This window comes from Sciurus carolinensis, chromosome 6 (assembly GCF_902686445.1).
Source record: "Sciurus carolinensis chromosome 6, mSciCar1.2, whole genome shotgun sequence".
Taxonomy (NCBI): Eukaryota; Metazoa; Chordata; class Mammalia; order Rodentia; family Sciuridae; genus Sciurus; species Sciurus carolinensis.
In genome coordinates, this window is record NC_062218.1 from 134,242,159 (window position 1) to 134,300,806 (window position 58,648).

Consider the following 58,648-nt stretch of genomic DNA (forward strand, 5'->3'; position numbering starts at 1 on the left):
ACCCCAGTTCCTCCCCTTTTTTATCTTGAGACAGGATTTCATTAAGTTGCTAAAGCTGGTCTTGAATTTGCTGTCCTGCCTTGTCTCTGGAGTTGCTGGGGTTACAGGCATGTGCCGCCAGGCCCAGTGAACTCACTGCTTACGAGATTAAAAAGTTGACTGCCTGGCAGGTGCTTTTCCACAGGTTCTTCTATCATTTATCCAATCCCAATTATACAGATCCTCCCGATTTAAGATGGTTCAGCTTGTCACTTTTCAACTTTCACTGCTGTCAGAGTACCCAAACAACCATTCTTTTCCAATAAATTACACGTGCTTTATATAAAACAGGCTTTGTATTAGATGAGTGCTCAACTTTTAAGTGCACATTTCAGGCAGGCTACAATGTTTGTTTGATAGGTTAGGTACAGTTCATGCATTTTAAGATAGGTTTATCTGGACAAAGCCCAGTTAAGCAGCATCTGTGTAAATGACTTGAACTTAGATAAGCTTAAGGCCACTGCCCCAACTTATCCTTGGCAGTTTGAGCATGGGCAGTGCCCACTCAAAAGCACCTTCATCTCAAACCTTACTCTCCTGTCTGTGGGCCTCCTTGCTGAGACCTCCAGGAACAAGTGTGGAGGCAGGGTACCCCAGCCATCTGTGTAGTTGACACAAACTTGCTTTTTGTACACACCAGGGAAAAATAAATGTCTTTATTGCATGGCCAACAATAGGTATTCACAAGGGCATGGAATAGCAAATCTCTTAACTAAAGCAGACAAGGCACAAGGACAGACCCTTTGTGGTATAAAGCATTGCACAAATCAAAATCTTATGGGGGAAGAGAAAAACTGCATACTAATACAAGTGCTGTAAAATAGATTAATTTGAGAAGTGAAAAATGACAGTAGCAAAATCATGAATTTACATGTGGACCAAAGTTAGTGATGTAACCAAGCAGATGGAAGAGTTTCAATCTAGCAGTTAGTTTCATACTAGGTGCTCAGCTGCCACTTGGCACACTGTCCTTCCAGATTACCAGCCACCCAGTGGGGATTTCGTTCTTTGATTCTCTTGGGAAATAAACTTCCCAAGCCTCTGGTGGTCCCTGGAGACCCAGAGTTTGGCACTGTACCCGAGAGGCCACCCTCCACCCTGAGGATGGAGGTGTGAGCAGGCTGAGACTTTTTAAGGTGGCTGGCCAGGCCTCAGGAGGCAGTGGAGGAGCAGCGCTGCAGCAGCAGTGTGTGGCAGTTGTCGCACACTCGGACTGGCTTTGGGTAGGAGGGCAGGGCCAGCTCGTTGCTGGAGCAGGTGTTGCAGAATATGTGGCCACAGTTCCGGCAGTGGTGCTAGAGGACAGGAAAAAGGTAGTCATAGACCCTCAGGGAGATGCAATTTGCACACCCACCCTTATACACTGAACTCCCTCCCCACAGTGACACTATGTAGTAATAGCAGTGCTATATGAAGCCTGTTTCAGTCTCTCTAATTGATGCATTCTAGAGTGGTGACCCTGTATTTTTAGCCAGCCTCTCTCGAGTGAGGGAGTTACTCACCTTAAAAATTGTTGCCATGAACCTTTTGGGTGCTTGGGTTCTTTGAGTATGTGACAGACCACCACACTGAGTGCCTGAGCATCCTCTCCTCCTCCTGGCTCTCCAGACTTCAATTAGACTAGACCCAGACCTTGAACCAAACCATTCACCAGCACTGTAGACTAACAGGGTCTCAAAGGCAGCCTCAGGAGGGCTGTCTCCAGCTCTGAAACTACTGTATGGCACTGGCAAGCATTTGGAACTTTGGCTTTCTCTTTCCCAAAGGCTATTAATAGGAGCAGATGAAGACATGGAACCCAATGGTGGTGGATAGGGTGGTAGTGGCAGTAAAACAGGACTTTTCCCCTCCCTGTAGTGATCCCTTCAACTCCCAGTATTGCTTTGTTGTTTGCTTTCCACCCCCAGCCTGTCTCTACCCAACTGGTTTCAGGGATGCTCTTAATTATTAAAAGCCGGTCCATCCTGGACCAAAGGAGGAAGGCCTAGGACTCTAACCAGATCCTGGAGATGGCTATACAGACGGGCAGATTCATTTGGGGCATGTGCCCTGACTGGGGCCTCAGTGAGTTTTTGGCGACTTCCTGGTCCATAGGCACCCTATGGATTGTTTGCCTAAATTGGCCAGATTTTGGTCCTGTTGCATACAGAAAGAAAATTTGCAATGGCCAGGGCCCCAAAAAGTGGGAAGAGCCAGGCTGGACAACTAGTTCCATAGATCTGCAGACCCGTGAGTGTGATCAGTCTAACACACCTGGTCGGATGAGGAACCAGAGAAAGGGGATTCTCAGTGGGGTGACAACTCACCCCTACGTACCTTTCTCCGGGAAATGGAGAACTCCTTTTCACACTGCTTACAGTGTGTTGCTTCATCATCTTTCAGCCAAGTATGACCCTGAGGAAGAAAGAAAACCCTAGAATTCCATTTTGTCTTGGCCCCTAATGAGTAGAAATTAGTCGTGTCTGGCTGCACCCACTGTCCCTCCCTAATCACATCTGGTTTCCCTTTTGAGACACTGCTGTGTCTCTGCCAGATGTGACCTCACAAGGCTGTGAACTGCTATGATCGCAGCTGTCATTCATGTGTTCCAGATGGTGCCTGCCCTCTCAGCCTTCTGGTCTCCCACTTGGCCTTGAGAAAGAGTCTCCAGCATCCTGTTACCCTGAGCCTCTCCCCTGCCCTTTCAATAAATCCCTTTTGGCAGAGATCACTGGAGTCAGTTTCTGGTACTTGCTATTCCAAACCCTGCCTGAGACACTATCCAAAGTAACTATCTGAACTGACAGAACAGAGAAGGGCCATATCTGAGCGAGACCAGGACAACTGGTGACATGGATCCTTGGAGGAGATGTGCAACATGTAGGGGGATAGATGCCTTCAACCTGAGGAAGCCTGTCCCAACAAATGTCCCACCCCCACCCTCAGCTGAGTTCAGTTATAGAGGAAGCAACTGAAAGATGAATTTTGGAGGTTTTTTCCCAGGGAAAATAGGACGTATCTTTTATTCAGCCTTAGAGACTGTGGTTAGTGTTCCAGAGAAATCAAAGGCATTATGCACTTTTCCAATCCCTTAGGATCTGCTGGACATAAAACTTCGGTAGTTGCAAACTGATCCTCATGGCCGAGCTAGAGGAGCGAGCCCTTGGGGTTACCAATATGTGCCCGGGACGCATTTTACTTCAGAGGGCTCCAAGCAGTTCCAGGGTCCTGTTCTATGATTTTATCCTCCCTCTGGTGCAGTTAGTTGTCACGATTGTGCACTTCTATGTATGGTGGGGGATATAAAGGCAGGCATCTTAAAGAAATTATAGCTAAGGAACTTTCAGTCTACAAGGGAGGGTTGGTTTTGTTTTTGTTTTTTCCTTGTGCTGGGGATGGAACTCAGGGCCTCACATATAAGGTGAGCCATATTCCCAGCCCTGGGGACAAAATAAACTGATGTTACCTAGGAGTTCATACTGCAGTTACTTGTTGTGACAGTTTTTTGCCTCTGACCTGCCATTGTACACGAGAAGTTAGATACCAGAAATGTTTCTGAAAACTCAAAGGGTGACAGAAGGATGAGGACTGCTTTGGCACTGCTCCCAAAGCAGAAAGGAAGCATCCTACAAACAATGCCTTTGAACAGCCTGTGGTGGAGGCCAGGCTGCAGAGCTGCCTCCCCTGGGAATGGTGGCAAGCCCAGGATTTTGCCTGTACTCCCACTTTCCCCAGTTAGTACACACATGGATTCCCTGCTTGTTCCTGTTCTTAAGTGGAATGTTGCATTCTGCTTACCCCACAGTTGTCTAGAATCTTTTCACTTGTCTAGAAGCAATTTAGGACTTGGAAGTTCCCAGAAATGAATGACACATGGGGCTCTGCAGTGGGGCCTGCATCATGATCTCTAGTTCTTCACTTAATCTGGTAATTTAAAAAAAAAAAAAAATTCCAGCTTTCTCCTTTCCACATTTTCCTTTGTCTAGGCTACCTGTTATCTAGGCCTGTTTTAAAACTACCAGCCAATGGCAGAGGAACTGCAATCAGATCTAGGTTCCAGCTCCCCCTTGTCCACTTGTCAGTTACTGCCATTGTCAAGTGACCTGGAACTGTGTCATCATCACCACTGCCTCAATCACATTCTCACCTGATTGGGGAACACAAATGCACATGCTCATGGCAATGAGTAGTGATTCTTATGCTAATAACAAAAATCTAATACCTTAAGTGCCTTATTTACTTCTTTTATGTCTTCCATCTTCAGCTTGGACCTGGGTGGGAAAAAAAGATCATTTTATAGCAGTGAGAGAGGTTCTAGAATTGTAACAAAACTAACTGCAATAACTATGGACTCTGAAAATACTAGGACTATGAAGTGAAGAGAACTGAGACTTGAGTTCTAAGATGCTTTCTGCCTTTTTATGTCATCCCATCACCTCATCACACTGGTTTATGTGTAAATAAAATGAAACACTCTGAGACTGAGCTTGGAATCAAATCTGGCCCCAAAACAGACTGTAGCCTGCAAGGATTTGAAAAGATTTTAAAGTGGGTGCAATCATTTAAAAATTGACAATGATCTCATAGAAGCCCAGGGTTCTGGCTTCTCCGGGCCTGTGATGTGCTTGCAGTTGGGCACAGCCTCCTGCTCTATTCTGGTCCCTATCACTTCTCCCTGGCCAGTGTTCCAAGGGGCCAGGCTCATAAGGTATGGTCATATTTTTTTTTTTTTTTTTTTTTTTTTTGGGTACTGGGGATTTAACTCAAGGGCACTTGACCACTCAGCTACACCCCCAGCCTTTTTCTTTTAAATTTTGAGACAGGTTCTCCAAGTGGCCCAGGCTGGCCTTGAACTTGCAATCCTCCTACCTTGGCCTCCCAAGTTGCTGGAATTACAGGCATGTGCCATCATGCCTGGCTGGTAATTTCTTGCTTCGTTCATTCTCCATTCCATTGTTATGAACAATTCTTTAGTTGTTCACATAAGATACAGGACTGAACATGGTCTAAATTGGCAGAACTAAATCAAATAAAATGAAACTACACATTTGCAGTTTTGGGGAAGTCTGAGCCTTTCAGCTGAGATCAAGGGGCTGGGGCTAGAGTTGTGGCTCAATGGTAGAGTGCTCACCTCGTGTGTGTGAGGCCCTGGGTTTGATCCTCAGCACCACATATAAATAAATAAAATAAAAACGTGCATCAACTACTTAAAAAAAAAAAAAAGGCAGATCTCTGGGAGAAACAGGCCAGATTGCTAAATGAGAGATTAAAACACTGAGCATCAGGCATTTACTAATGATTGTAATGATCGGCAGGCAGCTCCTTCCCTCCCCTGTTCAGTTGTAGAACCAGCAGATTGTAGGCCAGCAGATTGACAGGATCAGAGGCCGTCCAGATGGACAGGCTTTGTCAAATCAGGTCAGGATGGCAGCCTGAACACACAAGAACTCTGGAGAAAACAGCACCCAGATGTCCCCAAGATAGAGGAACTGGAAACTTTCTTAGCTGGAAGGGTCTGAGAACAGGTTTCTCCTTCTCTGGCACCTGGTACTGGCTTGCAGGAGGGAGCAAGGACATGGGGAGATAGCATGAAGGCAACTCCTTGGGTAATCCTGTCTGGGTTGCATATGCCTGACAATGTAACAGCCATGGAACTCAGTTGTGAGCAGCATAGACTGGGACATTTCCAAGATCAGAGACCACTGACATTTTTGAGGTCTCTGGCTCATTAGAAGGGTGAATCCTAGCTGTGCCTTGAGCCTGTCCAGTGTGAGAGGAGGAAGCATGGTGTACACTCTGGCTGCAAACCCAAGTGGCCTGCTCTGGCCATCCTCAGGTCCCAAATCTGCTTCTGGTGAGTGTTCCTGAGATGCCTGAAGAGCTGGCCTGTGATTGGGGCACAGGGACAGACGTTTGATTCTGCCCTTACTCAAGGAGCTGCCCTCAGTGGGGTAGGGGCCAGAGCAAGGTGAGTATCCAGCCAGGTGACAGCAGTGCAGAGCACTCAGTAACAGAGGATGAGGGTGAGAGGGGGCTGAGCAAGCAGCCCTAAGTTTGTCTTACAAGATACAGGGTGTGGGTGAGGATGGAGAATGGGCAGCATCTTCATCTGCATGTACGAATACACAGAACATGTTCCCACCAGAGATAAAACATTTGCCTTTCTTTCTGACTATACTGGGGCATAAAACCAGGGCCACTCTACCACTAAGCTACATTCCTATCCTTTTCTATTTTTTAAGTTTTGAGATGGGGTCTTGCTAAGTTGCTGAAGCTGACCTTGAACTTGCAATCCTCTCAGCCTCCAGCAGGTGGGGTTATAGGTGTATGCCACCACACTTCCCTTTTATTTTTCTTAAAAATGGAAGACCTTTGACCTTTCCAGGCTGAGAGGAAAAAAATAGTTTGTACATATCTATGTGCTACTTGAGTATGTTTCTAGCTTATTCTAATTTTTGTTCCCATCTATGGACCTGGTCACACAGCACCTGTACCCAGGCTGTGTTAGTTACCAAGCCCTATCTCTATGGTCATGGCACTTATGTCAAGTGATGGTACAAGACTTGGGAGAGCAGCAAGTAAACTCCTTGGGTCGCTTTGTGAGCTATGCAGAAAGAGGAACTTCCTTTAATAGGTAGTCCTGCTGGGCACCATCTTGCCCCTGTGGAGGCCAGACCCACCTGTGAGGTATATAACAGGCAGGACAGCAGAGGTAGGAGGAAGACTGACCCCTGATGGTTTCTTTTAAGCTAGTCTGAGTTGGGATTTCTGTCATCTGCAACTAAGAGAAACCTGACTCATAAGAAGAAATAACTGTCTACCTACTCTGAAAATGCAGTTATTACAGAAATGAACAAGGTCAGGCTGGGGAGATAGCTCAGTTGGTAGAGTGTTTGCCTTGCAAGCACAAGGCCCTGGGTTCAATCCCCAGTACCGCAAAAAAAAAAAAAAAAAAAAGAAAGAAAGAAATGAATAAGGTCTACAGTTTGCATTGTGACCTACTCCTAGAGCCAAGTATGCAGAGCAATCTATCCAGACGGGGACACTGGGGAGGGAAACTGTTAAGGCTAAGAGTCTGTGCTCCATCAGCACCTGGCAGAAAAGAAAGCCTCTGGTGGATCAAAGTGTCAACTCCCAGAAAGGTAGGTGGGCAGGGCTGGTCAATGTGCTGGCCACATGGCAGGCTTACTTTCTCAAACCACCCACACTCACTCTGGCCTGACTGCAAGTTGACCAAGCATCATCCTTAGGACCTAGATGTTGTTAGTAAACATGAGTGTTCTGGTCAATAGAAAAGAATATTCTCAACTAATTAATTAGTAGCTGATTAAAGTCCCCATTGTTGGTAAAAATCAGGGCTTGATACCCTGGAAACCTGACTTCCTAGGAGGTCACCACTGAAAGTAGGTAGGCCTTCCGCATGGCCCTGCCTTCTTCTAACAACAGGAAACAGGTTTGGGCGAGAAGGTGAGCAGACTGGACTGGTGTGATAGTCCTAATGCAGAGGCCACAGGGAGCCTACCAGACCCAGCCTCTAGCCCTGCACACCAGGGGAAGGTGAGGGAAGCCGGATTCTTACTGGCTGAGGTGCAGTCCCATTTCCTGGAGGGCCTGTTCTTGCTCATCACAGACCTTCTGTAACTCTATCTTCTCCTCTTGGAGTTCTCGCAGCTCCTAAAATGGATAAGCAAGATCTGACATAGAATCACAAATTGTCCCTGCCACCCCATATCAACAGCAGATCAGATTTTAGTAGCCAGATCAACAAGCAAGATCAGATCAAATAAAAGTGGTAGGTAAGTGCTCTACCACTGAGCTATACCACCAGCCCTTTTTACTTTATTCTGAGACAGGCTCTAAGTTTCCCAGGCCAGCTTTGAACTTGCAATCCTCCTGTCTCAGCCTCTGGACTAGCTGGGATTACAGATGTGTGCCACCACATCTGGCTATATCAGAATATTTTGCAAGAGCAAAATGTGGTTTGTTGCATTAATGTCATCCAAGACATCTGTGGATTACTTTTCACCAGCGTATTTGTCAAGAATGGGAAGTTGATCCCATTTGTGTACAAACAAAATTAAAAAAAAAAAAAAAAAAAAAAAAAGAATGGGAAGCTGAAAAGTGAGTGCTTACCGTAGGGGCTCTCAGCTGGGGGCAGGGACAAGGGACAGAACAGCCACATTAATGTTAGGCACATTAAAAACAGTTACCCTTACAAGGCAAGTGAGGCTTTGCCTGAGCTGCTATTAAAGACAGATATTTTTTTAAACAGCTATTTCAAAAAGTATGTAAATGAGTCTTATACAAAACTATATGAAGGTACTGGGTACAGTGGTGCACACTGGTAATCCTAGTAGCTCAGGAGGCTGAGGCAAGAGGATCCCAAGTTCGAGGTCACTTGGTGAGACCACATCTCAAAATGAAAGTTAAAAAACAGTTGAGGCTGTAGCTCAGTCATAACCCCTGGGTTCTGGGTACTAGGTATCACCAGTACCAGAAAAAAAAAAAAAAAAAAGTTATGTGACAAGGCTCCCTGGAGGCTTGAGATCATATGAAGAGCTGTGAGGGGGAGGGAAGATCAATGGGGGACACTGACTGTCATTTGGGGCCAGCACACCTGGCAAGGCCAGAATGGAGATACAGAAAGTCACTTAGGTTTTTGCTGATGAGAGCAAAAGTGAGGCTTAGACCAAGTAGTGGGCAGCTCCCCCAGATATGCTCCACTGTGCCTTCAGAACCTACAACTTGTGAAGGGCTCAAAGGCATCCTAAGGCTTATTGCTGATGTCAAATGCACTGTTTCTTTTGTTGGGGAGTGAGCTGGGGAGTGATACTTCAAATACAGACCAAAATATTTTGAGAAGGAATAGAAGGGTATGTTCTATGATGCAGCATAACTTTCTAAAGGTTCCCTCTTATTCTCTATTTCCCCTCCCATTCCCTCTGAGTCTGACTGGGCTCTTGTAGAGCTATTCTCTTCCCCAGCAACTTAAGACACTTTCCAATGGCACCCGAGAGAGCCTCTTGGCTCAAATTGCATAGCAGTATCCACTACCTCATCAGTGCAACAAAACCCAGGTCTGGAAGCTGTCCTATTGACAAGGGACCCTTGCCACTGGAAGGTATGGTGAGGGCCGTGCACTTTTGGCTCAGTTCTGCTGAAGGAATCAACAGGCTTGGGAGTCTGCTGCATGACCCCCCACAAGGGAGGACCCCTGCAAGTCACAGTACACCAGGCTGCAACCAACTTTAACCAGAATGGTAGAAACTTCTGTGAAGCTGGTTGACTGGATTAGGGGAAACATTTCAGACCACCTCTGAGTTTCCTGCGACGTGTTCAATTTTACAACCAGGTAGTGAAGCCCCTCACGGAAGCCCTAGGATCTAGGACATAACTTCAAACAAGTTGGGGCCTCCATAGGACAGAGGTGATACAGAGGGAAAATGGATGCCTCAGGTCTCACCTAGGGGTGATTTTGGGCTCTGGTTCAGTCTGCTTCCCAGAGATGACGTGACCCTAGGCAAAGTGGCTGGCCAACCCCTGGGGTGAAACTATAGACTGGCATTTGTTCAAAAATGTTGAACTCCCTTGCAAGACTCTAGTTTTCTCTCCTGCAAGCTTGCCACTGGCTCTCCACCAGTAGATGGTGATTGTCCTCAAATGAAATAGACTGCTGGCCTGAAAGGTACCCTGCCCAGGCTCCTGGGGCTGTCCTTGCTCATCATTCAAGACTCTGCTTATCTGTTCTCTTCCCAGACCCTCTGCCTCACTGTGAGGACACCCTTCTGTTTTACTCTGTTCATAGCACTTATCATTCTCTGAGTTGCTTTTGTTGGTTGGCTTACTGACTTAGGATTTGTCTGTACCTTTTCCTCCTAGGACAGACGCTTTGTTGGGGTGGGAACAGCAACAAACCCTGGAGCAGGGCCTGGTTCCCACACAAAGGGCACATGGAAGAGCAGGGAGGAGCATCTCTTTAGCAGGGGAGCATGGGGACTGCTGAATGCTCTTTTCTCTCAAGGACATTCCACCTTACCTTCTTTAATCCTTCTACTTGCTGTAGCTCTGTTCGGAGCAGAGAGGAGGTGTCTTTTTCGTGCTGTAATTCTCGCTGAAGAGCTTGTCTTTGCTCTTTTTCTGATTTCAACTCTTTCTCTAGATTTGAGCTGTTTTCCCAAAACAAACCAGTTAGTCTCAGTAGGGGTTTTTCATGGAATACCCACAATTCGCCCCCCAAGGATGGAGAACAACCTGAATCTCCACACGGGCATCTAAGCCCTTCAACAAGGCAGTGAAGTCAGGCTTCCTTTTCCCCCAGGACCACCTGCACCTCCATAAGGACTAGGAGTGCTAGGCCCACACTTGGCACTTATGCCAGTGGACAGAAAATACAGTATTTATTCTGCTTATGACAGCCTATAGCCAGCAGAGGATATGGGAGGAAGGAAGTGGAAGGAGAAGGTGATCAAGGTTAGAGATGTCATTCCACTTAAATCCTGACTACTTCTCACCAGCTAGGCAGCCCTGGGGACATGGTAGGATCCCTGAAACACGCTTCTCATCTCATTTGTCACATGGGGAAGAGCTATCTCTTTTTTTCTTATTATTGTTTTTTTCACTGAGCATATATGCTGTCATCCTACTCCTGGCTTTGAGGGGTAAGCTCTCGGGCAGAACACTATTTGTTCCCAAGTCTTCCTGGAGATGAGAAAAAAGGTTGGAAGTCACTGTCCCAGTCCTCCCCAGCATGCTTCCACCTACCATAGGCTCTTTCCTACCATTGCTCATGCAGCTGTGACAGCTGCAGCTGCAAGGCGCCGACCCTCCCGCCGAGCTCCTGCTGCAGTTTGTGGCTCCGCTCCTCTGCTCCCTGTCTTGCCCTTTCAGAGTGCTGTAACCTAGAGGCAATACCAGCAAGCATATGCATGGATCCCATCTTTGTAAGGAAAGGTCATCTCAATTTAAGGTGCAGCTCTCGTTGGCTTGAATATTTCCTCTTTTTATGAGTCAGTCTAGCTAGCTATGTTGCCTAGGCTGGTTCTGAACTCTTGGGCTAATGTAATCCTTCTGCCTTCTGAGTAGTTTCGCTCTCTTTCTCTGTGCCATGTTAGTATTACAGGGGATTAAGTTCAGGGCTTCATGCATGCTGGGCAAGTGCTCTACCACTAAGCTATACCCCCAGCCCAGTGAATTTATTTTTTCTTTTATTTTAAAACTAACTTAGTCTAACTGACTTGTGTATGTACAGTTCCATGAGTCTTAGCATCTGTATAGCAAGACACAGTTCACAACCAAGATACAGAACAGTTCTATCACTCTAAAACCCTAGTTCTATCCCACTGTAGTCATACCCTCTCCCCATCCCTAATCCATGGCAATCACTCATCTGTTCTGGGACACTATGGCATTATCTTTTGAGAATGATATAAATGGAATTATACTTTACAGAACCTTTTAAGACTGGCTTCTTTCTCTTGGAATACTGTCTTTGAGATTGACCTAAATTTTTGTGTGTCAGTAGATCATTCCTTTTAATTGCTGAGTTGTATTTCATTGTATGTTGTACCACAGTTTGTTTCTCCATTCATCCAATGAAGGACTCTGAGGCTGGTTCTAGTGTTTTACAACTATGAATAAAGGTGCTGTAAAAGTTTGTGTACTGGTTTTTGTGTGCATATAAAAGTTTCGTTTCTCTTTCACAAATGTCTACAAGCACAATTGTTGGGTCATATGATAAAGATGTTTAGCCTTTCAAGAAACTGTTTTCCAAAGTGGTTTTACCACTTTGTGTTCCCATCACTAATGTATGAGATTTCCAACTGCTCTGTATCCTCATCAGCACTTGGTACTGTCATTAAAAAAAATTCTTTTTTTTCTTAGCTGGGTAAGGTGGTACATTCTTATAGACCCAGCTACTCAGAGGAGGCTGAGGTGGGAGGATGACTTAGGGTCAGTCTGGGCAACATAGTGAGACCTTGTTTCAAAAAAAAAGACAAAAAATAGCTATTCTGATAGACGTATTGGATCTCATCATTTTACTGTGTATTTCCCTAAAGGCTATTGATACTGAACATCTTTGCATGTGCTTACATTCTGTCCATATGTCCTCTCTGGTGAATATCTAGTCAAACTTTTGCCCATTTAAAAAAAATTTTTTTTTTCAGTTTTAGATGAACACGATACCTTTATTTTATTTTTAATTTATATGTGGTGCTGAAGATCGAACCCAGTGCCTCACAGGTGGTAGGTAAGTGCTCTACCACTGAGCCACAACCCCAGCCCTTGCCCATTTTTAAATCAGATTATTTGCTTGAGTTTTTAGAACTCTTTGTAAATTCTGGACACAAGCTATTTGTCATACATGTGATCTGCAAATTTTCTCTAAATTTACATCTTGCCTTTTTATTCTCTTATGTCTTTCATAGAATTGAAGTTTAAAATTTTGATAAAAGTCTAATTTATCAAGCTTTTCTCTTATGGATCATGCTTTTATGCTGTACCTGCAAAAAAGATCTCTTTATCTACCCTAACGTTATGAAGATTTTCTCCTATGCTTTCTTCTAAAAGCTTTATAGTTTTTAGTTTTACATTTAAATTTATGATCCATTTTGAGTTAACTATTGCAGAAGGCATGAGGTGTATAGACTGAGGTTCCTTGCTTTGAATATGGATGTCAAATTGTTCCAATATCATTTACTGAAAAGACTTGTCTTTCTCAAATTGTACTCTCACCTTTGTAAAAACCAGTTAAAAATATTTGTGTGGTCTATTTGTGAAACGTGCTGTAAGCCACTGATGACTTGATATATAAATGTGAAATATCAAATATCAGTGAGAAGGCACTCATTGTATGGTTCCAACCCCGGAGGACAATCTGATTTTCAGTGACCATGTTCTAGGAATGGACTATCTGCCAGGGGAAGTAATTACCTTTCTTCCATCTGCTTCATGCTAGACATAACTTGATTTGTTTTTCCTTCATAAGATGTGATGGCTTCATTCTTCTGCTGTAAACTGCTCTCTGCGTTCTAAAAAAACAAGGAAAGGGGTTCTCATGCTGCTTATCCTTCCCCTTCCACATTACAAATGGGGTCTAAATGTTAATCTTGTACTTTTTGATACTTTTAAGACTATTTCTTTAATTGCTGTTCTTCCCTAGATACTTGAAAGACAAACTGGGTCAAGGCTCCCAGCTCTGCTAACAGAAAGAACAACAAAGAGGGAGGTACTGGAGTCTGTCCCTCCATAGCCAGAGCAGACTCAGTGTTCCTAAGTTGTCTCCTGTGCCAGGCACATCTGTCAATTCATCTGACACATGCTCTCAGGGGTCTCAAGGGAGGCACCGATAGCCCCACTTTTCCCATTAAAAGAGGGAAACTTAAGAAAGAGAAAGCAACTAACTGAAGGTTTGAAGGCACACGAGGAGTGGGACTGGTATACTGCCAAATCTGTATGACTTTCTCAGTACAGACTTTTAATCGTGACAGATTCCAGATAACCAGAGGGGGGCACTCTTGTGTGTTTACAAAAGATCTTTAAAATAAAAGAGTACAGAAAGGCTGAAGACAGAAGTCCTAATAAAATCCTGAGAAATAACATACAGTCTATAGTCTCTGACCTTAGTATCATAAACTTAGACATTAACAACAGGAGAATAGCTAAAAACACTTCATTTCTGGAAACTAAACAGCTTATTACTGAGCTAAAAAACAAACCAGAAGGAAATGTGAAGTACTTAAGAGCTAAAGACAATAAAATACCATGTGAGCTAGGTGCAGGGGTGCCACCTACTCAGGAGGCTGAGGCAGGAAAATCCCAAGTTTGAGGCCAGCCGCAGCAACTTAGTAAGACCTAATCTCAAAATAAAATTTTAAAAGGACTGGGGATAATCAATAAATGGGCTAAGGAACTGGCTAGACACTTCACAGAAGATATACGGGTGATCAACAAATTTATGAAAAGGTGTTCATCATTCTAGTAATTAGAGAAATGAAAATTAAAACCACCCTAAGATTTCATCTAACTCCAATTAGAATGGCTATTATCAAGAACACAAGGGTTGGGGATATAGCTCAGTTGGTAGAGTGCTTGCCTCATAAGTACAAGGCCCTGGTTCAAATCCCCAGCACCACAGCAAACACACACACACACACACACAAGTAATAATAAGTGTTGGTGTGGATGTGGGGGAAAAAGGCACACTCATGCATTGCTGGTGGCTGCAAATCGGTGCAGCCACTCTGGAAAGCAGTATGGAGATACCTCAAAAAACTTGGAATGGACCCACCATTTGACCCAGCTATCCCACTCCTTGGTTTATACCCAAAGGACTTAAAATCAGCATACTACAGTGACTCAGCCACATCAATGTTCATAGCTGCTCAATTCACAATAGCTAGATTGTGGAAACAACCTAGATGCCCTTCAACAGATGAATGGATAAAGAAACTGTGGTAGATATACACAATGGAATATTATTCAGCCATAAAGAAGAATAAAATTATGGCATTTATAGGTAAATGGATGGAGTTGGAGAATATCATGTTAAGGGAAATAGGCCAAGCCCAAAAAAACCAAAGGCTGAATGTTTCCTCTGATAAGTAGATGATACGTAACGAGGGGAGTGGCAGAGAGAAGAATGAAGAACTCTGGATGGTGTAGAGGAAAATGGGGCAGGAGAGGGTGGGGGAAGGAAAGATAGTAGAATGAGACAGTATTATCCTATGTATATGTATGATTACATGGATGGTGTGAATCTACATTGTGTACAACCATAGAATTGAAAAGTTGTACTCCACTTGTGTACCATAAATCAAAATGCAGTCTATAAAAATAAAAAATTAAATAAAAAAAAAAAAAAAAAAAAAAAAAAAAGAAAGGGCTGGGGATGTAGCCCAGAGGCAGAATGCTTTAGGGTTCAATCCCCAGTGTGGTAACAAAACAAAACATTAAAATAAAACAATTACTATGTGATATTTAACTACACTAAAGATATACCATTATACCATCATTTTAGTTACCATGAAGAAATAAAAAAACCGAAACATGACATTCCATTGACTGTAAGGGATGCCAAAATGTGAAAAATGTGCTTCTTTGATGACGAAGTACTTTTGTCAAATATGAGAGGCATGGTTAATTTGATTTTTGTGTGTGTATGGTCTGGGGATAGACCCCAGGGCCTCTTAAATTCTAGGCAAGTGCTCTGCCACTGAGCTCCCTCCCCCAGACCCCTAAAGTAGTTTTTGTGGCTAATTTTTAACTTTAAATTTTTTTTTTTTGCGGTGCTGGGGATTGAACCCAGGGCCTTGTGCTTGGAAGGCAGGCACTCTACCAACTGAGCTATATCCCCAGCCCACTTTAAATGTTTTTTAATGAAATAAATACAAAACAAATGAGCATGCATTTCAAAAGTTGAAAATGAGTTATAGAGCAAACCTGCAAAATGAGAAAGCAGAATATAATGAAGGTGAGGGTGGTGTGTTTTTTCTAACAGCACTTCTTTTTTTTTTTTTTTTTGTACCAGGAATTGAACCCAGGGACACTTAACCACTGAGCCACATCCCCAGTCCATTTTATATTTTATTTACCGTTTTATATTTTATTTAGAGACAGGATCTCACTATGTTGCTTAGAGCCTCGCTAAATTGATGAGGTTGGCTTTGAACTCAGAATCCTCCTGCCTCAGCCTCCTTAGCTGCTGGGATTACAGGCATGCGCCACCATGCCCAACTCTCACAATACTCTGACATGAAATGCGTGAGTGTTCCCACACAAACAACACTGACAACAAATGGGTGTCCTACAGTTCAGTTCAATTCTGATACTAATTATGTAGAGTTAGTGCCCACCCCATAGGTGGAGAGTTCAGTCCCAAAAGACTACCCTCACTTCTAAAACTAGTGAGTCCCATTACTGACATCCACATTTAATTCTATTGATACGGTTGATGAGTATGAGAAGGTGCTATGTGCACACAGACAGGCAGGGAGAATGCTGTGTGAAGAAGACAGCTCACCAAGAAAGGAATGCTAGGGTTGCCAGGAAGCAACAAAAGTTAGGAAAGGGGGATGGGAAAGATGATTCCTTAAAGCTTCCAAAAAATCAACTCTGCTGGCACTCCGATCTTAGACCTCTAGTCTCCAGAATCCTGAGACAAGAATTTTCTCTTAAGTCATTCAGTTTTTGGTACTTTGTTATGATACTCCTAGCAAACTAGTACAATTTGCTATTAAAACATACTGTAAAGCTATGGTCATTAAAACAGTAACTATCAAACAGAATAGAAATTTCAGAGACAGCTGGGTGTAGTGGCCCATGCCAGTAATCCCAGGGACTCAGGAGGCTAAGGCAAGAGGATCCCAAGTTCAAGGTCAGCTTGAACAACAGTCAGACCCTGTCTCAAAATAAAAAATACAAAGGATTGGGGATGTAGCTTAGTGGTAAAGTACCTCTGAGCTTAATCCCTAGTACAAAAGGGGGAAAAACTCCCCAAGAGGTATTTAATATTATCACGTGCCTCAAAGTGAGGAATTTGATGGACTCAACAGTGTACATATGAAGCTTAAAGCAGAAAACATTTGAAGTGAAAGTAAGTGGATAAAATCCTAGCAGGAACAGAGAGTAACTTGGATCACAGTGCTGCCATAATAAAACTCTAACATATGTGCAGTGACTCAGCAGATGGGGTTAGCACTGCCAAAGCAGAAGCAACAAACCAGAAACCTGGGGATCCTTGTTAGTTATGGCAAAGCAGTTAGTAAAACTATCACTCATCTAAACTTGGAAAACAGAGCACATGTCAATTCTGCTGGTGCTTCAGGGGAAGTGACTGAAAACAGCCAGAATGCTAATATGTGTTGGCTATCCTTGCTGTCTGGGCAAGGTGCTGGGAGTAGGGAAGAGTCCAAAGAATCCAGGTTTGTAAAGAGAGATGCACAGGAATACAGAGTCCAAAGGTAGGGGCCTCACAGGGTTTGTAAAGCTAATTGCTCTGCTAACCCTACGACATGTGAAATGAGACTAAAAACTGAGCAATAAAGCCTCTATAAAACTTCTCACATGGTCTAGGGATATAGCTCAGTGGTAAAGCACTTGCTTAGTATGCATGAGGCCCTGGGTTTTATCCCCAGCACCAAAACAAAATTCCCAAGCAGCAAAAATCCAATATCGAGATTGGTTCCCTTCACACCTAAAACTTGTTTTGGATGATCTGCTATTAACAGGACAGAGACAGACACACAGACACTGATAGAGAAAAGAAACAAAGTAATGAGGCAGGTGTGAGAACTGTGTTCAATGAACTCTGCTCACTGACAGATCAGAGGCCATGAATGAGGCCATTGTACTCTCAAAGGAGTCATGAGTCTGGTCTGAAAACTTCTTGTGGCTGTTTGATCCCTATTACAACTGCCAGGTTGGCGAAGTGACACCAGGAAAAATCTGGCCATCAAACCTGCTTATTCTCTGTGGACATGGTCCCTGATTCCCCTTTGAATGCTGCTAAGGAAGACAGTGGACCTCAGGTGATATAGAAGTTCTTTCAGATGGTAGTACCATAGAAGCAAGGTGTGCTAAGAAACAGAGCCTACCATTAGGTGCCACAGCCTTAACAGTTCCTGCTCAAAGGGCACAAACAACTGCTATGGGCCAGCGACTGCTTGCCATGTTTCCCTTTGCTCCCTTTTCCAAATGGGTGCTTCTATTGGGTGCATCTGGTTTCTGTTTCACCATCCGGCTCTAGATATGATGGGCTACTGTGAGAAACAACTGTCTCCAGCTCTGGGGTCACATGGGCTGTTGGAAAGTGCTGACCATCAGCCCAGGGGCTACAGCTTTGGAGGAGGAACCAGATGGGACTTCAACAGCAGTTCCCGTGGGGCTGGCTATCATACAGACAACTGTGTCGACCCACAAATATTCTTCCCTTTATCAGGCCTATGGCCTAGAAAAGATGACACTACCAGAACCCCCTTAAAGCCAAGTGTGGCCACGGTGACTAACCCTTTCCCATAGGACTGACTGGAAGTGTCTCACTGCTAGATAGGAAGTCCTTGGCCCTGGACTTTTGTTCTTCTCCCCTCTTCTTATTGCAGGAATAATAACAATTAAAGTGGCCTGGAAAGCTGGAGGTACCTTAGACTAGGTCCCTGAATGACTGTGCAGAGTATATATGCTAGTGAGAAATGTTCACATTGGAACTCTTGTGTCACATAAATATAAACTTCCATATTTTTAAGCTATTCTATTTAGGGTTTTCTAAATTATTATAGTGGTTTTGCCCTACCACAACACTAACTTTATGTCTTTATATGGTCCCAAAATGGAAGAAAACATAAAAAAATTAAAATAGATAATGTGTAAAGAAGGTGAATTTATTTTCCTTTCTTATTTTGTTTTACTTTAATTTTTATTACTGTCATTAAAACATTGATTATGTAATTTTTTTTTTTTTTTTTTTTGGTGCTGGGGGTTAACCTAGGGTCTTGTGCATGTGAGATAAGCACTCTACCAACTGAGCTATATCCCCAGCCCTATGTAAGTTTTTTTTAAAAATGGTATCCTTAATTCTCTTCTCCATCTCTTAGTGTACACAATGAGTCACTGAAATAGAAGAAAACAGCTAGGAGACATTGATAAAGTTTGGCATGGATTAAAAAGACATCAGCCTTAGAGTGTGCCAGCAGGGTTATGTGATTTAGCCACTTAGTTCTGCCCTATTATTTCCATTTCCCCTCATTTCTCAATGACTGCTCTCAGAATCAAATCAAATCAAATAAATATAGTAATACAAGGGGGTCAAGGACCAGGTCTGAAACATACTGGGTGCTCACAGATATTTATCTGCCCATTCTGCAGGAAGGATAAGACTGAAAGGGAACACATGGAACCAGGTTAATAGACCCAAAGTCAATTCCCACCTGAACTTTGTGAAACATCTGTAAATTAATTGCTTTGACTTCTTCCAGCTGTTGGCGGAGGGCAACAAGCGTGTCCTGCTTCTCGTGGGTATCCTTTTCCAGTAGCTTCATGGCGATTTCCATTTCCATTTTCATTCCAATTTGTAACTCTAGCTCTTTTTCTAGTTCCTTTAAAGGACATTTACAAGGAAAATGATATTAAAGTAGATTACAAAAATGTATCTTGTGCAATGAATAAAAGACAAACTACAAATCAGAACAGGTTTGAGAAAGTCTGTCTTGGCGATTAAGTTTCTTCCCTTTTCCTCATCATAATTAAATTTGGCTTCATATCAAGTCAATAGAAAGCTGACTGGCAATATAAGCCTACAGTTCTAGCAACCATGTTCTCCAAACCCAGAGATTAGAATCTATGATCTAAAATGTGTGTTGTGCTTGAGTGCTGGAAAAGATCTAATGTTGCAATGTTTCAGTTTCTGGAATGGTTTGCTAGTTTGTGGCAACAAATATACAACTTTTTTTTTTTTTTTTGGGTACTGGGGATGGAATTCAGGGGCACTCAACCACTGAGCCACATCCCCAGCCCTATGCTGTACTTTATTTAGAGACAGGGTCTCACTGAGTTGCTTAGCACCTTGCTTTTGCTGAGGCTGGCTTTGAATCCTACTGCCCAGTCTCCCAAGCTGCTGGGATTATAGTGCCTGGCGATATACAATCATTCTGAAAAAAAAAAAAAATTTTTTTTGGTGGGGCTGGGATTGAATCTAGAGCCTCACACATGCTAACCATTTTAAAATGGTTCTTTTTCATCCTGAATAACTTGGGACACTTTGCCCCACCTTCATTCAAGGAAACAAATAAATAAAGCCAGCTACAAATTGGGTTTAAAAAAGCACCTGAAGTCCTAGAAAAGAAAATGTAATTTAAACTATTTCAATAAAGGGGCTGGGGTTATGGTTCAGTGGTAGAGCGCTCACTTCGTATGCATGAGGCCCTGGGTTCCATCCTCAGCACCACATAAAAATAAAAAAATAAAGGTATTGTGTCCACCTAAAATATATGTTTAAAAAAAAAAAAAGCAAAGAAACTACTGCAATAAAGCTGGAGGAGAAAGGGGAAAAAAGAATTAGGCTTGATATGATACGGGGTGCAGTGGCGAAATGCTAGCAACTCTGGGAGGCTAAGGTAGGAGGATCTCAAGTTCAAGGCCAGTCTGTGCAACTTAGCAAGATGACTGTCTCCAAAAAAAAAAAAAAAAGTGGGGGGGTGCAGGTGGTGTTGGGGATGTAGCTCAGTGGTAAACTGCTGCTGGGTTCGATCCCCAGTACCAAAAAGAAGAAGAAGAAAAAAATGTGTTTAATAAAGAACTTGGGTCATCAACAGTTAAGTGGAAATAATAGCTTAAGAGAATGGTATTGTCAAAGAAATCATGAGTCTAGTCTCAAAGGAGGTTTAAAGCAGGGCTTGGTGGTGCCCGCCTCTAATCCCAGCAGCTCGGGAGGCTGGGCAGAAGGATCACAAGTTCAAAGCCAGCCTCAGCAAAAGAAAGGCCCTAAGCAATTCAGAGAGACACTGTCTCTAAATAAAATACAAAATAGGGCTGGGGATGTGGCTCAGTGGTCAAGTGTCCCTGAGTTCAATCCTGGTACCAAAAAAAAAGTTTAAAAAATGGGAACAAAATATATAAGTGACAATGCAGAATTGCATTATAAACAGGATTTAAAAACAAAACAAAACAAAACAAAACTGACAGCTTCTGACTTTCTGTGAGTGGCATCAGGTTTCAGTACACATGTGAAAAGTGCTGACAGATTTAACTTGTAGGGCTACAGAGAAATTCTTCTTTTTTTTTTTTTTTTTTTTTTGGGTGCTGGGGATCAAACCCAGGGCCTTGTGCTTACAAGGCAAGCACTCTACCAACTGAGCTATCTCCCCAGCCCCAAAATTCTTCTTAAGGATGCTCAGTTTTGCATACTTACCAGTCGAACTTTCTTCTCCTCCTTTAGCTGCTTCCATACGTCACTGTACATTTCATCCAGACCTTGCCGGGTCTGCTTGTAAGTCTCCAGCTCAACTTTGGTGTCCTGTTTTGTTATCTACAACATTCAAGAACACCAAGAGGAATGGTTTGCTTATAGAAAACAAACTAGCTACAGAGTATTTAAACATATACCATAACTTTGAAAACATGTAGGACAATTTCTGCTCTTTTAGCATGATAAAGGTAAAATTTATAAAGATATTAGAACTTGAAGATAAAGGATGAGAGCAAGCCAATAATTTTTTTTAAAGTTGGGTTCAAATAACAAATTTATATTTAATTTTCTTTAAAACAATACAAGAGACTCTAGCAGGAAAAGCTTTTATTCAATTCATCACTCAGTATTTATTGACCATGTTTTTATTTAGCACTGGGTGGATTTAGTGGTGAATCAGATATGATTTCACCTTTAAAATCATCAGGCTAGACAACTGTAAGCTGGCAATTTTACAAAATAGTGCATGGATTCTATGATGGAGGATGAATAACAAACTATGGGAATATGGGAGGAGGGTATAAGTCCATCTATGGATACCAGGGATGGCATTACAAAAGAGTATGCATGTGAGCAGAAATTGAAGAATGAACAGTAACTAGCACGCAAAGGCCCATAAGGTGAGGGAGTCCACGTGGTCCAGTTGGCTGGAGGGTGACAATGGCAGGGTCAGCAACAAGAGGTATTTTCTGACATCAAAGGCAGATTCTGAGAATTGGATCATTATGAAACTATAGTTGGCCCTCATACTTGCAGGCTCTGCATCAGCAGATTCAACCAGTCACAAATTAGAAAAACGTGAAAAAAAATTTAGTCTGTATTGAATATGTACAGACTTTTTTTCCTTGTCATTATTCCCCATATAATACAGGATAGCAACTATTTACATAGACAGCATTTACATCATAGGAGGTATTATGAGTAATCTAGAGATAATTTAAAGTATCTTGGAGAATGTACAAAGGCTATATGCAAATACTACATTGTTTTATATAATGGAACTAGGATTTTGGTATCCTGGGGAAGTGATATTAGAACCAATTCCCCACAGACACCAAGAAAAGACTATATGAGTTTGAGACTGACAATGGGTACATCTGAGTGAGAAACATGCCACCTAACTATAAGGTCAATTTCTCACCTCTACACTCTTTTCACTTCTTTCACGAATTAATTCATTTTGTTCTCTTAATTGCTGCTGTTCTTCTTGAAGTGAACAAATCCGATCTGTTGCAGCTGACAGCTGATTAAAGAGAGATTTTTACATTTCTTAACATCAAAGTTAATCTTACTGTTGAAATCAAAAACATTTACGTGCAGCTTCACAATTGGCAATTTATTTTCAGATGTCTAATATTTTTATTTCCTTATATTGAATAGGGAATATATGTTTCAAAATCTCAAAGACATAAAAAATGTATATAGTAAAACTCCATCTCCCATCTACCCCTTAGTGATTTTTGCTCTTCCCGTATTTTCTCCCCATGTTTTCCTTCTTTAATGATAACACATTACTACTTCATGTATGCAATGATTTATTGGCACAAAAAGTTAGCAACAGCCTGAATTCTATTTTTAGAGAAATGGTTAAATAAATTATAGTAGAAGTACAGCCTGAATTCTACAATTAGAGAAATGGTTAAGTAACTATAGTGGAAGTAAGTCAGGTGCAGTGGTGCACACCTGTAATCTCAGTGACTCAGGAGGCCAAGGCAGAAGGATTGTGAGTTCAAAACCAGTCCTGAGCAAGGCACTTAGCAACTTGGTGAGATTCTATCTCTAAATAAAATATAAAAAAGGGCTGGGGATGTGGCTCAGTGGTTAAGCAATCCTAGGTTCAATCCTTGGTACCAAAAAAAAAAAAAAAAAAAAAAAAAGTTGAAGTACAAGACAGAAATATGTAGTTAATGAAATGTTTACAACAGCTTTTAATGCCTTGATAATATACTTACAATGTCAAATGAAAAAAAGCATATGGCCTGTTCTCATCACTAATTTAAAAAGGTCAACAACATTAAAAATGCTTAAGAAAAGAGGCTGGGGTTGTAGCTCAGTGACAAAGCGCCTGCCTTGCATGTGTGAGGCACTGAATTCAATCCTCAGCACCACGTTAAAATAAATAAATAAATAAAACAATAAAGGTATTGTTAAAAAATGCTTAAGAAGAGATGGGGACTGTCAGTATCAAATGACAGAAAAGGCTGTTACTTAGAAAAGGGATTGTGAACTGGACTCAGGGGCACATGCCTGTATTGTCAGTGACTCGGGAGACTGAGGCAGGAGGATTCCAAGTTTGAGGCCAGCCTGGGTAACTTAGTAAGATCCTGTCTCAAAAACAAAACAAAACAAAACAAAACAAAACAAAACAAAACAAACAAACAGAAGTACTGGTGCACTTCAGTGGTAGAATGTCCCTGAGTTCAATTCCTAGTACTGAAAGAAAAAGAAGGAAAAGGGAAAAGAAAAAAGGAAAAAGAAAGAAAAGGGATTATGGGCTTTGATTTGTCATTCACTATAGTTTTGTTTCTAGTTGATGAACAAAAGCATATTTTATCACTAGACAGAGAATGAAAGAATCAAACACAGGACCGGCAATATAGTTTAGTGGTACAGTGCTTAAGCGCTTGGCTAGCATGTGTGAGGACTTGGGTTTGATATCCAGAACCACGGCAAAAAGAGAAACACAAATCCTTAGAGACATGTCCTAGAAAAATCCTTCCTTTCCTCGAATGTGTTATTATGGTTTAGGGAAAACTATATAGAAGCTGCATGGGTCTGCCTAAGGAAAGAATATTACAAGAAGTGTGGGAGATGAGAAAATTCAGCAGCCAGATCTCTCCTTATTCCAGTCTAAGAATACAGCTTGCAGAGAGACAGGGAGGCTGCAGAAGGAGCAAGAAGTTAAACATCTGTTAAACATCTGTCCCTAGTACCTGGTTCTGTCCTCAGCATCATTCCCCTGTAAAGGGACCTAGAGCCATTGAACTCTTCTCTTCCTCTTTTGTCAAAAGCAGTAAAACCCTTCAGAATTACTTTTCATTCAGGCTTGGAACCCAGGCTGGATTTCTAAGTCACTGCTTTGACCAAGTAAGACACCTTAAGGTTTTAAAAAAGGTGCTAGTGTCAGCCAAAGCAATAAGCTACTTTCACTATTCTCTCTGAAGATAGAGAGCACACCCTGAAGGAGAAATACTTTTCTCTAAAATATTTCTCTTACAATCACCTGCTTTTAAAAAAGAAAACCCAGCTGTTTAGTTTTGATAGTGAACTCAGACCTTTAGTCAAAGCATGCTACCTGGTCTAAGAGAACACAGGGTGATCTGCTCGTTCTAAAATCAACTCACACTCAAGTACTCCCCAACCCCTACAACTGTTGTATCAGGCATAGTCATATGATATTAAACTGGCAATCTTTATGACAATATTGTAAAGTATGTATTATCACTCAACTTGAAGACAAAAGTGAGGATCAAAGACCTACCAAGGTGAAATATGCATCTTCCTATGCTAAATTCAGTGAAGTTTGTCCCATGATGCCCCCTATGAAAACTGTCTTTGAATATCCTACCTGTCTTACAAATCTGAGCTCTTTCTTTGAAAGCCTTCAGGACTGGCCCCTCAGGAGAGAGCAGTCAGTTAAAGTGTGCCTTAAACCAGGGTCCTTGTTACAGAGGTGTGCTCTCTGGCTCTCCTTTCCCCTGTCCCTGTCTCCATAACTCAGAAGTGTTCCTTTTCCGCTTTCAAAGTCCTCTTCCTTCCCAACGAGACTAGGTGGGGAGGCCTGAGCAGCAGGGACCGCTACCTGTGGAAAGCCTCAGAAAGGCTGAGCAACCCCCCTCCTGCTAACAGGAGACAAGATGTGTCCACCAAGGAGACTGCCGGGCAGCTGGCAGCAAGCTGTCTTCCTCGGCCTCAGCCCTCCTTCTTCCTGTCCTTTCCTTCTCTCTTCCTAGTGAGAAAGCAGAGAAAGACCATGCTGTGGGGAGACTGGTTCCATGCTTCTGAGAGGCCAAAACAGAAGGGGTGGACTAGGGAGCCTCTCATAATGGAGTCTGTGCCTTCTAGGGCAGCTGGGAGGCATATGACATCACAGGAAAGGTGAAAAGGAGGAAGAAACTGCACTTTGACAGAAGCTGTCTATTGTAATGAGCTGTTACTTTGGGGTGATAAAACCTAAGTCACTGAGAACTGGCTCATGATCAGCTGCAGTGTCTCACTGGGAGTCCTAAATAGGGCAGAACACAAATATTCTCTTGTCCCATGTGCAGCTCAACCCAAAGTTAGCAATCCCCCTTCCTAACAGATATATCAACCGTACCATTTCTCTTAACCTTGGGTCATTTTGTTTGTTAAAGGGCTTCAATAAGCTACAAACCTCTTCCTGAAGTTTTGCATTAGTCTTTTCCAAACCATCTATCTTAGTTTGAAGATCTCCAACTGTGCAGCTGTAGAAAATAAAAATATTAGGTGAGTGTGAACTCATAAAAGCTGTATACCCAACCTGTAAATGATGAGAAGGGAGAGTCTTAGATTTCCTGTATGAAATGAAAAGGCAAAAGGTCTCTAATTCAGAGGAGATGAAAACAATAAAAATATGTGTATGTGTGTATTTAAAAATGTTTTCCAATAAATTTTATCCCTGAAATATGCTACTTATTCCCTTTTTAGTTAGCTGAAAATATTCTTCCTCCAAAACTATAGATGATGGGAACTAAAATGGTCAGCATTCATACAACTAAGGTAATATTCACAAGATACTGACACTTGGGTGCAGGAGGATCAAAAGTGATTTTAAAATCTTCTTTATACTCTTATACTCTTTCTGACCCACCCCCCTTTTTTTCAGTGCTGGGGTATCAAGCCCAGGGCTTTGCATATGCTGGGCAAGTGCTCTACTGCTGAGCCATATCCCCAGTTCCCTTCCCTCTACCCTGCCCCCCTGCCTTTTTTTTGCAGTACTGGTGATTGAAACCAGGACCTCTTACATGCCAGGCAAGTTCTCTACCACTGAGCTACATCCCCAGCCCTATTTATTTTCTTGCTAAGTTGCCAAGAGGCTAGTCTTATGATCTTCTTGCCTTCATCTCCTGAGTAGCTGGGATAACAGGCATGTGCCATTGTAACTGGCTGCTTTCCCCCATATTTTTTTTCTTGACTAGGATTGAACCCAGGGCACTTTGGCACTGAGCTACCCAGTCCTTTTTATTTTTCACTTTGAGACAGGGTCTTGCCAAGTCACTGAGGATCTTGCTCAGTTGCCCAAAGTAGGCTTGAACTTATGATCCTCCTGCCTCAGTCTCCCAAGTTGCTGAGATTACAGGAGTGTGACACTGTGCCTGGTACTTCCCCCATTTTTGAAATATTATGTAATATGTGCTTTTTTTTTGGTGGGCACAAAATGGGATTCTGCCTGGAATGAGAATCTCATTTTACTGAGACTCACATACAAAAAGCTATACATATTTAACATATATACCTCCAAGAATCAGAGGATAAGTATATACCACCTGTGAAACCATCTCTGCCATAATATGTGCTTTTATATTGAAAAACATGTAAAAAGTTAATGTAATGAGTAATCAAACAGAAAAACAACAGACTCAATAAACAACAATAATAATCCCTACAAAAATAGCAGTAACTTATTTTTTGGACTATATGCCAGGCCCTATTTGTTCTACTTTATATGTACCAACTCACTGACACCCCTCCTCCACCAATTTGACAAGGTGGATTCTATTGTTAGTCTAGTATACATATGAAGAAATCATAACTTTACATTAAAGAACTCACTGGAGTTCATATCCTTTTCTTCCTTCCTTTTTTTTTGCGGGGGGGGGGGGGGGTATTGGGGGTTGAACCCAGGGGTACGTAACTACTGAGCCACATTCCCGGCCCTTTTTTGTATTTTTATTTAGAGACAGGGTCTCACTGAGTTGCTTAGGGCCTTGATAAGTTGCTGAGGCTGGCTCTGAACTCATGATCCTCCTTCTTCAGTCTCCTGAGCTGCTGGGATTACAAGTATGCACCACAATGCTTTCTTTTTTTGGTACTGAGGATTGAACCCTTGGCCTAGAGCACATTAAGTACACTCTATAACTCCAGCCCCTTCCTTTGTTTTTTAAGTTTAACTTAATTTAATTATTTTTTTCTTCTTTTTAAGTTCATACATCTATGAAAGGCTGCTGATATCTGCATCCAGGGAATCTGGCTCAAGAACTTGTAGGGGGAGTTGGTAGAGTGCTTGCCTTGCATGCACAAGGCTCTGGGTTCAATCCCCAGCACCACCAAAAAAAAAAAAAAAAGAAAAAGAAAAAGAAACTGTAATTTAGAGCTGGGCACGGTGGCACATGCCTGTAATCCCAGTGGCGTGGGAAAAGTCTTAAGAGTATTCAATTTTCAATTCTATACTAACCATGTAACAATATATCAACAAAGAGAAAATACCAAAAAAAGACATATCTTTAAGAGGAAAAACCTAGATGAACCAACAACTAAGAAAAAAACTGAAACGCTGGTAAGCCAGTACCTCATAAAGGCTTTGGGTTTCATGGTTTTTTAAGGAGCAAATAATGCCCATGACTTAGAAACTGTTACCAGGCACAGAAAGAAGGCAAAATTTACTAATTCATTTTGTGAAGCTGCATAACCATGATGCCATGCCAGAAACAGAAAACTGAGGAACAATTAAGTCAGGTTAAAAAAAAAACGGTGAAAGTATTACATCTATAGTAAAGTAGAGTTTATCACTGTGATACAGGAATGGTTCAGTATGACAATATCCATTAATAAAATATATCACATCAACAGATCAAGGGGTACAAACATGATTGCCTTAATGGATGCTAAAAAGCATTTAATAAAATTTAACATCTATTCCTTATAAAAACTCTCATATTAGGAATCAACCAAGGATATCTCTCAAAAACCAGCCTACATCATAGTTAAGGAATGACTTCAAGCAGTGTTTCCTTAAGCACTTTTGGAGGATCATGACAACTTGTTTGTTCCTTGGCTTCTGGGGGTCAGAGGGTCTGCCCCTGGGAAGCATTTTTTTTTTTTTTTTTTTTTCGGGTGCTGGGGATCGAACCCAGGGCCTTGTGCTTACAAGGCAAGCACTCTACCGACTGAGCTATCTCCCTAGCCCCCCTGGGAAGCATTTCTAAAGTGCAATGTACTTTCTAGAAGGGGGTTCAGAGAGAGAATAAGATGTCTTCAAAAGACTTTAGGCCAAGCATCCTCCAACACTGAACCTCCACAAATTTATCTAAGAACTAGTGTTTCATGAAACACATCAGTAGCTTTCCAGTTAAAATTTCAAAAAATCAAGAAATTTTTCTTGAGATTGTGACCACATTGATCTGGAAAGTCTAGCCCAGTGGTTTTCAACCTTCTTCTAGTCTAATACACTGGCAGGTGTGGAATGGGGGAGGCTATGTGCTGATTCCCATCAGCAACAGGGCTTGCTATGGCAGGGCCTGCCAACCACATGGTTGTAGGTAAGGAGTGGAGATTTAAGGTTTAATGCATTTACCTGTCCATGCTGTATAAATGCACAAAACAAAGAACCAAAGATTACTCAAAAGTTTTTTTATCAAGAAGAAATTCTACTACTACAGTCTATATACATGAACATTGTATGAATGATTATAACCCTTTTTCTTTGTTTGGAAAAAAATCAGTTACAAACATGCAGAAACTCAAAAAGACCCAAGAAACAATGATGGGATACTGAATACCACTGGAAAAAAGGATTAAGTCCTACCTTAAGTGCCGGTTAAGTTCTTCCACATAATTTTTTTGATCAAGGACGTCGGTAATTCTTTCATGCCTTATAAAAAAAGCATACAATGGGGAAGAAATTTATTGGTGGTTAATACTTTGTAACTGTCCTCCAACCTTCTGATCACCTTGTAGAAATGCCAATGTCTTCAGCAAACCAACCATCAGAGCTGAGTAATGTCTGCATGGTCCTGAAGTAAACAGAAAGCAATACAAGCCAGGGAACAGGTGCCCTTAGAAAAGGGAAGGTGTCCTCCCTCTTCTGTAGACTGGTCAGGTCTTTGGCAAAAGGGCAGTAAGAATGGAGAAATTTCACAAGCATGCTCTGTTCTTCTGCAGAACTTAATTCCTTAAACAATGAAAATGCAAACATATTATCTCTAATTACTTGTAACTAAACAAAAACTAAAATCTCATTTTTTCTTGATGGTACTGGGGATTAAACCCAGGGATGTTTACCACTAAGTTAGTCCCCCTTTTTACTTTTTATTTTGAGACATGGTCTTGCTAAGTTGCTGGCCATGAACTTGTGATTCTCTTGCCTCAGACCCCCGAGTCACTGGGATTATAAGTGTGTGATACTGAGACTCCCACCCACTGCAAAAAACCAAAAAACCAAAAACCAAAACCCCCCTAAAATCTCAAAGTAAAAACAAGAGTACAGTTCTCTGTCTGGGCAGCAACTTGGGAGGCTGAGGCAAGAGGATTTCATGTTCAAGGCCAGTCTCTGCAACTTAGCCAGGTCCTAAGCTCCTAAGCAATTTAGAAAGCCCCTGTCTCAAAACAAAACAAAACAAACCAAACCAAACCAAAACAAAACAAAACAAAACAAAACAAACACCTAGTATTCTTTGCCAGAATTTCATTAAAGCTGTGAAGAAAATAGCATACTATGCAGTACTTACTCTTTACCACCATCAAGATCTTGCACATCCTTAAGGTAGAGGGAAAAATCAATCACTCCAACCTGATTGAAATAAAATGCACAGGTTTAAATAAATGATAACATTTCTCATTTTCTATAAGCCTTATAATTCTTTTTTTTTTATTGTAAACAAATGGGATACATGTTGTTTCTCTGTTTGTACATGGCGTAAAGGCATACCATTTGTGTAATCATACATTTACATAGGGTAATGTTGGTTGATTCATTCTATTATTTTTTCCCTTCCCCCCACCCCTCCCACCCCACTTTTCCCTCTATACAGTCCTTCCTTCCCCCATTAAGCCTTATAATTCTTGAAATTCAGGATATTCAATTCCACTATTGGCTAGATATCTTAAGAATCACATTATCTATCAAGATTAACAAAGTTCTGCTGGGTATGATGGCACATGCCTGTAATCCCAGCAGCTGGGGAGGTTGAGGAAGGAGGATTGAGAATTCAAAGCCAGCCTCAGCAACTTAGTGAGGCCCTAAACAGTTCATTGAGATCCTGTTTCTAAATAAAATATAAAAAAGGCTGGGGATGTGGCTCAGTGGTTAAGTGCCCCTAGTACCAAAAAGAAAAAAAAAAAGTTTAACAAAATTCTTTGGGTATAAAGTAATTATAAAAGAGAGAAAAAAAAAGAGAGAGAAAAAAGACTGAAGTGGATACCTTAACTGACACTTCTGAGTCCTTCTTTACCCAAATTCAGCAAAATGATCTATCTAGTCTGTATTTACAGGGAAAATTCTGCCAGTGCTAGGAGCTAGAGAACATCTAAACGCCAAAGGCTTTTGATATTTCTGTTAAGAAATAAAGCACCTGAGTGTAAGTGAAGCCATTCCTATTAGAATTACAGGAAAATTGGGTTCAACTTAAATGTCCACCTATGGGGAAACACTTAATTTAACCATCTTATATCATATAACAAAGAATGCAGTGGATCAACATATGATAATATGAAAAGGTTCCAGGATACAATTTTAAGTCAAAGAATAATAAATATATCACTAACCCCAGAAATAATAACCCCACCATATTAAAACCAAAGATGTGTGACGGATTGAAGACACAATTGTACCTTTTCTGCCTCCATTTCTACCCTTGAACCTACATGGCCTTAGTGCCAGTCTTTTTTTTTTTTTTTTGGCACTGGGGATTGAACCCAGGGGTACTTCATTACTAAGCCACATACCCAGTCCTTTTAATATTTTATTCAGAGACAGGGTCTCACAGTTGCTTAGGGCCTTGCTAAGTTGCTGAAGCTGGCTTTGAACTCGTGATCCTCCTGCCTCAGTTTCCTGAGCCACTGGGATCATAGGTGGGCGCCACTGCACCCGGATCTTAGTGCCTGTCTTGATGCAGTAGAAACGGTGCTATTATGACTTCTATAGCTCAGTTAAAATAGTCAATACAGTTTCTACCTGTCTCTTTCTCTTAGAACATATGCCACTGACATTCTGAGCTTTCATGTAAAAAGTGAGAAGGCTGGAGAGGCCACATGGAAAGACTATATACAGGTACCTAAGAAGCCCTTGCTGTTCCATCCCCAGCTCTTTGCTCAGTTCAGAGGACAGACATGGTATATAGTAAGCTCAGGTGATTCTGGTCCCAGCTATCAACTGACTGTAACCATATGAGTTTTTGAGCAAGAACCACCTACTGGACCCCATTCAACCTCCAACTGTGAGAGATACAGTGACTGTGCTTGTTTTCATGTCTGTTATTTCTTACACAATAACAGAACACTAGAAGACTTAATTTAAAACAAAACCTTTGTATACATAAATGAAGACAAATAAAAAAGGCTGTAGAAGATTTCTCCTCAAATCTTTATCATAACTTGTGTGGAAGAAGGGACTGAGAGGAAAGAGAAGGAAAATCTGACTTCACTTTTTTACTCTACACTCTTATACATTGCCCAAGATTTTTTCAACAAGCATGGATTTATTTTGTAATAAAAAATTAAATCATAAAAACATATTCAACTGGAAAAATGCAATGACAGAATGAGAAAGAATAATTAATAGTGGAAACAGAAATTAATGGATTAGAAAACAAAGCCCTATTCTAAAAGCAGAATTGAAAAATAGAAGTTGGTTCTTTAAAGTTCAACAAAATAGATCAATCTATACCAAGTATGACCAATATTTAACAAATGCACAGTATTACAAATGAGAACAGTGAGATTTAAGAAAGGTACAACAGAAAGTTGTCATGCAACTCTAGTCTAAAAGATTTAAATGAAATTACTTCCAGCTGGGCACAGTGATGCACCTCTGTAGTCCTAGCTACTTAGGAGTCTGAGGTAGGAGGATCACAAGTTCCAGGTCAGCCTGGGCAACCTAACCATATCATGTCTCAAAACACAAACACAAAACAGGCTGAGGATGTAGCTCAGTGGTAGAACACCTCTGGGTTTAATCCCCACTACTACAAATAATTACAACAAACACAATGACAACGTTCTACACCACAAATACCTTTGAGAAACAAACAAAAATCCCAATTAATTAAAAACAAAAAATTCCAAAAAAGGGTCAATATCCTAATCCTATTAAAAAAGACATAAAACAACAACAAATGGAAAACAGAAACATGGGCAAAGGATACAAGCATGTAGTCACAACAGTTCAAATAAAACATGATATTTCATTTCCTTATTTCTTTAAAATATAAATTTGAGATGAGTTGTACTATCTATTTGGAAAAGGCTAAGAAAACTTACTATATGCAGTGTTCCCAAGAGGAAGAGGGTTCTCTTACATATTGCCAAGAGGATATGTCTGGAGGTCAATTTTACAGTATGTGGAATATAGTATATACTCTAACAAAACAACTCCAAAATTTATCCCAAGTAAGTTAATGGACAAGAGTACAAAGAGGTAAAAGGATATTTATAGTATTGTTGCTATAACATGGAAATGACCTAAATTCGTAAGATACTGGTAAAATTATGGTATGAATAATGGTATGTTTTACATCTTTACTGTCACTGAGTGTAGTATAGAACATATAATGTTAGATTCAAACAATAGGCCAAAATTTTGTGCCTAGATATTTTGGCCTAATAAAAAAGAAACTGCCAATATCTCATTCCAACACACACACATACACACACGCACCTTTATTCATGTGCTAGAAGTATATATGGCAGAATATATGTACCGTGGAGTAATGACATTATGTGTGGTTTAGTTTAATCTCAAAAATACTTCAATTATTGAAAAAAATTTCAACAGTAAAAACAATAAAAAGCATTTTTTTTTTTTTTTTAAAAGGCATGTGTGGGGCTGGGGAGATAGCTCAGTCGGTGGGGCTGGGGAGATAGCTCAGTCGGTAGAGTGCTTGCCTTGTAAGCACAAGGCTCTGGGTTCGATCCCCAGCACCCAAAAAAAAAAAAAAAAAAAAAAAGGCATGTGTGTGGGCATGGAGATGTTACAAAAAAAAAAAAAAAAAAAAAAAAAAAAAAATTAACCTGGGACTGGGAATGTGAGGCCCTGAGTTTGATCCCCAGTACCACACACACACACACACACACACACACACACACACAAAAGGTAATGTAGACATGGAGGGATTTGGGAAGCTTTAGGTTCTTTTTTTTTTTTTTTCTTTTTTTCCTTTTGGTGGTACTGAGGATTGAACCCAGGGGTACTTTACCACTATTCTACATCTCCAGCCCTTTTAAATAGTTAAAAAGGTCTCACTAAGTTTCTGAGGCTGGTCCTCCTGTCACAGCCTCCAGAGTTGCTGGGATTACAAGGTGTGTTCTAATGCACCTAGTAAGCTTTAGTTAGATTCTTTAGGTCCAACCGCATGATGGCTACTAATGTCCTGAAGATGGATCAGGGTATCTGTTTTCCCTCAGACACAGTTCCTAACACCAGGAGTCTTAGGCCTCAGCTCTGGTTACCATCTCTGGTGTAGTAAAAAGTCTACCTGAGGGCTGTCCCCTGCATACCCCACCACAGGGCACTCTATAACTTACTGTTTTTTTTTTTTTTGGTATTGGAGATTGAACCCAGGGTCACTTTACCACTGAGCTATATATCCACAGGCCTTTTATATTTTTATTTTTTGAAACAGGGTCTTGCTAATTTGCTTAGGATATTGCTAAAATGCAGAGGCTGATGGGAGAGGGGAGGAAGAATGGGAGAGAAAAGGCAGGGATCATGAACTGAAATAGATTTCACTGTTTGTTATTTCCACAATCCCACAGTGCTGGGGACTCAAACCCGGGACTCCAGCATGAGAGGCAGGCACTCTACGAGGTGGGCTATATGGCCTGCTGAAATAGATATCATGCATATACATTTGTTGGGATGAACCCAACTACTATGTGTAATTATAAAACTTCAAAACAAAACAAAACAAAACAAAACATCCAAGGAAAAGAAATAAAAATTGCTGAGGCTAGCCTTGAACTTTGTGATCCTCCTGCCTCAGCCTCCCCAGTAGCTGAAAGTAAAGGCGCATACCACCCTGTCTGTCTTATACTTTACTGCTTACTCTAATTTGTGTCCCATTTTATCAACCTGACTTCCCACTTGACTCTATTTTTCCACTCCTCATCGAACCTTTTGGGACTTCTGGACTAGACTCCTCAATGTTTTTGTTATGTCTATTCTAGGTCACTTCTAACTCAGGGCTACTAGATTGATCTTTCTCAAACCCAGGCCTGGTCATTTCAGTATAGTGCTTAAAAACCTCCAACAGCTTCCCTAGGTTTAAAGGGTAAGAACTAAACTCTTTAACATGACACTAATGGTCTAAAAACCTCCCAGTCTCCACCTTTACCTCATTGGGCAACATCTGTTCCATTATGGAGAACTGTTTACCTGTTCCCCCAAATACGAGGCTTTCTGGTGTGCCTCTGTCCATCATCCTTCCCCGAGCTGCCTCCCCCATTGATTTCCTCTCTGCCCTAGCACAGCACTTTGCTCAGTTTTCCATCAAAGGGCTTTTGATATCTGTCCTGTTTTAGGTTCAGTACATGTTTGCAGATCCAATGTAAAAGCCCCAGGCTAATTCATTCATCTAGAGCCAAAATCCCACTTTTACCTGAGAATCCAAGTCTTCTCCTTTTAAGCAGAGATTGGCATCAAGAACATTGAGTCCCACCAGCAAACCAACAATCACCATTCCTTCTTCCTCCATCATTAATGCCTCAGGGTCATAGAACTCACTAAAAGAGATTGACATGACAGAGGAGCTGCTCAGAATACTTTTAAGACTCCTTCACCCCAACCTGCTTTGCCTTTTCAACTCTTGGCTGGTGTGGCTACTGACCTACACGGGGCAATACCTTTCGTTTCTTTCCACTATGTCAAGTATTACTATTTCTTCTCTGCTACCATTTGAATATTAAGTGTCCCCCAAAGGTGCTAAAGGATTGATGCTATTGGGAGGTGGCCTAATGGGAGGGCCTAATGGGAGGTCTTTAGGTCATGGCAGGTGTGCCCCACAAGGCGATGGTGGGACCTTGGTCTCTTCTCTCTTTTGCTTCCTGTCCAGGTGAGTGGTTTTTACTCTGCAACATGCTCCTATTGCCTTGCCAGAGACCCAAAGTAGCAGGATCAACGGATTATGGGCTGAAACCTCTAAAATTATAAGCCAGAATTAATCTCTTCTAAAATGATTATCTCATTTTTTTTTTCCTCCTGATACTGGGAATTGATACTCAGATACTTTACTACTAATCTACATCCCTAGACCTTTTTATTTTGCTAAACTGCTGAAGGTCTGGATAAAATGCTGAGACTGGCTTTAAACTTGTGATCTTCCTGCCTCAGGTTTCTTAATTGCTGGGATTAAGGTGTGCCCCACTGTGTCCAACTTCGGGTATTTGTTATAGTGACAGAAAGTTGACTGATACATTCTCCATCCTCCTTTCTTCCTGTGGATTAGGGTGGGCTCTTCAATCTTTCTGTGTAAGGTGAATTCCTCCATTTGGATCTTGAACCCCAGTCCTTCCCATTATCTCCTGGTCACTGCATTCCTGAGCATCATTCTGCCTCTCCTGTCTCTACACTGGTTCCCCTTCTGCACTGGTATGAACAATTTTTATATTTGTGCTTTTATAAACAGTAAATAGGATTCCATAGCCTCCACACATCCAAGAATAAAACTTTCCTCTTCCTGTGTCCTGAGCAATGTGTGTTGTAAAAACTTCCTTACCTCATAGTCATCTCAGCCATTTGCAGTGGGGCTCTACCCCCTCTACTATTGATTCTGATCACCACTGATTTACTAGTTTATCAAATTCACTGGCACCCAGGCAATTCTGTGTGTGTGTACACACATATGTGCGTGTGCATGCAGAACTTAATGTCTTAAGAATTAGTTTATTAGAACAAAATCTGAAACTCAATTTACTCAGTGTAAATATACTCAGAGCACAAAGTATACAAAATATTTGAAATCAGTATTTATCACATAAAGAGATGTCCAATAACAGGCTGTGACTTAAAAACACTGAAAAATTTGGAGTTTAGATCATACTGTAAAAGATATTTTTATCTCACTACACAAGAGAATTAACTCCAGAGTGATTCATGAGTTGTAAATTCTCAGTCTAGAGAAAATTCCTTTTATAATGACTATTTGCTTATACAGTTATAAATATAAAAAATGAACCAGTCATAAATTTCAGTGATAGGCAAATTAAGATTTTACTAATGCTAAGAGATAAAATTTTATAAACTGGATATGGAATCCTGAACTAGGTAATATAGACATGTTCTGTTAAAAAAGCAGGATTTGATACTTTTAAAATTGTCCACTGTATCTAGCTCTAAAATAATTTTTTTCAATGTAATAAATACCATTTCATAGAAACTTAATAGAATAGGCTGTTAGTTATCAAATCTTAGGTACTGACACTTTTAAAGAATTATCTTTGAAAATTTTCAAAATGAAAAGGTCATATGAATCTTCATTCAAAATTATTTTCAGATATCAGTGCTCAAAAAAGAAACATTGCTGGATGCAGTGACATATGCCTGTGATCCCAGTGGCTCAGGAGGCTGAGGCAGGGAGGATCATGAATTCAAAGCCAGTCTCAGCAAAAGCAAGGAGCTAAGCAACTCAGCTGAGATACTGTTTCTAAATAAAATACAAAATAGGGTTGGGAATGTGGCTCGGTGGTCCAGTGCCCCTGAGTTCAATCTCTGGTATCCCCCAAAAATAAATAAATAAAATGATAAAAAAAGAAACATTGCTATTTTAAAACTAAGCCACAGAATAAATATTTAAGATGATAATTTCAAATAGAAGCTTTGAACATTACGTACTCTTATTTTAATTCAAAACAACCTACAGAACTATGCTGTAATTATTTACAAAGCAAAAGATAAGCAAAGACAGATGATGAAATACCTTAAGAGATGTTTATTGTCTATAAGTACTTTCAGATAATCTGCCAGTTTCTTTTGCATGAGAGCGAGATAAAGCCAAGCTCTGCCTCTTCCCACAGCTGTCCTGGAATTCAAACAGAGAACCAAACTGTTATGGCATAATAACAACAAACACAGAAAACAAAACAAAAACAAAAACAAACCAAAAAACCAATCTTCATTTAAGCCAGAGAGGTATACAAGTTCACACATTCACTTTTGAACACTGTGTGAACAAATGCTTTGGGGTTGAGGGAGGGAGGGATGTGCACCATTTGGGCATGCAGAGAAAATGGCCCACTATATACCTTTGTGTACTATTTAAATTTTATACAAAGGGCATGATGTATTTCAACAAAAGGAAAATATCTTAAAGCCACAAAAATATGATTTCTAGAATAAAACCACATAAACTTCACATATTTATGTATGTTCAAAAAATTTCACAGAGCCAGGAAATATTAGGTTAGATCTATATAGGAAAACATTATTTCAAAAGACTGATCATCATGTATATTAAAGTGTTGATGTCTCACAAGTTTTCTAAGGCAGTGGCTCAAATGTAAAATTTTTAGTTGTGGTAAAATACATGCAACATAACATTTACCATCTTAACCATTTTTATTTATTTTGCTTATTTTTTCAGCACTGGGGATTGAATCCAGCGATGCTTTGTCACTGAGCTACACTCCTGGCTCTTTTTATTTCTTATTTTGAGATGAGGTCTTGCTAAGTTGCTTAGAGCCTCACTAAGTTATAGAGGCTGGCCTCCCAACTTGGATCCTCCTGCCTCAGGTTCCTGAGTTGCTGAGATTACAGGCATGTCTTAACCCAATTTTAAGCATATATTTTCAGTTGTATTAAGTAACTCACACTATTTCTCAACTGGTCACCAACTGCACAAAGGTACAATTTTGAAAAGACCTGGATTAAACATTAAAAGAAAAAAAGCTTTCCTATTGTAGATCTAAAACTGTTTAAGGAAAAAAGATGTAACATCAAAGAAAGTAGTGAAGGTACTTCTGTCATCAATAATCTGCCAAAAAAGGAAGCTCTCAAGGTCAAAGACCTGGTTACAAAGTTCAAATGCAGCCTATGTTTCAGAAGCCAGGCTCACAAAGGTTAATCTAATTTCATCAATAAAAAAGGCTTTGAGACAGGCTTGGTAGCACATCTACAATCACAACAACTCAGAGGCTGAGGCAGAGGGATTCAAAGTTAGGGAGACCCTGCCTCCAAAAAAAAAAAAAAAAAAAAAAAAAGTGGGGGGAGCAGGAATGAAGCTCAGTGGTAGAGCACTTGCTGAGCTTGCATGAGGCCTTGAATTCAACCCCTAGTACCTAAAACAATTTTTTAAATGCTTTGAAACACTCCCCCTCCCACCTCACATAAATGATGTTAAACAAGAACAAAAAAAGGAGAGAATATAAAGTAAGAAAAGAAGATATTTAATGTTAGCATGATAGGAAAAATAGAGGCTGACAGTTGCAGTTTGGTAGGAATATTGAAAAGGTATAATTTTTCTATCTAGGAATTTAATGATAATAGATTATAAAAATTCTACATCTAGTAATACATTCTTTTTTTTTTTTTTTTTTTTTTTTTGGGCCGTGCTGGGGATTGAACCCAGGGCCTTGTGTTTGTGAGCTAAGCACTCTACCAACTGAGCTATATCCCCAGCCCCATCTAGTAATATATTCTAAGGAAATAATTTAGGATGGACACAAACATGTATATTTGGGGATGGTTACCATAGTATAATGAGAATTTAGAGACAACCAGGGGTTTTAAAAATTAATTATATGAGAGAATACTATCTGGCCACTTAAAAAATGCTGTTATGCACAAAGTGGTAAATGTCTGAGATAAAAGAGATGCCAATGACCCACATGATCATTACACAACACACTGTATTGAAATACCACCCTATAAACACATGTAATTGTTATCTCATTTAACAATATTAATAAAAAAGATGAGAATGAATATTTGATATGGAAAGAAGTAAAAAATCAAATGAAAAAGCTACAGCCAGGCACTGTGTAATCCCAGTGGCTTGGGAGACTGTGGCAGGAGGATGGTGAGTTCAAAGCCAGCCTCAGCAAAAGTGAGGCACTAAGCAACTCAGTGAGACTCTGTATCTACATAAAATACAAAATAGGGCTGGGGATGGGAATCAGTGTCCAAGTGCTCCTGGTACCAAAAAAAAAGCTACAAAACAGTATGTACAATTCAATACTGACTATTTTTTGAATAGGCTATCATATCTGCACCTGGTTTAAAAACCAGAATACTACATAAAAAGTCATACACAGGAACTGGCAATATGACTAAATGGTAGAGTACTTCCATGTGGGAGGCCTTGGGCTTGATCCCTAATACTGCAAAATCAAAAAAATATATATATATATAAAAAGGTAGCACACAGTTATAGCTCTCTTGACCCTAACTATCCTCCATTTTGCCATTCTCCCACCAATACATTAATATACTGTTTTTAGTTTAGGTTTGCTTTCAAAACATTTTTATCTATATGAAAATAAGTAGAAATACAAACTATTATTCTCCCCTTTTTAAAAAAAACTAGCAAGCTGTTTTGCAACTTGCTTATTTCACTGAGTATCTGTCATCTTAAGAATCTTTCCATATTACAGAGGATTTAACTCAATTTTCTACATCTTTACTGTTTTATTATTAGACTACACTATAGTTTATTTAGTTTTTTTTTGTTTTTGTTACTGGGAATTGAACCCAGGGGCACTCAACCACTGAACTACATCCCCAGCCCTTTTTTATATTTTATTTAGAGACAGGGTCTTGCTGAGTTGCTTAGGGCCTCGCTAATTTGCTGAAGCTGGTTTTGAACCTGAAATCCTCCTGCCCAGCCTCCTGAGACGCTGGGACTATAGGTGTGCAACTGCAATGGCTAGGTTTTTTAAAAAAAATAAGCTGGTTCTAATCTGCTGTTATAAACAATGCTGCCACAGACAATTCTATATTTTATATGCATATTATTAATTTATTTATTTAGACTGGATCTTTCTCTGTTGCTGACATGGTCTGATACTTCTTGGCTCAAGCTATCCTCCTGCCTCAGCCTCTCAGATGGCGTGTGCCCCCAAATCTGATTCTGTTGTTTTCATGTGTTACATCTGTAGGATAACATGCCTAAAAATGAAATTGCTGGATCAACAGGTAAATGTATTAGCAATTCTGGTACCAAGCTATCTTCCATAAGAATAAGTGCAAGATGATGCTATGCGAGGGCTGGGACAATCAAAAAAATATTTGTCTGGCCAACTATACACTAAAAGGACTGGAAGGATACTAATCAAGACTTTAATAGCATTTTCTCTTTTTTTTTTTTTTTAAACATTTTTTAGATGTTGGTAGACTTTTATTTTTTATTCATTTATTTATATGTGGTGCTGAGAACTGAACCCAGTGCCTCACACACACTAGGCAAGTGCTCTACCACTAAGCTACAATCCCAATCCCAGTCCAGCATTTTCTCTTCTTTATTGTCTTTGTTATTGTTGTGTTAGGGATGGAACCCAGGGTCTTGTGCATGCTAAGCACCTGCTCTACCACTGAGTTATATCCCCCAGTTCCAAATATTTTTCCTTAGCTAGTAGGATAATGGAAATTTGACAATTTAAATTTTTTGCTTTGTTTTTATTTCTCAATTAAAAATTAGGTACTTAGGGAAAAAGAGTTATTTTTAGTTTTCATAAATGAGAGAAGCCTTTCCTGGGTAAGGACCTATATGAGCAAGTGGGTTTTTATAATATATAGTTAAGTTCAATAATAAACCAAGATGAAAATAAAGAAAAATTCTGGACATTAGGTCATGTTGTAAAAGATATTTTTATGCTGGGCATGGTGGCGCATGTCTGTAATCCCAGCAGCTTGGGAGGCTGAGGTAGGAGGATTGTGGGTTCAAAGCCAGCCTCAGCAATTTAGCAAGGCCCTAAGCAATTCAGTGAAACCCTGTCTTTAAATAAAATACAAAAAAGGGCTGGGAATGTGGCTCAGTGGTTAAGTGCCACTGGGTTCAATCCCTGGTACCAAAAAAATTTTAAAAAAAGAAAGATATTTTATGTCAATTGGATGTGGTATTGAACTCTAGAGATTCGTCCCAGGATGCAAAATTCATTCTAAAAATTTCCAACTACCTTAAATAACCCTCCAACCCCTAAAAAACAAAAACAAAAAGCATTAGTCATAGCACTTTGAAAATACTATGGTAATTTTAGAATTTTGTTAGTATTTAATAAAATAGTAAAAACATTGCAGTTCTTTATGAAGCAAAACAGTCCTCAACAGGTTCCTCCTTCTAAAAGGTAGGGAACTGTTATACATGTTCTTTTTGGACATACTTAAGTTTGTGGATTCTTTAACAACCCAGAATTAACAAGGAAACAGATGTGGTGGATTTGGATGACAGGTTGCTCTGAGTAAGCAAAATAAGACTTCAGCAATGCCTCGGGGCTGGCGGGGTGTGAGGCCTGGATTCTATTCCCACACGGGGTGCTGGGAGGATCATCAAACAAAAACTTGAAAAGCTGGCATTTGCAAAATATTTTAAAACTTATGTGGTGTAGGCCAGAAGGCTGAATTGGGGATAGGGACAGAGGACTTAAGTCTAATCTTAAGAAGAATGCATACTCAGCAGCAATGAAGTCTAGTGGGACTTAAATGATTTTAAGAGTTCAATAGATCTTCCTGGCTCTGCCACTCACTTGTCAAGGAACAATGGACAAAGTCACTTAACCATTCTAAGTCTCAGTTTCCATAATGGCAAATGGGGATGTCAACAGCTATCCTAGAAGATGGGTATGTAGAATTAGACAATGAAATATCCTCAGTATAATGCCTAGTATGTAGCAGATCCTTAGGGTGGTAGCTGTTATTATTATCTGAAAATGGCATAGGCTGGCTCCACAGAAGTGTCAAAGGCTGAAAAGTCAAGTTTTACATCAGTGTAAGGATCTCTAAGGCCCCTTCTAAATGCCATATTCCATGATGATGCCTTGACTGTGTTTTGCCTAGTTTTTGATCTTAAGCCTATGTATAGTGGTCCCAAGGGCAAATCTAGTCATGACATAATAATCTGTCAGTCCCAGCCTGTTCACAAATGCTCCTTGTCCTGGAATCTAAGATATGGCCTAAACTGTATTATTCAAACTGCTCAAATGTATCCAAAATAGATTCTAGGAGGGGAACAATTCCTTTTCCTCCTGTGAATGTTCTTTGGTTGACAATGTCTTCATAACCTATTTGACCTGTGTGGCAAGTAGAAATCACTGTCCATATGTTAAAGAAAAGGAAACAAAGGCTCAGAAAGCTGCAGTGGCTGCAGTGGTTGTGGCTCAGTGGTAGAATACTTGCCTAGATGTGTGAGGCCCTGAGTTTGATCCTCAGCACCACATAAAAATAAAATAAAAGTACTGTGTCCATCTACAACTGAAACAAAAATATTAAAAGAAAAACCTGCAGATCTTGCTCAAGATCATATAGATAATGAGCAGCAGAGCTGGGCTTAAAAGTCTAAATTGAATGTGGTTAATGCTACAGTTTGCTTCAAATTTATAAGCAAGGAATTGAGAAATGGGTAAATATGAGGGTTTTTTTTTAAAAAAAACATCAAATTAGGATAACTATTTCTCACTTACTTTAATTCTGGCAGATTTCTGACACTAGTAGCTATATCTGATGCTTCTGGACAAAGTTTCTCCACCAGCTCCAAAGGACCAAAGAAAGATTTATTTTGGCCAATAAAACTCTTCTTAACTAAAAGGGAAAACAAGTGTTATTCACAAGAACAGGTTGCAAAACTTCTTCTCCCAAAAGGTAACAGAAAGTTGCAGAGCTTCTTCATTGCTTAATCCTTCTGATTTGATCCCTTTTTTTTTTTTTCGATTCAATTTTGGGGTCTGGGAGAGGCCAAAGAACAAATTAGCACTACTTTCCCCTGGTAACTGAGTTTCTCTGATAAACCTATTCTGCTCTTTCTCCAAGTATACTGCTTCTCAAATAAAAAAGATGCCTTCTACACTCACCTGTGACCCTCTTGATGTCAATATCAATGCCTGATTTCTTCAAATCATCACTGCCATTTTTTACCCAAACTGCTGTAAAAATTGTTGGTCTCCTTGTTTCTCATATTGTCACCTCCCTACCCTTCCAATCTGTTTTGGACATAGCTGGAAGTTCTTTTAAAAATACAAGTTAAGTCATGTCTCTCCCTTGTTTAAAACCCTCCAAATACATAGAGAATAGACTCAAACTCCTTATCATGACCTCTAAGGGCATAAGTGATTCAACCCCTTCCCTGAACTCATCTCTTCCAGTTTCCCTCTCAGTATGCTTCAGTTATCAGGAGTCTTCCTCATACCACGGTTGGCCACATTCAGGAGCTCTACATGTTGTTGGTGTTATTGTTTTTTTCTCCTGTGCTAGGAATATTCTTGCCTCAAATCTTTGTAGGACTGTTTAACTTCTCCACCATAGCTGAAAGTTTCCTTCTTTGATTCTCTGCTTTCTTGAATCTGTAGCATTCTATAATTGTTTGTTTCTACATTTACTATCTTCTTGTCCTCTAGAATTATGCTTTCCAAAGCAGTCACTAGCCACATATGCTACCTACAGAGCACTTGCAGCATGGTTAAGTAAAACTGAGGAACTGAACTGAGATGTGCTGTAAGTGTAAAGAATGTGAAATATGGCATTAATAAGGTTTCAAAATAATTATGTGTCAAAATAACTGTGGGTATTACAGAGTTCAACAAAATGTTGTTAGTTTCACCCATTTCTTTTTACTTTTAAATGTGCCTATTATAAAAATTAAAACTGCCTATGTGACTTACAGGACATTTTTATTGGACAGTACTGCTCTAGAAAGAATGCTGCTTCATGAGGGCAGGGAAGTTGTTCTGCATTCTGCTGTTATCCCTACACTAAGAACAATGTTTGGCACTGGTGAAAAATGATGAGGAAACACCTAACCCACATTTCCGCACTCCCGAACGCTCCTTCAGGCTCACCTTTCAGCCCATGTTTGAGGCAGTGCTCCATCACTACAAAAAACTGCTGCAAGGGAGCATGGTCCGAATCCAGGCTGCGACCCAAGCTCAGGGCTGACTGGAGCAAGACCTTGATGCTGAGTTTCATCATGTGCATCAGGTTGGCACGCTCCTCCATCATCTGGCCCTTGGAAGCTGTGGGGCACAAGCAGGGAGAGCTTCGTTAGTCGACTGAGTGTGGTCCCAGGAGTGGAGGTTTGATGCGGGATAATGAAGGGAAGACGAGCTAAGCAGGGGGTCGGACGGTTTCTCCGGGTGCGGACGTGCTGAGCGGCAGATAACGGGGGTTCGCAGTCATCAGGTTACTGATTCCTGGGGGCCAGAGTCCCACCTGCACCGCCAGGGCCTTGGGTCAGAAGAAACGCAGGATTCCTACTTCAGAGGCCTCTCCCAGGCGGCTCAGCGCGTTGCTAGGGTGACAGCTCTACCAAGACTCACCGCAATTGGTCTCTCCCTAGTCCATTTCCGACCAATGAGAGAGCGCAAACTCCAGGAAGCCCTGCTCCAAGCGAGGGGGCTTGCTGGGAAAGCGTTCGAGTACTGCTCTTGGGGAAAATCCAGCTCCAGGCCGAGCCGCGTCGGGCGGAGCCACCCGGCTCCGAGCCCCTGGTGCTCCCGGCGTTCTTTTGTTCTGTGGTGTGTGCAGGGTCCCTGTGGGGAAGCTTTCTCCCCGCAGCTCCTGACTCAAATTCCTGTCACCGAACTTTCTTCCACAACTAGTGGACAGTTCTCAGCTTTAAACACTTTTTGTGGGGAGATAAAAAATGTCAGAATCAAATCAGCTACATTTCCATTTCCACTCTATTAATTGTTTTGCTCTCTTGAGAGCAAAAGACTGTCTACAGTTAATATCGGACATCTATAACAAGAGCTTACCAAATGTTCTCGCAAACCTAGAAACTGCCATCCCAGAAATTAAAATTTTAGATTCCCAAACAGCCCCGGCAGGAAAACTAACCTCACGTGCGAAGGGGGCTCTCCCTGGGGGCCCGAAGCGTCCCCTTCCTGGCACCTGCGCCATCGTTCAATCTTTCCACTTTCCCAGGTTGGCTGAGGGTGGGGCGATCGTAGTTTCAGTTTGCAGCTGATTACTACTGAGGCTAAGCCTCTTTTCATAAGTTCATTGCCTCCTAGTATTTCTTTTGTGAATTGCTTGTTCAATCTTTCAATTTTTGTGTTAGACCTGTATATTCCGGATACTGCATTAATATGGACATATAGTTAAAAGAATGTGTATACATGTATGCAGACTATTTAATATAGTTATAAGTAATACTATTTAAATCTAAAAAACATGATGCTATTACGACTGAATTTGTAATGAAGGTCTTAAGGAAATCGTGTGACAATTTGGGATTCTATATCTGCAAAACTCAAGAAGACAGGGAGAGAGCTGCTGGGAAAGATAGTCTAAACATTTCATTTTGGTTGTGAAGAGGAAAACGAAGGTTAAGTGAAGCATTTGGATATGGGTGGATAATTATGTTTAGACTTTGAATCCTGTGTATTGAATTTATAAATTTAAAAATTTTAATGAAGTGATGATTGGAAATGGAAAAGGAAATAAAAAATGTAAAATCTCTTCAAGAGAAAGGAAAAACCATCTATAACCACAGAAACAGTTTGTAAAGATTTATCTTTAAATAAGACACCAAGCCCAGTTCTATAAACTAGTGGTTTTCATGTTTCAGAAACATACAGGGTAAGTCTTGCCAAATACTGTTCATGTCCCGATATTTTAAGGAACTCAATTTCCAGATCATCAGGCTTCACAGGCAGTTTTTTTTCTCTTATTGTATAGAAAGGCAATTCATTTCCTACCCCATACTTTGCCTTGATGCAGTGACGTAAGGTGCCAATTGCCCCACACACCAAAAGGAGGTGAAGCCTCCTTTGATGATTAATCAAGTCACCAAAAAAAACGTGAAGTTTCCAATCTCTTATTGCTTTATTGTACTTCCCACAAATACAATATCCCTCCTTATCTGTGAGACATATGGTCCAAGATGTTCCAAGGATGTCTGAAACCTTAAATAGTACCAAATCCTATACATACTATGTTTTTTCCTATACACATATACCTATGATAATTTAATTTATAAATCAGCCACAATAAGAGACTAGCAATATTAATAAAGTAGAATTATAATATACAGTAATAAGTTGTTTAAAATATATGAAGTATCTATCTGTAATTTTCCATTTTATATTTTCAGACCACAGTTGACCTCAGGTAACTGAAGTCACAGAAAGTGAAACCCTGCATAAAGGGGACTACTATTTAATTTTCAGTCAGTTCTAATATGCATCTCTATGATGTGCCATTAACTTGACTGACATTTTCCATAAACCGAACCAAAACTATGGCTCCAAGTTTTTGATGAAATGTTCTTAAGGTACAATAAACTAAAAGACTATTCATAAAAAAATGTTGCATTGGCAAAGGTGGAATGAAATAAGCAATATTTAGATGTCCCCAACTGTTTAGAGTATTCTGGGTTAAAAAGGGTACCTCAGTGAAAGAATAAGAAGTATAATTATCTTTTGACAAGTCTTGGTAGAGTTTTTTTTTTTTTTTTTTTTTAACCACTGAGCCACACCCATTTTCATTTCTGAGACAGGGTCTTGCTAAACTGTGCCTGCCAAGGTTGGCCCTGAACTTATCATTCTCTGCTTCAACTTCCCCAGTCGCAGGGATTACAGGTGTGTACCAATATGCCTGGTGAGCTATTTCTTTAATACATCCAGGTTGCATACTTTTGCAAGTCAGGTAATTTTCAATCATTTGCTATCAACAAAAACAAAGGAGCAATAAATAACTTTTGATATTAGAGCAATGCTATATAGTATATAGCTTGGGAAGGAGTTTAAAGATAAGCAATATTGTTATAAAGAAACTCCATTTCTATTTCTTATTTATGTAAATCAGGTTTCTCAGGGATCACGTCTATAAAAAACAACAACAAAAAAAGGGTCTAAATTTGATGGTGAATTCTATCACGTTAGCAGTAACTCAGTCATCTACTAATACATACTAAGGAAGAAAACCAACACCATTCAACATCATTCACACCATTCAGCTCATTAAGAGATATACAGAAGGGCTGGGGAGATAGCTCAGCTGGTAGGGTGCTTGCCTTACAAGCACAAGGCCCTGAGTTCGATCCCCAGTACTGCAAAAAAAAAAAAAAAGAGAGATAAAGACAAATTTATTTATGTTTAATAATAATTTAGAAAAATTATATTCCTTTTATCAATGAAACATCACTAGTAGTTTTAATGGTAATTCATTCCAGAAGAAAAAATCTTTATACTCTTAGAGCTTTAGTCAGAAGAAAAATGAACAAAATTTTAATTTGTTTACATATTTTTGCCAAGATGTATGATAGGTTGTCCAGCGATATTGTTTTATAACATATAAATCTAGTATATTAAGATAAAGTTCTGTAGCAGAAGTAGTATGTAAATTCAAGTTCAAGGAATGTGGGAAAATGGACAATGGAGCCAGGCATGGTGGTACAGTTCTGCAACCCAGTGACTTGGGAGGCTGAGGCAGTAGGATGGCAAGTTCAAAGCCAGCCTCAGCAATTTAGTGAGGCCTCAAGCAACTTAATGAGATCCTACTTCAAAATAAAAAATAAAGGGGATGTGGCTCAGTGGTTAAGTGCCTCTGGGTACAAAATTAAATAAATAAATTTGGGCTGGGGATGTGGCTCAGTTGGATAAGCACTTCTGGATTGAATCCCCTACACCAAAAAAAAAAAAAAGGGGGGGGGGAGGGGATGATGGTGCTTATCAAGGAAACAGTTTCATTTATTTATTTATTTATTTATTTTTTTGGGTATTGGAGATTGAACTCAGGTATTTGACCACTGAGTCACATCCCCAGTCCATTTTGTATTTTATTTAGAAATAGGGTCTTACTGAGTTGCTTAGCACCTCAATTTTCCTGAGGCTGGCTTTGAATTCGTGATCCTCTTGCCTCAGCCTCCAGAGCCACTGGGATTACAGGTGTGAGCCACCACACCCGGCAACAGTTTTATTTATTTATTTATTTTATTTTTTTTAGTTTTATTTTTAAAGGTCAATATTTAGAATAAACTAGAAAATGTATTCTGCAACCCAGTTACTTCAAAATTATGATGAATTTTATGTGTCAACTTTAAAAGCTGCAGTGTTCTTTTGTTTCCCGCCCCCCTGGTTCTAGAGATTAAACCCAGGGCCTTGTGCACTATAGGCAAGCACTTTACCACTGAGTCACACCTCCAGCCCTCAAAGATAGAGTCTTTTAGGGAGTCACATGAACAAAAACATAAGTCCAGTGTTGGAGCTGGTTGGCAGTAGTTCTTTCCATTGTTTGTGGGAGCACAGTAGTATTCTGCAGGCACCTCATGTATCCCCTGTTTTGCCAGTACCTATTCCCATTTGTATTTAATGTAGAGAATCATGGAAATTAAGAGCATGGGTGTAATCCCAGTGACACGAGTCACCGAGGCAGGAGGATTGCAAATTTGAGGCCAGCCTCAGCAATTTAGTGAGACCATTAGCAATTTAGCAAAACCCTGTCTCAAAATAGAAAATAAATATGGCTGGGAATGTAATTCAGTGGTAAAGTGCCCCCCAAAAAGAAATAAAGTATGAACTGGAATAATCCTTTAGCCATTCAGTTTTACCAGGTTTGAGATGCTGGTCAACCAAAACTCCTTTAAAAGTAGTTTAATGGCTACGTAGTGGCTCACACCTGTAAGCCAAGGGATGCCAGAGGCTGAGGAAGTAGGATTGAAAACTCAAGGTCAGCCTGGGCAATTTAACAAGACCCTGTCCCAAAATTTACATAAATAAATAAATAAATAAATAAATAGGAGGACTGGAGATGTACCTTAGTGGTGCAGCACCCCTGGGTTCAAGACTCAGTAAAACACACACACACACACACACACACACACACACAAACGCAATTCACAGAACATCACAAAGCTCTTCACTTTTTGAATTACCAAATAAATGGTTGGATCAGGGATATCAATCTTGACTATTTTACAGGGCCCAGGCCTGTCACCTAAAGGAGTAAAGCTGCTGAAAGACTGAACCAGAGAAAACCTGTCCAATCTCAAGGGGTTTTAGGGATTCTTTTAGTTGGGTTCTGAATTACAGAAAAGTGACAGAATTTGTAACAGTAGTCCACTTTATGCTTTGAATTTTGCTTCTTTACCACTGCAATCTTTTTTTAAAAAAAAAATTAAACATTTATTAAAGAAAATTTAGAAATCACAAGTAATTGTGGTTTCTGTTAGTAAATCTAATTGAATCAGTAAAAAGAGGATGTATATATGTAGTAGTATATTTTGGTTTCAATTTATAAAACAATAAAAAAATGAAATTGAGTTAGGCAAAATAGGAATGCATTTTTTTTTCTATCCTTTTTATTTTATTTTGAGATAGGGTTTCACTAAATTGCCCAGGGTGGCCTCAAACTTGTGATCCACCTCCTAAAGCTGCCACTGCAACTTAAAAGGGACATGTTTCTTTTCCTTTCTCCTTGCTTCTCCCTAATCTCTCCCCATTCTTAATCTCAGGGGGAAACAGGATTACCTTTCTTCCCTATCCTAGGCAGATTTATCTGTCCTTGAGCACACAACCACCATAGGAACGAAGTAATCCAGACTTTGGGGATGGCGCCAGAAGATCTCAGAAATGACTCTATCTGAAGTAAATTACAGCTCCAATAGAGAACACATGGAATGTAGCCTTTCAATCCCCTCTTTAAAAAACTGCTCCTCTTGATGGGCAGATCACAGCCTCTGGGACAGGAGTCCCCTTTGCTTTCCTTTGCTAGCAAAGCAATAAACCTTTCTCCTTTTTCTATAAATGGTATCCTCATTATTGGATTGGCATCAGAGACAAGTACTTGAGTTTTTGGTAACAAATTCTTTATAAACTGACTTTGAGTTGTGAGTAACCCTTTGGTGTCTGGCATAATCTTTTAATACAGTATGGAGTTACATGTACTGAATTAATAGTAAAACATTTTTGCACTCGCCTAATTTTCACTTATCTCAATGGTTAACTTAAGGAGTTTGCCAATTGGAAAGGGAAAAAGTGTGCTTCACTTTGGAAGGAGTTACATCAATTAAGCAGGCGTGTTTTGACACATGGAAAACAAAATTTGCCACAGAAGGTAAAAGAAAAAGGCATGGTATATACCACCAACCTAATGAGAAAGATACAGCTAAATAATGTTATGTTTTGTTTTTGTTTTGTTAATGCCTTCTTACATGAGCACATTTGTATGAGCATGTATGCATAAAACACTACTCATCTTTTAGAAGGTCTCACACTGTGTGAAATTAGTGTGTTGGGAGAGAAAAGTACTAAGCCTATATGCAAAGACACTTGTAAAGATAAACTAGTGCTAAGGATAGTTGTGGGGAAGGAAGATTATATGCTGAATGTTCTTTAATGTGGTTGGATTTTTTTTTTTAACCATGTGCATTTCCCCCCCAACTCCCAAAAAAAAACAAACAAAAAAACCCCCCAAAACAGGACAACTATGGATAACACAGTCACCTTGGGACCAGATCCCACGTTGGATAAGTTTTTTTTTTTTTAAAGTACTGGGGATTTAACCCAGGGATGCTTTAATCACTGAGTCATATCTACAGCCCTTTTTATTTTATTTTTTAAATTTTGAGACAGGGTCTCACTAAGTTGCCTAGGGCCTCACTAAATTGCTGAAGCTGGCTTCAAATATGCAATCCTCCTACTTTAGCCTCCTGAGTTACTGGGATTACAGGCATGTACTACACCTAGGCTTTTGGATAACATTTTAAAACAAGTATTCAAAGCATTACCTAACAGTTCTTTAAAACTGCTTCTGAAAAAATGTTATCTGGCAGGGGTGCTACTCACATTTAATCATCTCCATTCCTAAACTGCTCTCTCTGAAAACTCTTAACTGTCCTTATTACTTGGATTAGCCAGCTGTGGTCCTGGTCCTGGATGAAGTGGGAGACTCTTTCTTCCAATCCCTACTTCTCTAGGGTCTCTGTAGAGCATGCTGTGCAGGGCCCATTTCCTTCCTGATGGCTTGATACCAATTACCTTTCCCTGTCCTACCTGGTAGCTTCAGTTCCTGGTGACCTTTTGGGACCAGTCACACAGCTCATCCCCATAGTTACCTGAATTTCCGTCCTTTGGAAGCCATGTTCATAATTTTTGCCAGATTGAGCAGCAGTTCATTATTTATTTATTTATTTTTGTACCAGGATTGAACCCAGGGATGCTTAACCACTAAGCCAAATACCCAGTCCTTTTTATATTTTATTTTGAGATAGGAGAGGTTTTTTTTTTTTTTTTTTTTAAATATACTTTGTAGTTGTAGGTGGATACAATACCTTTATTTTATTTTTATGTGGTGTGGAGGATCGAACCCTGAGCCTCATGCATGTTAGGTGAGTGCTCTGCACTGAGCCACAACCCGAGACCTGGAGAGTTTTAACTATGTGCATTTCTGTCCTCTTGAGGAAACTGTTCTCTTGCTAAGTTGCTTAGGGCCTTGCTAAATTGCTGAGGCTGGCCTGGAATTTGCAATCCTCCTGCCTCAGCCTCCTGAGTTGCTCAGATTATAGGCATGCACCACCAAGCCTAGCACTTAATACTTTCTTTAAATTGACTAATTTAAAAAAAACAAAAACTACATAGTACCCATTATAACTTCATATATATAAAGTTATTTAAAGAGAGAAGCTGAATCTTGATTCAAGTTTTCCTCTTTATAAAATGGAATAATAATGTTACCTATCACATAGGGGCCAGTCTTTTGCCAAGACTGGTGCAACATTTTGGCACAGGGCCTGGATCAAAGTACAGAAGTCAATCTCCTTTTCCCCAACCCTAATGGATTGCAACTTTGCTGCAAAGATGGTGTGAGTGGGAGGCCCCTGCCCAAATGTCTGCCTAATGTGCTGCCCTGTCCTGAGATTTAGAGGATTCTGCCCCTACCCTCCCTGGGCCACTTGTAGTTGCAGTGGGGTTAAGGAAAGTAGGGAGAAGCCCCAAGCCTTCCAGAGTGAGCCATGGTAGCAGGGAAGAAGTAGAATGTGAGACCCCACATGAGCCAGGCTCCAAGGCCCCCTCATATGCTCCCTGGTCCCACTTATGAAACAAATTCAAAGAAAAAAAATAAGAATTTCAAGCATGGGGCAGTTTTGACTGGCCCTGTGAACCACTGATCAGACTGCATTGATTATACCTGTGAAGCCAGTTCTGCTGCCATCAAGGATTACTGTGAAGATTAAATGGGTGGTACAAGTACAGACTTAAAGACCAATGCTGGCTGCCTAGTAAGAATAGTATAAGTGTTGGTTGTTGCTGTTGTTGTTTTTTGGTAGTAAGGATTGAACCCAGGAGCACTTAACCCCAGCCCTTTTTACTTTTTGAGACAGTGTCTCACTAAGTTGCTTAGGGCCTCGATAAGTTGCTGAGGCTAATCTTGAACTTGTGATCCTTCTGCATCAAACTCCTAAATTGCTGGGATTACACACACAGCTATTGCTTTTTTTGGCTGTACTGGGAATGGAACCAGGGCCTCATGTATGCTAGGCAAGTGCTCTATCACTGAGCTACACCCCCAGCCCCTTGTTTTATTTTGAGAGAGGTTCTTGTTAAGTTGCCTAGGCTGGCCTTGAACTTGTGTTTTTTTTTTTTTTTTTTTTTTCCGTTGCTGGGGATTGAACTCCGGGCCTTCTGCTTGCAAGACAAGCACCCTACCCACTGAGCTATCTCCCCAGCCCTGGCCTTGATCCTCCTACCCTAGCCTCCCAAGTCCCTGCTGCCTGAAGTGTTGGCTATTTTTATGTCGTTATCCTAAGTGGAAAACCAGAAATTTTCAAATATGTATTTGTTCATCAAATATTGATTACTTATTATTTTGGCTAGGCACTGGCTCGTTTTATTTATCAACAAACAGCTAATGTTTATTATAGTAATGCACAGTGTAATGATGTTTCAGTCGATGACAGACCAACACATTCCTCATATTTGTGGTGATACTGGTGTAAACAGACCTATTGTGCTGCCAGTTATATAAAAGTACAGCACATACAGTTATGTACTGTAGTAATATTTGATAGTGATAATAAATGACATTATTGGTTTGTGTATTTACTACACTATGCTTTTTATTATTGTTTTAGTGTTTACTCTGTTTAAAAAAGTTAACTGTAAAACATTAACCTCAGACAGGTTCTTCGGGGATATTCCAGAAGAAGGTACATTGCTATCATAGGAGATGACAGTTCCAAGTGTATTCCCATGCCTGAAAACCTGCCAGTGGAACAAGATGTGGAGGTGGAAGACAGTGATATTGATGATCCCGACCTTGCATAGGTTTAAGTTATATGTGTATTTTAGGTGTTCTTTTTCCCCCTTTCTGGTATTGAGAACTGAACCCAGGGGTGCTCTTCTATTGAATTACACCCTCAGTCCTTTCTCAGGCTGGCTTTGAACATGTGATCCTCCTGCCTCAGTCTCCCAAACTGTTGCGATTACAGGCATGTGCCACTGCACCCTGCTGTATTTTAGTTTTTTCAAGTGTATCTTCATTTTTAATTGACATATGGTAAATATACATATTTATGGGGTTACAGTGTAACTTTTCAATACATATATACCAAGTAATGATCAGCTCAAGGTAACTGGCATATCCAGCACCTCATTTCCCTGTGCCGAGAAAATTCCAAATCTCTGTTAGCCATTATGAAATATTCAATCAATTGTTACCAATCAGGCAGGGGATTTGGCTTTGCCTGGCATGCATAAGGCCCTGGGTTCAATCCCTGGCACCACCAAAAGGAAAAAAAAAAAGGAAAAAAAAATCAGTAAATGCCAATTATCAATCATAGTTATCCTATTGTACTATAGAACGTTGGGAATTATTCCTCCTATCCAAATGCATCCCATATCCATTAGCCATCCTCTTTCCATTACCCTCTCCCATTCTATTCTATATGTACCTTAGGTTTTAACAAAAAAGCTTAAAAAGTAAAAAACTAAAAATAAAAACAGGGCTGGGAATGTGGCTACAAGGTAGTGCACTTACCTAGCACATGCAAAGCCCTGGATTTCATCACTAGCACTGCAAAATAAATCCATCAATACATACATAAATACATCAATAAATCAATAAAAACAAAAATAGGGCTAGGGATGTGGCTCAGTAGTGGAGCATTTGCCTAGTATATGTAAGGTTCTGGGTTTAATCCCTAGCACTGCAAAATAAATCAATAAATCAACAAAAATTAAAAATTTCAAAAACAGATAAAGGATATAAATAAATATTTCTGTACAGCTACATAATGTTTAATTTATCATTATGGGAGTCACATAGTAAAAAAAAAAAATTAAAGTTTATTAAGCCAAAATTTATAGTGGGCTAAGTTTCATTTATTACTGAGGAAAGAAAAAAATATTTTTGTAAACTTAGTGCAATCCAAGTATGCAGTGTTGATAAAGTCTACAGGGATGTATAGTAACATCCTTGGCCTTCATGTTCAGTAGTTACTCACTCACTCCTCACCCAGAGCAACTTCTAGGCTTATAAGCTCCCATTCATGGTTAAGTGTCCTATACAATTTTTATCTTATTTTTACAGTACTGTAGATATGTTTAGATACACAAATACCATTATATTACAGCTGCCTACATCATGCCATATAGGTTTGTAGCCTAGGAACAATAGGCTATATCATGCAGCCTAGGTGTATAGTATGCTAGACCACCCTGGTTTCTGTAAGTACTTGTATGTTCACACAGTGATGCAAGCACCTAACAATGCATTTCCTAAAATGCACCCTCATTGTTAAGGGCTGCATGACTGCATTTGCTTACTTTGTCATCTGAGTTAAGAGGCCACCAGGAGATCCTGTGTCTTGACTCTAAAGACTATGACAGTTGTACAATCAAACTTTCACTGACAAGAGGAAAAGTCTCCAAAAAGGGGTCAAGCTAGTGGGAAGGAGAGTCCTGGGTTAAGCAGGCTTTCTCCTTACACTTTAGTTCTACTTTCCATGCCTGAATCAAAAAATGAGACAGTTTTTAATCTTTACTCATGGATCCTTCCTGATCACTGATAATCTCACAATTCATTATTATGCTGTGAGTGCTGACATCTACAGATGTACCCGGGGGAGAAGGGGGTCAAGAAACCATAAAGGCACATTACAATGCTTCTTAGAAAGCACTATAGTCTTTAGTCAGCTCTGTCCCACAGCCCTTTCTATGAAATTGTAGATGTTCTGTACTGCACTATCCAATAGAGCAGTCACTTAAAAGTGTAGTTGCAGTGACTAAGGAAGTCAATGTTAAATTCAGTTAAAATACTGTCCCTTTATATCCACAGGGGATTGGTTCCAGGATCCCCAAGATACAAAAATCCACAGATGCTCAAATCCCTTCCATAAAAAGAGGCATACTTTAAATCATCTCTAGATTACTTATAATACCTAAAACAATGTAAATGCTCTGTATATAGCTGCTGTATGATATTGTTTAGGAAATGACAAGAAAGGCATTATGTTCAGTACAGACACAATTTTTCCCCTGAATACTATATTTTTCATCTGCAGTTGGATGAATTCATGGATGCAGAACCCATGCATATTGACTGCTGATTGTATCAAATTTCAATTTTTAAATTCAATTAAAAAAAATCAGCCAGCATGGTGGCACATGCCTGTCATTCCTACTACTCAGGAGGCTGAGGATGGTGAATTTCAGGCCAGTCTGTGCCACACAGAGATGTGAGACCCCTGTCTCAAATGAAAACAAAACAACAACAACAACAACAACAAAAAAAAATTAAGGAATTCATTTTTTTTTTTTTTTTTAAACCCAAGGCCACTGTATCACTGAGTTACATCCCAGTCCTTTATTTTTTGAGATGGGGTCTCACTAAGTTTCTGAGGCTGGCCTGCAACTTGTGTCTTCCTGCCTCAGTCTCCCCAGTTGCTGGGATTACAGGCACACATCACCATACAGGTAAGAAATTCAAATTTTAATTAATTTTACATTTAAATTTATATGTGTCTAATGGTTATTGTATTGGATAGCACAGCTCTAAATATTTGGTTTATAGGACTAAGTCAAATCTTAATACCATAATCATTAAATGTTTCCTTTCCTCTCATAGAAATGCTGAAACACTAGATTACAAGTGTTTAAATGGATTTCTTTCTTTCTGTACTGGTGGTTGAACCCAGGAGCGTTTTATTACTGAGCCACTTCCCCAGCCAGTCCTTTTTACTTTTAATTTTGAGACAGGGTCTTGCTAAACTGTTTAGGGCCTAAGTTGCTGAGGCTGGTCTTGAATTTGGGATCCTGGTTGGGATTATAGGCATTGGCCACCATGCCCGGTTGTTAAATGGATTTCAAGAGCTCACTGGATGATTTAAAATAAAATAAAATAAAATAAAATCCCCGTTTTACAGGCTGGAAACTTTACGAGTCAGGGGTGGTGGCTTGTCGGTTTGTAAGTAGCAATGCTTGAGGGGAACCCAAACCTCCTGACTCCTGATTTTACTCTGCTGTGAGTCACAGATGTGCTGTCAACACCTGCAGGAGGTGAGGCTGGTGAGCATTTTGATATTTTAACAGCAACAGAAAGGTACCATGATTGATTCTTTTTTTTTTGTACTGGGGATTAAACCCAGAGGCGCTTTACCATGGAACCACACCTCCATCCCTTTTTATTTCTTAGAGCCTACCTATATTGCTGAGGTTGCCCTCAAACTTGCGATCCTCCTGCCTCGGCCTCAGGAGTCGCTAGGATTACAGGCGTGCGCCACCGCGCTCTACAATGCTTAAGTATTCTAAAATTAATACAGATTACTTACATCTAAATCTGTTCCCTTTCTTATCTACAGTCAATCCGTGAGAATGATCCTGCTGTTCGGAGGCGTACAATTACTAATGCAAAATGACGAATGGCGGTGGCCCAACCTCAGGCCGGCCAATCCCATTCCTGTGTCTTGTTTTAGTTGTGCAGCAAAAAAGACGCAGGCGAGCAGCGAGGCGTGTAACAGGTTGTTTTGTCAACTCGTCTAACTAGCTGAGCGAGAGACACCTCCTAGCCAGCCCGGCTCCCACCGCGACCTGGGGCCTCGGTGACCAGCTTCTAACACACAAGACAGCCGCAATGCCACACGGGCGCAGACCCGTGGAGCCTACCTGTGCGCACCGCGCCGTCCCCGCCGCTGTTCCCGCCGCTCAGCCCCGCAGCCGCACGCAGCGCGCTCCCGCAACTCGCCGACAGGTTCCCGGTGGCCCTTCGCGCCAGGGTCAGAATGGGCGTAGACCAGCCCTCGGCCGTCGCCCGAGACCTCGCGGCGCTCCGCAGCTCGCCTGGACTTGGCAGCTGGCTCCGGTCCACGATCTCAAACTCTTCTCCCGGCTCCGACCCGGACCCTGGCCCTGGCTCCGGCTCCCGCCCCGCCGGGGAGCCGTCTTCCCGGTCGGCCATCTTGGCCGCGTCACGTGCCCGGCGGGCTGTGGGCCGACGGCGTGTGGGCGCGGTGCGGGCGGGCGCTCCAGTGCCCTCACAGCGCTTTTATTTCTGTACCCCAGATTTTTCTCGCTTCTCACCGCCCGCCTTGCTTTTCTTTCGCTATAATAAGGTTCAAAAAAGTACAGATCACCACATAAGAAGTACCCATAGTCCCACCAGCTGGAAAGGCTTACTTGCATGGAAGTTGCTCTTTAACTTTCTCCCTTCCAGGACTCTGCAACCAGACTACAATATAAGGGGCTCCCCAGGCCTTCATTTTCTTAGTGACACGATTTCCTCTTTTTAATTTCATTTCCTGTCTAATATTTTCTACTGTGTCGTTTTTTCTGCAACATTCTTAAGAATGAACCCTAAACCGGCGGCTAAGCAAACTTGGACAGATGAGTCAAAAAATATGATTTTTTTTCTTTTAAATCAAATGACTACGACAGCATGGCAGAAAAGTGTATAACACTGTGGTGGGAATGACAAGATCTAGATTTTGCTGTTAATTAGTTAAGTGGGATAATAATAGAACTGGCCTCATTGCTAAATAAGATTTTGCAGTAAGGACTACATAGCAGATGTTAGCCATTGTTGGAAACCACTGGATCTAGTTTCCAATGATATGGCTTGAGCAACTCACCATAAATGTATAGAGTTATTCAGTCTGCATTTTCACTTGGAAAAGAAGGAAATTTGGTTAAATAAAAACTCAAATTTAACACTTTGTAAATACATTTAACATTTTGTAAAGCGAGGCATGTGGGCTATATCTAACTAGGCAGAATGGTGGTACACAACTCTGATCCCAGCTACTAAAGATATTGAGGCAGGAAGATCACAAGTTCTAACTAGCCTGAGCAATTTAGCCAGATTCTGTCTCAAATTTTTAAGAGAGGACTGTAGATGAAGCTCCAAGGTTGAGAGCTTTGGGGTTCAGT

General features: G+C 40.5%; 1 protein-coding gene across 3 annotated transcripts; it reads right to left on the reverse strand.

Moving 5' to 3' along the window:
• Nucleotides 1-680: 680 nt before the first annotated feature.
• Nucleotides 681-57,709, reverse strand: Rufy1 (RUN and FYVE domain containing 1). 3 transcript variants are annotated; one of them, XM_047555921.1, is made up of 18 exons: nt 57,389-57,709; nt 44,126-44,299; nt 42,755-42,872; nt 37,063-37,164; nt 34,747-34,870; nt 29,662-29,723; nt 28,740-28,805; nt 25,350-25,419; nt 22,116-22,217; nt 20,918-21,034; nt 18,939-19,106; nt 12,949-13,046; nt 10,797-10,916; nt 10,055-10,184; nt 7,598-7,692; nt 4,241-4,289; nt 2,356-2,433; nt 681-1,334 (listed from the first exon to the last, which is right to left on the reverse strand). In XM_047555921.1, exons 1-18 carry the CDS (start codon nt 57,678-57,680, stop codon nt 1,191-1,193), a joined length of 2,109 nt encoding a protein of 702 aa, XP_047411877.1. In that variant the 5' UTR covers nt 57,681-57,709; the 3' UTR covers nt 681-1,190. The 3 variants fall into 3 exon arrangements, with proteins under 3 accessions (XP_047411877.1, XP_047411878.1, XP_047411879.1); XM_047555922.1 differs by lacking the exon at nt 57,389-57,709 and adding an exon at nt 45,123-45,213; XM_047555923.1 differs by lacking the exon at nt 57,389-57,709 and adding an exon at nt 44,496-44,541.
• Between the last annotated feature and the right edge of the window lie 939 nt (nt 57,710-58,648).

Excerpts from the sequence above, each read along its gene's own strand:
- Rufy1 (XM_047555921.1), bottom strand. The coding sequence starts at position 57,680 with ATGGCCGACCGGGAAGACGGCTCCCCGGCGGGGCGGGAGCCGGAGCCA. Across the intron at positions 34,871-37,062 it reads GACAATAAACATCTCTTAAG|TGAGTTCTATGACCCTGAGG; the intron begins GTATTTCATCAT and ends AATCTCTTTTAG. Across the intron at positions 10,185-10,796 it reads TCACAGCTGCATGAGCAATG|CTCAAATCTAGAGAAAGAGT; the intron begins GTAGGAAAGAGC and ends TTGGGAAAACAG.